The following is a 72,089-nucleotide window of genomic DNA, read 5'->3' as shown; positions in this document are numbered from 1 at the left end:
CTTTCTAACTAATTAGGGCAATATTTTGCTAATAATCCTCTGCCACTCTACCATCAAAATCTTGCCTTAATTCTATCAATTTCTTTGGTAATCCAAACATGACAGGTAGCATGAATATCATACACACACACACACACACACACACACAATGGAGACACAATTTCAAATAGATAATAGCAACAGAATCAAATTTACACCTTGAAATATTTGCAAGCTGGTGCTTATCAGAACAAGAGATGATCAAGGGTATCAAATCTTATAAGCAAAATTAATCTTCAATTCAGAGACCCTCTCAAATTCCACAAAAGAACTCATAAAATTATAAATTTTGCATGTAGACGTATCTCTTGTGATAAAGAACAATATCAACTTACATTGTAAATTCGATGTTTGTATTTCAAATTTTAAAACACAAGTGGAGAATAGCGATTGTGGCATCCTAATTAAACATTAAAGTAGTTCTAGCATGTATTCATTTTTTATGATACATTTTTCTAATTTTTAGATAATATTATTCTAATATAGGATTAATATGGTAAATGTATTTCTATCATTTAGATAGGAATGCATTTGAATTGAGTAAATTTTGAATTTAATTTGTCATCAATCTGCAGGTCATAAAAAATAAACCGTTAAATTTTAATTGTTTGGTGAAAAGTTCAACGACCTTCATGTTAGCTCAAATTTGATAAATAAATTATTTTATTAATTAGCAATCTATCAACAAATTTGATATTTGAGTTTTAATAATATTTCTTACATATAAAAAAAAATGTGCCATTACAAATATGTTGAAAGTTTTAAGTAATTACCAGCTACAAGATTACTATTATAAATATAGAACTTGTAATTCGTAATGTACAGTGTTTAAGTTGAGTGCATGTCTCGTTATTTTTTTCATCTCTAAGACAAATAACATTCAAGAATTACTTTTTCTTTCTTTTGCTACCCTTTGATTTTTTTTTTCCCGTTCACAATTCCAAATCAACATTGTAAATTCTTATCCTAAAAAAAAAAGGTTGTAGATTCTTCACTTTTCTTTAATAGACGAACATCTGTCTACCCTAGTTGGCATAAACCGCTCAATGCAAAATTTAAATAAATATCCTTCTAAGATAATATCCAATAGTCCAATTCCAATAGGAAATAGTGCTCTACGCATTCATAGGATATTATGTTGTGGATGGGGAAGTAGATATTTCATATTCTAATCTTGTCTCGGATGGACAATGAATATAAACGGATAGATAGATATATGAGAATTTTTTATTTATAGTAATTATAAAAAAAAAGATCTACGAAAACAAATAGAGTATCTCGTTTTCAACCAATATAGTAAGATTGTCAGCACGGATCACGATCCAATTTTTTATGGATCGTAAGCATTGACAACAATTCATTTTTTTTTAAACTTAGACTGCAGTTTTAAACTGTTTTACCAAAAAAAGAAAAAAAAAAGATGGATCGTTATCAATGCCAATGATCCACAAAATGTGGATCGTGATCAGTGATGACAATCTTACTATATTGGTTGAAAACGATGTACTCTATTTCCGTAAATCTTTTTCTTTTATAATTACTATTAATAAAATATTCCCTAGATATATGTACCTCCACCAGGAGTTGGGCTACGGTGTTTCGCGATGTAAAGCGACTGTTTTACTTCACACTCATATTTTGCGATTTTAAGGTTCAAAACGTCGATCGGAACCATTCAAGTAGATCTCCATATTAAATTGTGCTTGGAGACCAAATATTATATTTTTTTTGGATTTTTTTACTATTTATTTAGAATTTTTGAAAATTGCTGTTTTTTATGGCCCATAATTTTCTAAAAACCAACGATTTTCAAAAAATCTAAAGAAATAGTAAAAAAATTCCAAAAAATATAAAATTTTGTCTCCAAGCACAATTTAATATGGAGATCTACTTGAACGGTTCCGATCGACATTTTGAACTTTAAAATCGAAGATATAGACGTGAAGTAAAATATTCGTTTTACTTCGCAAAGCACCGTAGCCCAACTCCCTCCACCAGAAAATTATATGTGACGATCATACAGCTTCTTTTGTGTCACTCATCTGTTTATACTTCCAAAATTTTATATTGCTCATGTCGTCAGGAGTGGATCATAATTTTAATCGGAGGAGAATGACGAATCAGATTTAAATAATTAATTATATTTAAAATTGTTAATTAATTGAGTAAAAGGTACTCGATAAAAATAATGCTTTAACTTATTTATATTTTTTAATACTTTGATTTATAATTTATGACGTTCTAATTTATAATTTTAATTATCAATTATAATTCAAGAAATTTATTTTAAATTTAACTTTAAATTTAACGCAAATTACAAATTAAAAATCCAGAAGGGCAGTAGAGGACAAAGTCGGTCAGAACTGATAAATCTCCATTAAAACTCAAAATCCATGAGGAGGAGGCTACTACCCTTGGTTCTATGTGGGTCCGCCCCTGCATCTGATCTCAATATTTAACGGACATGACAATAACTATTCAATTTTTTTTTGCATCTAGTTTCTAGAATTTGGATTCATCTGATCATAATTTGAACCGATCTGATTCAAGATGAAATACACGGAGCCTCTTTAATATTCATGCCAATACGGATCGGACGGATGGGATTCATTCTGCATTAACTCAAATTTTGAGTTAATGCAGATGATATGAATTCCAGTTTCTCTAGGATAAGTCGAATTCACATCATCTAAGGTGCTTCATCATTTGAGCTTGAATCCGGTCCGTTTATTATATATTGCCACAAATTTTAAGGGACTCTCTCCTACATTAAAGGTTTTAACTGGAATTATATGAACTATAATCGGACGGTTGGAATTTAAACTCAAACGGTAAGGTAATGGAGAGGACCCGGATTCTGATAAGTCGGTGGTGAATGACGGAAGGCAGAAATAAATTTTCCAAACAGAGCAAAATTGGGAAGAAAAATTCATTGGATATAACTTAAATATTCCAACTTTTATGGACCTGACTATGACATGCTTGTGTTGTTGTCTTTCTCATATAACATACAAATGCAAGAGGGCTGTATTATTGAGATGATGAGAGGGTTTTTATCCTCTCCGCAACTTTATGCATATTTTATCGTCATTCAATCTTCTAGAAAGAAAAGAGTTTGTTTCAATTTCAACAAGTATGCATCAGGAAGCAACTTTTAAATTTTAGCACAAAATGAATAAGTTTGAATCAATATAAACATTAACTTTTGTAATCACATGTACATATTCATAAATCTGATGTTTAATTTTGCAAGTGTTCATCAACTCGTATCACCATCCGTAGAAATATATCACGTGAATTCCGATGTTAATGTCATCATCAACAAACATATATTTAAATAATTTATTTTATTTACATGATAATGCACTTTATAATGATACGGATGCTACTAATAATTTTCACCCATTTGAAATACACCGGCACAAATAACGAATACCAATGATCAATATAAAATTAAAAAAAACAGCCTTTAATCTAATGAAAAAATAGAACATCTTTTATGTGAAAAGTCATGAATTCGAAATCCAGATAGAAATTTTCTCTAGACATTAAATGGAAATTGATATGCTAGACATTCACAGTTCTATATAAAAAAATTTAAATTTATGAACTCTAGGGACTAAACTGAAGAACAGTGATACTTTTCTAAATCTGTAAATACCATTTGTGAAATATGCTGTCTTGTGAGTACCAATTAAGTACTACTATCAAGTACCAAAGTTCCCAACTAGGGATGATAGAGAAATTGAATGTGATTCGACCGAGTTTTTTAAAAATATCTAAAACAAAAAACAAATTATTAAAAAATAACTATGTTTCAGAAAAAAATTTAAAAATGCCCAAACCGTCTAATTTTTCGGCGGTCCTGAATATTTATTTCGAACCGCCAAATTTCCTGGCGGTCCGAGATTTTTTTTTTCTTCCGAACTGCCAATATTTTCGGCGGTCCGAGATTTTTTTTTTTTTGCAAATTTTTTTAGGCACCTCAACTTTGCACCTCTAATTAACATAGCAAACCACCTTTAAAAATCGTGAAAATTGACCGACATACAGTCTTGATATGGTAGAACAGGACTGTAAAGTTTCATACAAAATCTCCGAACAGGTCGTGAGATATCAGCTCTCAAAAATTGCCCGAATTGCTGAATATTTCATTCTGAGTCCAACTTTGCACCTCTGATTAACATAGCAAACCACCTTCAAAAATCGTGAAAATTGACCGTCATGCATTCTTGATATGGTAGAACAGGACTGTGAAGTTCCATACAAAATTTCCAAACAGGTCGTGAGATATCGGCTCTCAAAAATTGCTCGAATTGCTGAATATTTCATTCTGAGTCCAACTTTGCACCTCTGATTAACATAGCAAACCGCCAAATTTCCTGGCGGTCCGAGATTTTTTTTTTTTTTTTTTTTTGCAAATTTTTTTAGACACCTCAACTTTGCACCTCTGATTAACATAGAAAATCACCTTCAAAAATCATTTAAATTGACCGACATGCAGTCTTGACATGGTAGAACAGGACTGTAAAGTTTCATACAAAATCTCCAAACAGGTCGTGAGATATCGGCTCTCAAAAATTGCCCGAATTGCTGAATATTTCATTCTGAGTCCAATTTTGCACCTCTGATTAACATAGCAAAGCACCTTCAAAAATCGTGAAAATGGACCGTCATGCATTCTTGACATGGAAGAACAGGACTGTGAAGTTCATACAAAATCTCCAAACAGGTCGTGAGATATCGGCTCTCAAAAATTGCCCGAATTGCTGAATATTTCATTCTGAGTCCAACTTTGCACCTCTGATTAACATAGCAAACCACCTTTAAAAATTGTAAAAATTAACCAACATGCATTCTTGACATGGTAGAAGAGGACTGTGAAGTTTCATACAAAATCTCCGAACAGGTCGTGAGATATTGGCTCTCAAAAATTGCTCGAATTACTGAATATTTTATTCTGAGCCCAACTTTGCACATCTGGTTAACATAGCAAAACACCTCCAAAAATCATGAAAATTTATCGATATGCAGTTATAGCTGTTTAAGGTTACGCGTAAATCCGGCTTTCCTAGTCAAAGTTGTAACTGTTTAAAGTTTTTTTCGAAAGTTGAATTTTAGAAATCCATAACTAATTGTAAAAAAAATTCAAATAAATTGAAATTTATGTTAATTTTATGTATTTTTTAATGCTCTACATGCTGATATAATCACTTTTGCAATTTGGTCTATAGTTTGCTATATTAACCAGATGTGCAAAGTTGGGCTCAGAATAAAATATTCAACAGTTCGGGCAATATTTGAGAGCCGATATCTCACGACCTGTTCGGAGATTTTGTATGAAACTTCACAGTCCTCTTCTACCATGTCAAGAATGCATGTTGGTTAATTTTTACAATTTTTAAAGGTGGTTTGCTATGTTAATCAGAGGTGCAAAGTTGGACTCATAATGAAATATTCAGCAATTCGGGCAATTTTTGAGAGCCGATATCTCACGACCTGTTTGGAGATTTTGTATGAACTTCACAGTCCTGTTCTTCCATGTCAAGAATGCATGACGGTCCATTTTCACGATTTTTGAAGGTGCTTTGCTATGTTAATCAGAGGAGCAAAATTGGACTCAGAATGAAATATTCAGCAATTCGGGCAATTTTTGAGAGCCGATATCTCACGACCTGTTTGGAGATTTTGTATGAAACTTTACAGTCCTGTTCTACCATGTCAAGACTACATGTCGGTCAATTTAAATGATTTTTGAAGGTGATTTTCTATGTTAATCAGAGGTGCAAAGTTGAGGTGTCTAAAAAAATTTGCAAAAAAAAAAAAAAAAAAAAAATCTCGGACCGCCAGGAAATTTGGCGGTTCGAAATAAATATTCAGGACCGCCGAAAAAATAGGCGGTTTGGACATTTTTAAAATTTTTTCTGAAACATGATTATTTTTAATAATTTGTTTTTTGTTTTGGGTATTTTTAAAAAACTCGGGTGATTCGAGGGAAGCGGATGCTTTAATATATTTTCAAGATTTGACGCTGACAGTTTGGAATTTTTTTGAGGCAGCTAACAGCTTTCTTTGCATGGTCATGTCTTTTTCGCTGCTCAAGAAAAAATAAATTGAAGATGGGTATTTTAACAACGAAGTAATTTGGTAATATATAATCACAAAAAGGTAATTATTAATTTTGAAATTTGACCGTTGGATTGTTATCTATAAAATATTTATGTTGTGCACGTGAAATTGATTTCTACCGTTCATTTAATAGCTTGAAATATGTAATGATCTATATTTAATGATTTTTATTAAATATAAAATAGCACTCAAATTATATTAACTTTGATATATAACTAATTCATAAAATAAAAAATGTAAATAATTTGTAAAATAATTCCTCATTTAATCATGTATATAATATATCAAAATATTAATATTATTTATTAATATATCAGACAAATAATGTGTTGTACGTATAATACAACAAATTCAAAAAGATTATAAAAAAAGAAAATATGGTCATAATGCGAATATTATTCTAATATATGGAAACTATCTTAATATGCTTCAAATCTATTGCTACTTTGCAACCGGGGGCAGAACCACCCTCAAACAATGGGGGGGTCAATTGACTCTCATTTATATTCAATTTTTTGTTTTTGTATTTATACTTTATTTTCTATATAGTTAAGAGTAAATTATTATGAGTAGCGTAAATTTGATCTCCATTCGTAGCAGAAAAAATTTATATGCTTGATTCTCATTCACATTTGACTCCCATAATCAGAAAGTCAGACTCCGCCTCTGTTTGCAACTCTTTCAAGATATATCTAATGTGCCGCTATACAATACTTGTAATCACACCATCACAGTACAAATGTAGGTAATTTGATATGGCTAATCTCTTTTTAGCTAAGTGTTGACTGTTGTCCATGATTCATGGTTCTTTTTCTTTTTATTATTTTGGTAAAAAATGGAGCGGCCAATCAAATGAGGAATATTAAAAGGAAGGAAAAGAAAGCAGAGAACATGGTTCTCTGTTCCACCTGTGTTAGCGCCGGCATCTCTCTTTTATTTTCCCTTGAAGGGTGAATTTGATTTATAGCCCTTCTGAGCGATGGTGCCCGAAATTTTTAAATATACCATTTTAAGAAAATAAATAAACCAAAACACCATCGGTGGCTGGATTTAATAAAAATAGCATGGCCGCTTTGGCGCGAAGCGGGTACCCTGAACGTGGCCGCTATGGTGGGAATCGGCCACTATATTGGGCCGGCTTTAGGCCCAGCGGGGTGGCCGCTTTGGGGGGTAGCGGCCAGGGCCGCTTCCTGGGGTAGAGGGCACCCTGATAAAATATATATATATACAGAGTTGTATTATTGAGGAGAGAGATATTCATTTGACGCACAGAGGTCATATGCCACTAGTGCCGCTTCAGCTGTAAGTATTTTATTTTCTTTCTTATAAAAAAAAAATTAGTATTTATAATTAATTTAATTAATTTTTAATTTTAGGTTTTCTTATACTCATACCAAATGGCTGTTATGGTATCTATTTACACTGGTGGTGAGATTTTAATAGGCCCTAATGGGGTTTATTACAGTATCGGGCCTGTTTCTGTGATACCTGTAATCTCGGGTACTGATTTGTTGGTTCTGAAATCGATTATTTCTCAGAACCTCGGATTGAATCAGGATCGATATGACCTTGATATTCAGGCCAAAATTAGCATGGCCACTGGTTCAGGCCAAACTTGGTTCCAACTTTTTCCTGTTCAGAATGATGGAGTCTGGCAGGTACTGTACAACCAGACAATTAGTTTTTCTGGGGGTGGATACAAGATAATTGAACTCTTTGTGGAGATTAACCGAGTCCAGCGTCCTAACCCCCTTGCAAGGTTAATCCGGGGTGCTATTCGGGCTAATGCCTCAACCTCCTCAAGTCCAGTGTCCCAACCCCCTTTCCAGATTGACATGCCTGAAAGTAGTAATGCCCTAGTTCAGGAGGGCCGACGGTCTACTAGTCAGCACTCCCATCGATCCCGAGCCCAGCCTTGTGATCCGGAGGAAACTGAGGAGACGGTGGATCCGGAAATACAAGAGGCAGAGGAAAATTGGGGGGATGTTGATCCTGATTGCATGAGCGATCACAGTGACACAGCAGATACGAGGCCTGTGCTCGGGCAGACAAAAAAATTCAAGGTTGATAAAGGGTTTCGGATAATGGATCGCGGGGTTGAGCACCCGATTGCAGCTTTCAATGACCTGTCAGGTTTTCAGGAAGCAAATGTGGGGTTATTTGGTAGACATGCAGAGTTTGAAAATGAATTGTCAGAGGGACAAACCTATGATTCAAAGGAGGAAATGAAAGCTGCAATTTACAAGTTTCACATTCTTTGTAATAAAGAGATTAAGAATACGCACAGTGACAAACAACGGATTAGGTTCAAGTGCAAGGACCCCAGATGTGGTTGGTACATTAATGCAAGGGTCACTGGTTTTGGTACACAATGGAAAGTATCCAAGTGCCCAACAAAACATGTTTGTCATGCGGATGCCACAAGAATAGATCATGCACAGTTGACCGCTGCTATGGTTGCCGATTGCATCTCGGCGCACACGAGAAATGACGTAGATTTAAGTATCACTTCTGTCAGAATAGCTTGTGCACAAACGTACAACGGTCAGGTACCAGCGTACAATAAATTGTGGCGTGGAAGGGAGTTGGCAATTGCCCGCCAATTTGGTAGTTGGGAGGGGTCATATGCGCTTATAGTCCCCTTATTGGAGGCAATTAAGCGAAAAAATCCAGGTACATTGTTTGATGTTACCTCATATCCAACTGGTGAGCCTGGACCTTACAGGTACTTTAATAGGGCGGCTTGGGCATTTGGACCATGCATAGAGGCTTTCCAACACCTGAGACCTGTCATCACTGTTGATGCCTGTTTCTTAGCAGGCCGGTACAAAGGTAAAATGTTGATTGCAACCGGGTACGATGCAGAAAATCAGCTCCTCCCGTTGGCTTTTTCATTGGTAGATACAGAGAATTTTGAAGATTGTGCATGGTTCATGCAATGGTTGAGGCGCAATGTAATTCGCTCCAGGTTTGTGTGTGTCATCACTGATAGGGGTAAGGGTATAAAAAAGGTGTTTCGACAGGATGATCTGGGATGGAATGAGGAAGATGAGGATGAGTGCGTTCACCGTCTTTGTGCTACTCACATAGCAGAAAATATGAAAAAGAATCATTGCAATGAAGAAGCAATCAAGTACTTCAGGATATGTGTGGCGAAGAGAAAGATGAGGAGATATGAGCAAGGAATGCAAGCAATGAGAGATGTATGTGATCGGGCTCTGAATTGGTTGGATGGTGTGGGTAAGTATCTAAATCAAGATGAGAACGAATGTCCTAAACCATGGAAGATATTCCAGGCGTTGGATGGGGGTTTCCGTTGGGGAATTATGACGACGAACGGGTCCGAGTCGCTCAATAATGTTTTTAGATCTTCTCGTAGGTTGCCGGTAGCAGCAATAATTGAGGACACGTTTTACAAATGTCAGCAATGGTTTGCTCAAAGGAGGGCAAAAGCGTAATTTGAAGCAAGCCAGGGTCAACAGTTCTCATGTCGTGTGCACGAGGTATGTTATTTTAATTAAATTATTTTATTTTTGTAATTTTTATTAATTTCAAGCAATGTATTTTTCGTAGTTGATTAACAAACGGTGCGGGAGGTCACAATCTATGACGACGCTCGGTGGATTTGGCAACTGGAACGAGTTTGAGATAACATCCACACAAGAGAAAGTTAATGCATACATGAAAGACGCTTCTGGCCGGTCTACCAAAGCGAATTATAAATACACGGTGGTAATCATGGATGAGAACACGGTTACATGCACATGCCAGAAGCCGCAATTAAACAGAATACCGTGTTCTCATGTTCTGGCAGTGTGCCGTCTCCGTGGCATTGACCCTGGAAGGTTTGTACATTACTACTACCACATACAGACACTTATCAACACATGGCTGGGTGAATGGCATGTGTATGACAATCAGTCTGATTGGCCGGAAAATGAAGGCCCAATCCTTGTTCCAAATGACAAAAATATTACCTTGGGTCGAATGCGAGTTAATAGGATTCCGATGTGACTTGATTTACTTCATAATAGAAGGAGAGGACATCAGACTCGCCGGGATACACAAGAACAACAAAATAGAGCTGCTCGAGATGCACGAGGTAGTTAACTCATACATTTTTGTTATTAAATTTTCAGGTTGAGAAAGAGGAGTAACAATACATTTTTGTTATTAAATTTTCAGGTTGAGAAAGAGGCAAGCAATGTATTTTTATCCGACGGTCAAGTTTAGATTTGTGATTTATTGTTTGTTTACTTGTTTATTGTATTAACATGCATACACCTATTTAGGCGCACTATTATTGTTTGTTTTGATTTATTTGTGATTTATTTGTTGTTTTATTGTTTGTTTTACAAATCGTTACGTTCAGATTTACTGTGACGAAAAATGATGAAAGATAAAAGCAAAATAGTACAATAAATAACAACATGAAAGAAAGATAAGCATCATGATATAACAAATCACAGTATATGAGAACACTAGAGTAAAAAAAAGTACAAAAACAAACAACAGGGTGAAGCGGCACTAGTGGCATATGACCTCTGTGCGTCAAATGAATATCTCTCTCCTCAATAATACAACTTTGTATATATATATAATTTATCAGGGTGCCCTCTACCCCAGGAAGCGGCCCTGGCCGCTACCCCCCAAAGCGGCCACCCCGCTGGGCCTAAAGCCGGCCCAATATAGTGGCCGATTCCCACCATAGCGGCCACGTTCAGGGTACCCGCTTCGCGCCAAAGCGGCCATGCTATTTTTATTAAATCCAGCCACCGATGGTGTTTTGGTTTATTTATTTTCTTAAAATGGTATATTTAAAAATTTCGGCGATGGTGCTAAGTGGTGGTTGGGAATTACTTACATTTATGTAATTAAGTTTTATACATATATCATAAAGTTCAATATTTGTTTTGTTTTTTGTAATATAAGATTTACATTTCTCGGTCTCACACCCATATTTATATTTGTACAGAGGTGAATTTACAACCTCCTATTTTAATTAAGTATATTGAAATTTAATTGATTTTTTTTAAGTTTTTTTATAGTTCAGTCTCCAGTTTATTTTAAATGTGTATTTGTAACTAGTGGTGTGTTTAGATCATAGAGGAATAGCGCTAACTTAAGTTAGAGAGCTATTTGGAATATTCCGTATTTGAATGAGTGAATAGTTGTTTGGAATAGATACTAATCCCTACTATTCCGCTATTCCAATGAAAGAGTGAGTTAGTGGTTGTTCCGAATTAAATTAGCAGTTAATCTTGTTAACCTCACATCCATTTCAATACACTAGTTAGAGTTTTACTCTATGGTTTGAAGACTTAAATTTAAATTCTGAAAGTGCATGTATTCGCGGAAGTTTAAACATGTAATCTCTTGAATGATAATCCTTCCAATTTTTAATTAATCAATTAAGCTTGAAACTATTTCATATTTATACTTTTGGCAGTTGAATTTCATGAATTTTACAATGGACTAACATCAATTTTTTTAATATAATAACAAAACTGATTAGCTTTGGTTTAATGAAACATACATAAATTATATCAAAACAATCTAAAAATTGAGTCAATGTACTTTTTTTTTGGGAAAATAATCAAATGTAAATGAACCTTAATCAACTAGTACGATTAAATTTCTATTATATTTACAATTTCGAATTTGAATGTCAATCACAATGGTGATTGTATATTATGAGGCCCTTGAAGAAGAAAAAAGTGAAATATATCATTGATTTAAACTTATTATACATATACGTTAAATGATCGGGTCGGATTTTATTCAATATTTTTCTAACACAATTCATACTGAACAATTATTTTCTTTGGATTAATCAATAGGAAAAACCAGTGTTGTAAATAATGGTATGCGGTCGTCGGACGGACAGGGTACCGCCAAACGATTAATTAGAAATAATTGGGAATAATCGGCCGTAATCGGAAATAATTGGCCGATTAGTAGGAAAATTCTATAATGATTTAATCGCCGCCAACAACTAATCAACCGATTAATCAGCCTAAACAGAATTTAACATCATCTAAAAAAATCTTTCCTATTTCATTCAAAAAATTAAAAACCTTTTCATTTATTCCAACTCCCCCTCAAATAAGCAAAGCAACCTTACCATTGCTTCATTCTAGTGCTCTTTGTTCATTATTTTTTTGTTGAAATAGGGAATTTATTCTAAGATTTTCCACTAAACAGGCTTAAGTTGAACAACTACTGAAAAGAAATAGGAATATTTTATTAGTGGTTGTTTTGATGACCGTTTTTTAGTTACCATCCCAATAAATTAGAATTAAATAAATATTATCCGAATTACTAAATTTAAGATTCTGCCACGTTTGCATCATGGATCTGCGGACGGATTGCCAACCCGTTCGCGTAATAGATTTGCAGACTGACCCGTTCCCGACCTGACCCGCTCGACTGACCCGCTCCCGACCTGACCCGCTCCCGATGACCCGTTCGCACCATGGATCTGCGCACGTGGTGGCGTAATGAATTTGCGGACTGACCCGTTCCTGACCTAACCCGCTCGACTGACCCGCTCCCGACCTAACCCGCTCCCGATGACCCGTTCTCATATCCATGGTGCGAACGTAAAATCCGGTCTCCAGCTACATTTTCATATAGAGATCATGTTGAGCTGTTCGGATTGATCGTTTGAACTTTGAAAACATAGATATGAATCCATAGTACTGGCTGATCCGCATGTTTCTGACTTCTATTGTTTTCGAACCCCCATGCTCTAAACAAGAAGCTCTGTTTTTGGTTTGTGATCCAGGTGCTCACCCACATAAAAAAATTGTTTTAGTATATTTAATTTTGTTCACTAACATGTGTCTTTAAGTTACAAATATTTATTTTACTTTCATAATGTTACTTTTTTTTTCCTGATATGTGGCTTTAGAACTAGCCATGTATTTTTATAATTCAGAATATTATAATTATAGGATTTGTTTACCGTCTTAACCAATAAATGTTTTTTTGCAACCCTTGTTTGAAGTTCAAAATGATATGTAAGAGAAAGTTTTGCCTACTTGTACTATTGAGGGGCAAGTTGTAATGTCGATTAATTGCACAATTGAGGGCTAACAGTATGCCTATGTAGCTTGGAGCTTAATTAATAGATTAATTTTAATTGTTAGATACTTTTTAGATTTTGAGTACTTAGTTCTGCTTGCATAATTTTCAATTTTAGTTAGCGATATTTCCTCTGTGTTTTGTGTGGATAATGCCTTTTGCCTCAATACAGGAGCTTATGGAGAGGCCTATTCGTCTAAAAATGAGTGAAAGAGGTGATAAACAATCCGAAAATGAAGCCGAAAATGTTGCCGAAGAATCAGAAGATAGTGTAGAAACGAGCGAAACAGTTGATGAACAATCTGAAAATGTAGCCGAAGAATCTGAAGAGAAGGTAACGTAATAGTAGAAATTACATCTATTGATCATACTGAGCTAGCTAGTGCTTTTGTTTCTTTTCTTCTGGTAATCCTTGCGTACTCGGTAAATTTTGTTATTTTTATGAATCCAACCATAGGAACCCTAACAGACATGAGAGTGTTATTTTTATGAATTCTTGCGTACTCGGTAAATTTCTTCTGGGGATTTTCTTTTTCTTTTTTCTGGGGGAGGTTGTAGAGATCTTTCAAATACTCTCATGAACATCCATTTATGTTGAATTTTGGATGCCACATAATTTATAAACATTCTTTAATTTCGGTTGACCTTGTTCATTTTTAACTGATGAAAACAAAGTAATTTGAAAAGAGCATATCTATTATGATATTATATCCATAGAACACTATTGTTGGTTTTGTACTCTACTCATACTCCGCATATTTATTTCCGTTTCCAAAGTCTGAATAATTGATTTGAATCGCTCAACATTATATCAATATGAAAATGTGGTTGGAGATCCAATTTTATATTATTTGAAACTTTTTTACTTTTTTTAAGATAGGTACTAAATCACTTGCTTGAATGGTCTAGAACCATCTTATAACAATGATTTTATACCTATCTAACAAAAAAAGTGAACAAAATCCAATAACAAAAGTTACAATATATCAGTGTATTTCTGTAAATTTCTGATTCAATTAAAACAAAGTTGAAATATCAAAATATTTTATACAAACATAGAGAAAATTGATAAGATCTAACGGTTTCATTTTAATATTTAAGTTTTAAATTTAATAATAAATACATAATAAAGATATTTGTACTCTCTCATTGTCATATTAATATTTATAATTTCTTTATTAAAAACGATTTTTTTTTAATTTCTAATGGATTCACATAATTTTTTGCCTATCATTGAAGATCGCTTATTTTATGAGACATCAACCAACTTTGTTTTACGACATCACTTCGTAAATATATCAAATATTTTATTTTTTGGCATACACTCTAAATAATAAAACTTTTTTTACACAAAATTATTTAAATCAAAATACTAAGATCTCTAAAAAAAAAAATAGTGAACAGTGAACCACCCGTCCCACGGGCGGTCCGCTTGTGTTTTGGGCCTGGCGATTGGGGCATTTTTGTAAAAAAAATTTAATGTAGGGTTATTTTTAAAATTAAGTTTTTTTTAAAGGATATTAATAAAAATGGCCGTGTCTTTTTCGCTGCTCAAGAAAAAATAAATTGAAGATGGGTTTTTTAACAACGAAGTAATTTGGTAATATATAATCACAAAAAGGTAATTATTAATTTTGAAATTTGACCGTTGGATTGTTATCTATAAAATATTTATATTGTGCACGTGAAATTGATTTCTACCGTTCATTTAATAGCTTGAAATATGTAATGATCTATATTTAATGATTTTTGTTAAATATAAAATAGCACTCAAATTATATTAACTTTGATATATAACTAATTCATAAAATAAAAAATGTAAATAATTTGTAAAATAATTCCTCATTTAATCATGCATATAATATATCAAAATATTAATATTATTTATTAATATATCAGACAAATAATGTGTTGTACGTATAATACAACAAATTCAAAAATATTATAAAAAAGAAAATATGGTCATAATGCGAATATTATTCTAATATATGGAAACTATCTTAATATGCTTCAAATCTATTGCTACTTTGCAACCGGGGGCAGAACCATCCTCAAGCAATGGGGGTTCAATTGACTCTCATTTATATTCATTTTTTTTTTTGTATTTATACTTTATTTTCTATATAGTTAAGAGTAAATTATTATTGGTAGCGTAAATTAAAAACCTTTTCATTTATTCCAACCCCCCTGAAATAAGCAAAGCAACCTTACCATTGCTTCATTCTAGTGCTCTTTGTTCATTATTTTTTTGTTGGAATAGGGAATTTATTCTAAGATTTTCCATTAAACAGGCTTAAGTTGAACAACTACTAAAAAGAAATAGGAATATTTGATTAGTGGTTGTTTTGATGACCGTTTTTTAGTTACCACCCTAATAAATTAGAATTAAATGAATACCACCCAAATTACTAAATTTAAGATTTCGTCACGTTCGCACCATGGATTTGCGGACGGATCGCTAACCCGTTCGCGTAATGGATTTGCGAACTGATCCGTTCCCGACCTGACCCGCTCCCGATGACCCGTTCGCATATCCATGGTGCGAACGGGTCAGTGTGCATATCCATGGTGCGAACAGGTCAGTCCGCAGATCCATTTTGCGAACGGGTTGGCGATCCGTCCGTAGATCCATGGTGCGAATGTGGCGGAATCTGAAATCTGATTATTCGGGTGGTATTCATTTAATTCTAAATTATTTGGGTGGTAACTAAAAAAAACGGTTTTGATGATGTCGTGTTTTATTTAACCATAAATGTGCACAATATCTCTTTTGTTTTTGTATGTCTCACTTAAACATGTGAAGAAAAAGAGAACCAGTATTTGATTTAGTGGCAAAAATAATGTTTTCCGTCTGAGAAATTACAGATTTGAAATCTAAAAAAAATAATTTATTGTGGATATTAAATAGTTGGCTGATTTTACCTCCAACATTTACTAAAAAAATTATATAAACAAAAAGAAAAGAATAATTTTAATTTAATCCAATTAAAAGCTCATTTGAGCAAACTCATTTTTTCTTTCTTATTTGACTTTTGTAACTTCGATGATCTTATTAACATGGAAAAAAGCAGAAAATTCCTGGTTAACTGGAATTATTATCTAACAAAAGAAAAAAAATAGGGTACCCCTTTTAGGATAATTTTTTTATATTTCCAGGACATAAATAAAAAGCATTGCCACTTACACAAAATCTGCAAGAACACTTTTTTAGGAAAGCAAACACGAATATTTAATCTTGCGTAAGTGAAAATGTTGACTATTTCAGATTCCTGCTGTAAATCTTGTACCTGACACTTTGTTTGGATGGAGAGTAGAGGAAGGAAGGGAATGAAAAGAAAAGAAAATTTTTCGTTGAATCGTGTTTGGTTGATAAAAAATTGTGTTTGAGACGAAGAATACATGAGGTGAAAAGTCTTGTACCTGACACTTTGTTTGGCTTTTCTTCCAATTTGAAATGTAACGGATAAAAATACATTTTGTTGCAAATATTTTAAAAAAAAATAATACAAGTGTCAAACTCTATTTCTTACATATATAATTCTCATACAAGTTTTGTATCACAATTCTACAACAGTCATTGAATTTCTCATTAACTTTCTAAAATTTAATTTACCAAACAAAAAATAAGACCAAAAAAAATTAAATTTATTTTCTCTCATTAATCATTCAAACACAAAAAAATTAAATATATTAATCTTTTTTTTTATATTCCATTCCCTTCTATTCTTCATTCCTTTCTCTATTCTCCATCCAAACAGGTGTGAAGCGATAATTATATTGCTCAGCACAAAGTTTTGATTTCTAGAAAATTGGATATATTTTGTTGGCTATTATCGTGACATGTATGTGTTATTATTCCACTGAACCATGAAAAGTTGAAACAAAGCTAGGCAATCTAGTCGGCTAGTAATGGCTATTTTATTCCATTTCCATCCAAACAGTGCAACTTTTATCATACGATTTTCTGTCATTTTTATAACAATTTCAGTCAAATGATTTCTTCCGTTGTATCATATTACATGCTAATGCTAATGAAGTGATGGAGTTAATATTTTAAAGGAGTAGTTTTTACTTCCGAAATTTTTATTTCTACCATATTTACAAAAAAAAAAATGAATCAAAACACTATCATTTGATCAGAATTCAAAATTCACTCAAACCGTCAAATCGTTTAGTGACCCCAAAGACTAAAGGCCGTCAATTGACCGGTCTCTGTCTAGGGGCCTCCGAATAAAATAAGGGCCCCATTTTGTTTGTTTTTTTTTTTTTAAACAGCAGAACAATAAAATGAAATAGTGGCTGCATCTGGGTTTTTTATTGTATACAAACGGATGGGCACAGATAACAAGTAAAAACAAAAAAAAACAAAGGGGCGCTATTTCATTTGGAGATCTCTAAGCTGAGGTTGTAGGGTCAATTGGTGGCCCTCAGTCTTTAGAGCAGCTAAATGATCTAATGACGGCCTAGATAATATCCGAATTCTCACCAAATGGGTTGTTTTGTTTTTTTTTTTATTGTTTTTTATTATGGTATAAATAAAAATTTCGGTTTTTACTTGATGTGCATTGCCCAGACTATACTATAGAATTTAAACAATACTGCATAAGTTTGTGTACTGTATGAAGTCAAAACTGGTCTGTGAAAATAATTCAATGTGCGAATCTTTTGGGACTGTTAGTGAGCTCATTTGGGCCCAAGCGCTCTAACTTCTTAGCAAGTTAAATTTGAAATTTCAATAAGCTTAAATTTAAACTTCAACACTATAAGCATAATTTATATTTTTATGAAGTCAAAACTGGCCCATATCTTGCCTTCGCATTTCGACATAGCTACCATGCCACAACTCTTTGAATTTTATGCACCTAACACACGGTTTAGTGCTTCTCCTTCTATAAAAAAAGAAAAAGTATGCAATAAAATAAGTGTAGCAAGCCAAATGAATGAATTCGTTGAGTATAACTGGCGTGTAGTTTTGAACTTATATTATATTTATAAAAATGATGAGATTTTTGTAATACAACCATAACTAACTATTTAGAATCATTATAAAAGAAAAGCGGTTAATAGCACAGCTATAGCTAGTTATTTAGAACCTGATATTTATTAAAGATATGAAATTTAATTATTAGTTTATTTATTTCAATAATATACATATAAATTTAGTTATTTCAATTTTCAATTTTTAATTTTCAGTTTTTTATTACTAAATTCATTGTTAACCCTTCCTCGTAATAAAGTAATATAGTGATGTAAAATTTACAGAGAACATGCAATATTTGAAGAAATAAATGTTTATTAGCATCCATTCGAGCAATATACATATAAAAAAGTTTGGGTGCAAATCGATTTTAAGGTACATCATTCAAACTTTTTGATATTTTAGTGTCAAATGAATTGTCTAAATAAAGTAATGATTCACATTAAAAATTATAATTTTTTTTTTGCTCGATTTGTATCACAACAAATGTGAAAATTCGAATGTGCATATTTGTCAGCTTCTTAATATTATACAAAACGAACTTCGAATTTTACATTTTTTTTCAATGATTTAAATAGCGATTATAGCAGTATAGCGGGACGGTTAAAAAAAAAAAAGTGATTGTACTAAGTAGCTAGCTATACATCGCCCATAGCACCATAGCTTTTAGGGTCCGAAAAAGCTATAGCTAGCTATTTAGAACACTGTTTTTTTTACAAGAGTTTATTGCTTTAGAAATAAAACAAGATTGTTTTCACATTTCTTGTTTAAAATTTAGATTGTAAATTATAGTTATTAGAGGGGGGGAGGGGGGATCAAAAGCATGAGCAAAATCTCTGCTTCTTCATAAAATATGTCATATATCAAAAACATTTAGTCAGTTAATTGCCAATAAGCTAAGACGTTATACTTTTAAATTAGATGATATTTTTGTTGTTTATATTTTTTAAGAAAAAGATTTAAATATTTTTTGAAACATAAATTCGGAAAACTCAACATTTTCATTTCAATATATTTGCTTAAAATGTTTGTTTGTAATTTGATGAAGTTGAGGGCTGCTTTGAAAAAATTGCATTACAAGAGTCACTGTAAAAAAAAACCTTTAGAATGGGAAAAGAAAAGAATGGTCTATAAATACCGGGGCACATAGTGCTACTTCATTTCCATCGTACCAACCCCGTTCTCTCTCACACCAAGAAGAGAACACACTATAGTCTCTCTCTCTCTTTCTCTCTCTCTCTCTTCTCTATTGGATGGCAGTGAATTCAAAGGGGCGAACGATCGCTGGTATCGTTGGAAAGCAATTTGGGAATCAGATCCTCTCTTCTTCCCGGGCCGTACCACTTTCTGCCTCAAGGTACTAAACTAGTACCAACTCTTTCTGCGCTTAATTTCTTCTCATTTCCAGAGAAAATATTCTTTTATATAAAACCATCCGAGATCAATTAATTAATTAAGATCAGAGCAAATGATAAAAACGTTAACCCTTTTTGTGTATAATATACTTATAATTTGTTTAATGTTTTTCTATAAAGAAGGATTATTTCCAGAAATTATCAAAATGCGTTTATAAACTCTGGTATTAAGTATGTTGTCTATGGACTTCAAAAAAATTTAAATATTTGTTTATTTAATCAAAACTGTTGATCAGACTCACAAGCGGCGTGTTTGGTCTATTATTTCTATATTAAAACAATGAAGTATTTTTTAGCTGAACCTATGTCAGTCAAAACTACTAATTATATACCTTCAGATATTAGTACAAAATTGTCTAATAGAACTAGATTTTTTTTTTTTAAATATTGTTGTTTAAAGATTCAAAAACCGGAATAGACAAAAATAATTCGGAATGGATTTAACATGTGTCGTCCAGTGCTCAGAAAAATGCATCCAATTGCAATAAAATTATAAAACACCTTTCATGCCCAAGGGTAGAGTGGGAAAAATGACATGGCGGAGTCAACTCCATTACGGAACGGCACAGTACGTGTGTCGGTTACGTGTCATGACTCGCGTGTCCCATGCCATGATAATTCGCATGTCGTAACGTGACCATCTTTTGAAAATTTGACACGGCACGTCACGCGAAATATCTAGTCACGACACGGCATGTGTATTAGAACCGTTAGATCTTTATCAAATAATGAATCTTGAATAAACTAACTTAAATTATAATAAAATTATTACGCGAATCATATTTGGTCGACGTGACTCAGATGATATGACCATCCTTTAATATTTTAATCTCAGCAAGACACAGAGGAAAATCAAAGTCGCCAATGTATTTTTTCGCTTAGCCAAGGACTTCATCTTCAGAAAAGAAAAGAAAAAACACCTTTCTGCTCAAGTGGGCCACCACCATATCCGTACAATCAATTCCATCCGTCCCTTCAACAATCTCCCAACCGTTGCATCAATGTTCCACGATTCTCTTTCTATTCCATTTTTCTCCTCCGAAGAAAAAGGTTCCACGATTCGCTTGCTTGCGAAGCAAACGCCGTATCGAACATTTGAGACTTGAGAACTGAGATAGAGTGGGGGTATTTTGGTCTTTCGACTAACTGGAATGACACGTGTACCGCTAGCCCAGGAAGCCAATCTGCTCCGTTTCTTGAGAAAAGGAGGCCCTCCTATTCTTCAATCTGAACCGTTCAACATTGATCAAACGGCTTCAATTTCTTTTTAACATGGCACGAATCTCAAAGCATAAATAAATCAGATGTAATTGAAGCCGTTTGATTGATTTTAAACGGTTCGGATTCGAGAATAGGAGGGTCCTCCTTTTCTCAAGAAAAGGAGCAGATTTTATTCGCCGGTTCGTAATTCTTCCTGTTTTGGTAATTTTCATCTAATCCCGAGAAACTGTACTTTTTTTTGGGAGGATATGAAAATAGATAAATTGGGGATAAACTGGTTACATTACAAATTGGGGATGAAGAAATTTTAAAGAAAATTATACTATTTCACTCTGTTTCTCCTCATAACCTTTATTATCTTCTAAATTGGAATTTGATAATAAAGAAGACTTTTTGGTCCCTTTCCTTTTTAATTCAATTCTCTTCACCTCCTTTCACCTAATTTTGGAGCAAATGCTATTAAGGTTGAGATCACTGATGTAGGTGCAATCGGTTCGTACGAAATGCAGCAAATGCGGAATTGCTTTGTGAAAATGACATTGCTAAGATTAAGATACAATTATTGTTGCTTTGTTTTCGTTATAACGAACTAAACCAGGTCTACATATTATTGCACAACTAATATTTCCTATTTCAATTTCCCAAGCAAAAGAACTAGGCTAAGGAGGAAATTTAGTGCTCAACCTGTTGAAACTGTTCCAAAAAAACAACATACCATCTTGATGAAATTTTTATTAAATTAATAACTCGTTGATTTTATTTAATTGTAAAACACAGGAGAAATGTGCATGCTTCAACCTACGACAAAAACATAGAAGAGCTCAGGCCGAGTGTGGTGCCAGATTATGTGATTGACACTAATTCTGACAAGTACTGGGGCCCACATCCAAAGACCGGTGTATTTGGCCCAGCCAACGCTTCTGTCAGTGGTGGAACAACTGACCAGAACCAGTCTGCAAACAGTACCAGTTCAGTGCTTGACCAGAAGGTGTGGTTCCGCTTCTCAGAGGATTCGATATAAAAGTCGAACCTGAAATTGAAACTGGGTGCCTGAGAGTATTATTCCATACTTTATAGCAATAATAATAGTGCAATAAATCAGTGATGTATGTCTCTGCAGCCAGTGATGTATGTAAATGTGAAATGAAGTATTGTAGCATGATTATTAATAAATTTACTGCCTTTAGGCAGTACCAGTTTATATTGAGAAAAATATGGCTTCATTTCCTATCTAATTCCTGTGGTTGATGAATCTTTTGTCAGTCTAAGAAGTGCTTGTGACGGTGGTTACCAGTTTAAAAATTTCTTTTTCAATAAATTTTGTATTTGCATTGTGTAACAACCTTGGCCACCTAGGTTACTCTTTTGTCCATTAACAGATATAACGCAGTGCTATATATTCTTCTAATTTTAATTAACTACATTCGTTACATCTAGAAATCAGAAAATTGTCATCATATCTTGAAAGTGGGGGGGTGTAATAATGTGTATAGTTAGATGGATAGCAAAAGAGTTGCAATTTTAAGAGAGCACGTTTGCGCTGTAAAGCACAAGGTTTCTTTTTCTCAATACAACGGATAAGGCGATACTAAAAAGGGTAGATATATTATCTCTTGATCGCTTGTAGCCATACAATAAATATCCAAAAAAATTCCACAATTTCCATGATGTCATAGAAATTGTTGTTTTCTTTTCAACACTACAATTTTATTTTAGTGCAGTTGTTAACCAAACCTACACAGCCCAGAAATATATTCAATTGAAAAAAGACACTAAACAAGTTCTGTTGAATTTGCAATCCGTCCAATTAAATAGCAATTTTTGAAAGAAAAGTAGAAAGAGATGTTGTTTCTACTAATTCTCAACACAAACATACAAATCCAACAAACAGAGATCAACAGTCTTGGAGGAACCATGATCTCATGGCCCACATATCTCAGACAGACAAAAAAAACTATGAACTTTCTCTAGAACAAGCCAAAACACTTGCTTATTACTTTAGAAGTTTACTAAAATTTCTTCCATTGGACAATCAAACGAGAAGATTTTCATCCAACTTTCCTAGAGGCAACCTCTTCCCGTCATCTTCAACGATCTAAACATTCCAACAACAAAAAGGTATTCAATCATCAGATATCACCTTATAGATTTCATTTACAACACGGTCACTTTTTTTTACCAATAGTAAAATAAATAATTGAGTAAAGATAATTACCTTTTTAGAGTTCACTTCATTTAGGCGGTCCTTGTACAAAGCTTTAAGCTTCCTCAAGCTCATACTTTTCAAATCCACCCTTTCCTTATCTGCATTTTCGTTCTGCACCAATTCAGATCCATCATCACTTACAACCTTGTCAGTCACCTCTTTTTGGACCTCAGAAGCATCAATCATCTTAGTATTAGCAAAGTGCCTCACAACTGAGTCAAGCATCTTCTCAACCCCTTTGTCAACTGGTGCTCTGATAGGAGATGAGAGGCACAAGCCAGATGGGGCATTTTGGAGATCAAGGGTGATGATGTCAGAAGAGAGCGCATTTTGGAGATCTGAATTGTTTTCTTGCATGATCTCTGATACAAGCCCCATTATTGGTGAATCAGCTAGAATGGTCTGATTTACTTCACTCTCATCCTTTTCTGGCGCCACTGACATGGAAATTTCAAAGATTAGAAAAAAACAATAGCAACATGAGAAAGAAGACTGATAAAAAAATTATCTTTGATACCTTTGATACCTTGTCCTTCTTCTGAGATAAGTGCTGCATTTCTGTCAGATAAAAGAGATGCAACTGCAGTACAAGCAAAGACGCACTTAGAGACAAATTCTGGGACAAGGGATATTAATTAAAAGAGAGTATATTTATCACCTTTCTCTTCCTCAGACACATTGCTGTTCAACTGTTCCTCCACAACTTCTTCAACTTTCTCAGTTAAAATTTCTAAATTAACCACAAGAGAAACTATTTTAGAAAATGGCTACAAAAGAATACATCAAAATGGGAGAATTTCAAGATGTCAAATAGAACCTCTTTAGCAAATTTACAGTTTTATTAATACACAATTACAATTATTACCTTTCTCTTCCTCAGATACATTGCTGTTCAACTGTTCTTCCGCAGCTTCTTCAACTTTCTTAGTTAAAATTTCTAAAGTAACCACAAAAGAAACTGTTTTAGAAATGGCTACATCAAAATGGGAGAATTTAAATATGTCAAACAGAACCTCTTTAGCAAATTTACAGTTTTTTAATACACAATTACATTTATTACCTTTCTCTTCCTCAGACACATTGATGTTCAACTGTTCTTCCACGGCTTCAACTTCAGTTAAAATTTCTGAATTGACCACAAAAGAAACTATTTAGTAAGTGGATACTGTAGCATATATCAAAATGGGAGACTTTAATGATGTCAAACAGGAACCTCTTTAGCCAATTTCTAACCTTTCTGCTCAGATGCTTTGCTGCTCAACTCTTCCTGTATGCTTCCCTCTGTGTCAGTATTGGACTTCTCTTGGGGAATTTCTGAAGTGAGGAACATAATAAGACACTATTAGAAAAGGCTCTTATTTTGAAAGGTCAGGGAGAGGTTTCACTTAAACAAGACCAGAAATCATAGAACAAGAATGGAACTTTAATTATGCCAATTAGATAAACCAATCATTACAGGTTTGTTTTGTACCATCTTTTGCAACTGTGAAATAACAATTATTTGGTCAACAAGAAAAAATTAATACAACTTCAATTATTTGGTTCACACATACCAATTTGCTCTCCATGAGGTTCCACCAAATTCAATTTTTCATCTGAAACCAGTTCATCCTCTTTCACTAGATCAACATCCTCTGATGCATTCATAAGAAAAATAGTTCAGTACCAATCAGAACCTCATGCAATAAATTATAACAGACATGTCATTTACAAAGTCAACAAGAGAATATCAGTCAAATGTTATATATCAAATTTGGTTGCAAACCTACCAGTTTGCTCTTCTGCCTCTTCAGCTTGTTCAGTCTCTTTTGATACTTCATTGACCTCTGTCCAGATAAAAAACCTCAAATCAGAAACTAAACCAAGAGCCTTATATAAAAAGGAGAAAAAAATGGTAGGTTTATCAGATGCACTAACGGTTTTGATCTGCCACTTTCTCGACTTCCAACTTGTCAGCAGGTTTAGGTTCAGTGGCTCTTCTCAGTTCAATAACATCTGCAGATCAAAATATTAAAATGTATAAACACCTTATGAAGAGGAACTGTTGGAATAAAATGAAAGCATTAAAAAAATCCCCAATCTTGCAAAACTTTTGCCAATTTAAAATAAATTTGTTTGGACAATGAACGCACCGGTTTCAGCTTCCTTGTCATCAACTGGATCAAGGGCCAATTTGGTCAAGGTTCTTGTAACCCTTGTACCTCCCGTGCTCTCAGCCAACCTCCTAGTGGATTGTCTCGTAGGGCGTGCAGACGATCTGGGAACCACACCCTGAGCGGGTGTCTCCACAGCCTTTCTTCGGCCACGCTGTGGAGCTGGTGTCTCTACCACCACTGTATCAACTGCCTCAGCTGGTGCCTCTTCTTTCTTCCCTTTCCTTGTCCTTGTACCAGCTGTACAGGTACCCATACCAGTAGAGCGTGCAGATGATCTGGGGATTACACCCTGAGCGGGTGTCTCCACAGCCTTTCTTCGGCCACGCTGTGGAGCTGGTGTCACTTCTACCACCGAATCAACCGCCTCAGCTGGTGCCTCTTCTTTCTTCACTTTCCTTGTCCTTGTACCAGCTGTACCGGTACCCATACCAGCACCGGCAGTGCTGGTTCCTTCACGGGTTCTTGTACTCATGGAACTCTGAATCCTTCGGCTCCGACGAACTGCTGTTGATGGGGTTTGGTTTGCCTCGATTAAGGCTTCTTTATTCATTTCCTCCTCTTTATCATTTATTTCACCCATAGAAAAACCTGAGATATCGCTGGATATTGCGGCCACCCTTCGAGATCTCGGAAGGGGGCTGCCATGCTGTTCAAATGTCTCAGACTGAGGCATAAGTTTTTGTTTGATCTCCTCAACCCATTCAATCTGAAAACGAAATGAGAAGAACAGAAAATCAAAATCATATACGTTATGAATTAGTAGATCTGCTTTATCATCTTATTTTTATTTAATTTCATCCAATCTTAAAAAAAAATTAAAATTGTAAGAAAAATTATATCAGATGTGGTATTTTTTTTTTTTTTTTTTTTGGAAGTTTCAAAACAACATTCTTTATCTCCAAGTCTATAACAAAAGCACCAACCGAAGCCTTAATTTTACTCTTTCTAGACTCAACAAGCTTACTCACCCGTCTCCTCTATCACATTATTAAAAGGACTGTTTTGCCCCTCAAAACATCTTTCAACCTCGCACCACTTTTTGTATAAACCTAATCATATCAGATGGGGTATGAATTTGTACAAGATTTGAGTCACAAAATTGAGGCATACTTAATCAAGAACCAATTAATCTTAACAGAAACAGAAAGATACTAACTAATACACGAATTGGAAACAAGAAAATAAGAAAAAAGATCTAAAGATACAAGGGGATCAGAAAATATATTGATCTTACAGATTTGAGAGATTGAAGAGCATCAGCCATGGCTGCGTTGGTCAAGTTCGCTGGGATTTTGTTATTCTTGCACATCGCCTGGAGGTCCCTCCTTGCAAGGCTATGAAAATCCATCGCTAGAGTTTCTTGAGAAATTCACGGAAAGAAAGAGAAAATAGAGATGAGATTGGGAAATGAATGAACTAGGGTTTTTGAGTTGAGCTCTGTCTTTGCTTATATAGAGCGGCGGGTCGGTGGGGAGCGGAGAGGGTTTCCTTTTTTGTTTCAAATTTTGAAAATTGACCGTTGGTGGAACAAATCCATATTCTGTAATAGTTTCATTGAGTTAAATAGTGTAGCGGGTCAAAGAAGGAATTATGTCGACTCGTTTGAGTAAGATCTTGGATAACATTTATAGTAAATCTACACAGATCTCGAAATGTTCCATTGAAGAGCTGGAGCGGCTCGACAGTAGATCTGCGCTGTCTATTTTATATCAGACGATTTATATCTGGTATGACGTATCGGGCCAAACTGGGCCGGTAGAAAAAGGCCTTCGGTCTATTTATGTTTAAAAGGAAGCGCCGAACAACACAGGAAATAAAAATAGAAACGTAGGAATAAGGACAAGGGCGTAAAAATATAAGATCCTTCGCTACTTGATTTCATAAAAATAAATACAATAGATAAATATCATTAATAAAGTGTTATGTTTATCAAAAATTAAACTGAAAACATATATTCATATTTTTTTTATTTAAATTTATACCTATAATTTCTAAAATAAATAAATTAAGTAATACTCTCATCGATAAATAATCTTAATATCTTATTAGCTATTTTTTTTCTCGATGTAAACAAGCATGTCGAGAAATTCATCACCCATTTGTTTCAAAGCCCAGTTTTAACGAGTTTCTAGGATCTTTATCTTACACAATTCAATTTTTATGCAAGTAAATTAACAAACACAACATGTGGGGATTTTCACCTATTAATAAACACAAGATTCTGAATTGCACCTCGCCTCTCTTCTGCATTTTCCCTTCTGATTTCACATTCATTCACTTTTTTATTCTTGGAAAAACAAACACCACACGAGAGATTGAAGTACTTCTATTTTTTTATCACAACCTTGTTTCTTAACCTTAATTAGTGCTTTAGCCTATTCAATACCTTTGATGAGCTATATCTTACTCGATCCACTCCGGACTTTCTTTCTGTTGCCTGCTAATATACGTTCTTTTTGCTGTTTCAAACAATTGCTTCTTTTTTTTTGAGTGAGTCTATGGTACTATGCATATTACGATTTGTTACCGTGCTACGGTTCTATATTTGAGTTTTCAAATCCTAACGGTCGATCCGAACCGTTCATCTTGTTCTCCATATTAATATGTGTTTGGAGAGCAAATTTTACATTTTTTGAAATTTTTTTACTATTTTTTAAAATTTATTGAAAATCACTGTTTTTGGATGGTCCAGAATTTTCAGATCAAGTGATTTTCTAAATATCCAAAAAAATAGTAAAAAAATTTCAAAAATTGTAAAATTTGGTCTCCAAACACATATTGATATGGAGAACAAGATGAACGGTTTGGATCGACCGTTAGGATTTGAAAACTCGAATATAGAGCCGTAGTACGGTAACAACCCGTGATATGCATAGTACCATAGACTCACTCTTTTTTTCTTTCTTAAAACTCTAGAGATAGTAGCAGGAAACAGAGGAATACAGAACAAAGAAACATTAAACGTCCGTTACTTTAGCTCTAAACCTATTAATTTCATTAATAATATGTGTTTTGTTTTCAAAAGTTTTTTTTTTAATATTTAAGTAATTTCGAGTATTTACATTTATTTATAAATCTCGGACATAAAATTTTCTCTCGATCCATCACATAATCTGATTTTAGATCTATCATGCATCAAATAATATGTAAATTTAATACCCTTGGTCACTTATTTTTAAAAGAAATGGTTTTGTTATGGTAGCATCAAGCCATCAAGTTGTAGGATTCTTAATGATTTGCCAAGTCTGGCAATGAATTTATATGAACAATTGAAAGTATGCTGCTGGTGTAACTTCCAAACCAATGAATTTACATGGTTCTTGACTTTGTATCTTACAAGACTTCATGGTTTGGAAGATATTGTGCTGCATTATTTATCACAAAATAGGCCTTAAAAATATTTGACTTGTATTATCAAATTGTAACATGTGTTTTTCACTTTTTCTTAAGGTGATTTTTCATACAAATAAAAATAAAATATAGAGAAAAACGAAGTAAAATAAAATTGAAAGAACCAACATGTACAAGTCATATATACATAATATATATTTAGTAGACCATGAGACAGCCCTGTACAACCTTTTAATTGGTTACCATCCTAATTTTTTTTTTCTTTTCAAAATAAACTGTACAAAAATCTGTATAACGAAAAAGAGGGCTTTACGACCTCACTTCAACAATATCACCGTCTTTTAATTCAGTATGGGGCAATACGAGCTGGCCATTGACTAAAACCATCCGCCCTTCAAGCCCCATTCTCCTGGCAGCATCAGCTGCAGTGCTGCCAGATTGCAATCTCACGATCTTACCGTGCGGCCAGCAAATGATCGCCACTTCTGCAAGATCAGAATGTTTCTTTAATTGTGCTTCTGTAGTTCTTTGTCTGTATGTTCTTTGACTAAAGGATGTGCCACGCCGAACCTCTTCCTCCCACTGAAGCATTGTCCTGAGCAGATATACCTAAAACTCCAAAATTCAGAACAGATCATTTGACTTTCTGATATGACTTCACAAAGTACACAAAAGTGACTGCAATCAGGCATACTATAATATTTTAAGTAACCAGCAAGTAAATTTGCCAAAATTTATCAAGTAACAAAAAAATAAGTAAATACTAGTTAACTTCGCAATCAAGCCAAGAGGAATATTACACTAGCTGCATTTGCTGCAATTAAGTTCTCATTTATATTGCCAATATTGGTTCCCACAAGTTTCCCATTTTGGTCTAAACAAATACCAATTCATGTCAGTTTGGTCCCTACTGTCATGTGCAGGTAAGAGTGGTTACAAATTCTAGTCAGCAGGGGCTGAAATAGGTCCTGCAAAAGTCTACCATGTTAGAGACATACTAGTATTTTCATGATATGTCTGCAATGGTAACATTCAAAATGTTTAGCATCTAAAATCGTAATTTAAAAAAAAAAAATCTTCAGACAGAATCAGGAATCAGGTTTTACTAATGACTGTTTCATCTTGATACAAGTAAAAAAAGGTGAGTATCTTACTATAACACCAGTGCACCATGGTAACTACCCAAAAAACAAAAATAATAAAATACTGAAACCCCATGTAGTAAGAGAGTGAGAGAGAACCTTGTTATTTATGGGATCAGTAGCTGGAGTAGGGGCCCCAGCATACTTTAAACTGGCAGGAACAGTTACAACTTCTTTGCCTTCAAAAACAGCAGATACAACCATCCAGTACTCAGATTCCTCTTCCTCAGTCAGATCTATTACTTGTATGAATGTTGGTAGAAGTCTCTCAAATTGATCTTGCTGTGGCAACAAGACAGGGAACAATTAGCACCAAGTAACCTAGAACCTAAAAAAAGTGTCACTGGAACTAAGAATAATAGAACAACGATATGCGCCCAAATCATACCTTATGAAATATGCCATCTTGGCAGAGTATATATTTCTCCAGGTTTGTTGACCAATCACCATGTCCTGGTGCAGACCACCACTTCTCTGACACCTATAATCAAATCACTCGACTTTAGGACTACAATAAAAGAAAAGAAAAGAATCTTCATTATGCCCTACAATTCAATATGTATAGTTCAATGTGGTTGTTGTCCAGCTCCTCCTTCACTCTCTCTACAGTACTCATATAAAAAAACTGCAATTGAAGAAGAAAACTTTCACACTAGTACCTTCTTGTAAAGTCTGGCATAAGCTTCCCAACGGGTTGTTTGAAATGAAGATCTCCTCTCAGCCACAGCCTCAGAAGCTTCTAGACCAAAGCTCACAGCCACTAGCAGTTCTCTGCCTCCCTTATCCACTCTACAAGGATAGAACCATAATATATACTCAGTATATCCGCAGTGCATCATAACTGACAATCTTTGGAAGTCAAGTCCAAATTAGCCTATAAAATATTGTCAAAATTCTACCCCATAAGTTTTGGTCTAGCTCACTAGTCTCTTAGGTAATTCCAACTCATAATGAGGTTTATGTATTTAGGGGATTCTCAAGTGTAGGACAGACAATGGAGAAGGAACAGTTTAAACTCTTTCAACTCAAAAACTATAGCCTCTGCATTTTTATATTACATGGGTTCAACTACTTGTACACTTATTAGTGAGACTTTCTCTTTTTGCAAAGTTCCACTTACTTTTGTGCTTGTAGTGAATAAACAAACACACACACACACATCTGTGCTTGTAGTGAATCTACATAACCATACTGGCTACCAATGCTTCCTTAATTGTTTAGAACATTATATACATTATTTAAAAAGATACCTGACGACAACAGCTGCAAGCAGATGGCTTCCATCAACTCTCAGCACAGGATGGCCCACCCTGATGGAACTGTACTTCCATGGTATATCATCTTGCATGTAGCCTTCATCTTCCAAGAAATTTGATTGGTTGTATGTCATCTCAGTTGCATTAGGAGCATTGCTTGTTATTTCATCTGTCTTATTTTCTTTGTACAGCCAGTGTGCGGCCAGCCCAGACTCCGCATAGTCATGCATCCTCTGGTGTTTACCAAATCCAACAAAAATAAAAATAAATTCATAGAGAGAACAATGTCTAATTATGAGAAACCAATTTCATTGCCATAAAAAAAAATTAAGCAAACAAAAAAAAAGGTTGACAAAAGAATTGAGATGAGGATTTACACGTGTTCTTATTTGAACTTCCAAAGGAGAGTTGTCAGGGCCAAGAACTGCTGTGTGAAGCGACTGCATCATGGCAATGCATATGAAATAAGAAATGGGATTAACATTGACTTAACATACTTTGTCATTCCGTATTCTTGTGAACTAAACAAATGAATGAAATAATAAAATCAACTGATGATCCCTAGAGGCATTGACATACATGTATAGCTATAATGTTACTTAATTTGTTTTATGATAGTTTAGTGTACTAACTTGAGCATTCACTTCCTAATGAGCATACAATGGTACTTTATTGCAATAAAATCATCATACAATAATAACCGCCATTATGAAGAATAAGACTAAATTACATAACTATGACCCTGCCAATAACATTTTAATCAGGTCCAAGAATTCTGAGACTAAAGAGAAGAAGAAGATCGCACAAACCTGATAACCGCTAGGCTTAGGATTGACGATATAGTCATCAAACTCCCCATCAATTGGTGTCCACAGCCTAAAACCAGGTGCAATGCGACTCAGTAACAAAATATAATGCACTTAACTGCGCTGTAATTTATTTAGCTTGATTAAATTACACGTGAGCCTCAGGTGTGCAACTAAACTTTTGTGCAAATTAACATTGACTAAGTCTCCACTGCTCAATTAGAGCCTCAACTCACCAACAATTTTGCAGTTAAACATTATCCAAGAGAATTTAAACAGTAAAAGTAGCAACAGATGTAACCAACTATTATGGTAAATAACAATGTAAGCTGCCACTGCACCAACATGTGTTAAATTAAACCATCATTTACCTTCTTTCATTGGAGACGAAAAGATGTAAATGATTATACTTGCTAGGATATAAGAGTCTATACTACTATAAAACATCACTTCAGGTAAAAGAAACAAAAAAATCCAAAAGTAATCAACAGAAATAACAGCATCTGTTTGATAATCATTAAGGACATAATAGCAGACTTCATGCCAAGAAGATTATAAGAAAAACAACCTAGAAATTATCAAAGAGAAAGTAAGATTAGTATAAAAAGAGGATGTACCTGTGTACGATGTCGAGCACACTATAGCAGCCTTGGACAGCAGGCCCATGTAAGGATCCTTCTTTGTCCCCGACAATCACTCTCAAGGCACGTGCGTCATAAACTTGTCTTATTTCAACATCTTTCCTTTTCATCTGCTTCCAAACAGGTCATCATACATAAATAATAATAAAATGAAGACAAAAAAATGTAGGTTTTATCAGGAAATTGAGCTAAACAATCTACAACTAATTTTGCTATTTGCAAAATGCGAGTTTGAAAAACAATAGACCACTTCGCTCTTACTTCAATAATCCCAACATCAATACAACCTCATACTACTTTAATTTCTACCCAAGAAATTTGTTCTTCCTATTTTAGTTTATTGTTATCTAAAACCTGGAACACGGTGACTCTTTAAGAGAAGAAATTTTGGATAAAACAATGATTCTTGCTCAGGCAATTGAAAGACGCAAACTTTTCCATGAATGAAATACCTAGACAGAAAGACATTAGAAGTTTAGTTTTCATGTTCAATTAAAAATCTTGTTTAGAAGTGCCAAAATTCATAGGCATGTTCTGCAAATAATGAGAAAGAGTCTACCAACAATCCTTATTTTTACTAAATAAGCACGGAAAGTACCTTGCAATAAATACTGTACAGACTCTTCAGTCGGCTTGATAATTGCACTTCCATCCCCGGTATGTACCTAAAAATGCAGACCAGTAATTTTGCAAATTAAATTTTCAGCTGTATTTTGAATATTTTAGCAGGTTAATTATTGGTGCCATTTCCAGTTACTTTTATGGTGCCATTAGGCCACATGTCAATTAGCCTCCCATAAGAAAACTAATCAACAAAAGGAAATTGTGTTGGGACCAGCTAGTATTATAATTTATACATATTTAGATATAATATTGCAAACTTAAGTAATGTATTCTTACGAAGTTGATATAATTAATTCACGCTCAAGTGCCTCCTCACAAGCAGCTAAAGTAGCTAATGCAATGCCAGCATCACTGACAATCTTAGGTGGCTTTGAGGAGCTTTTCAAACACTTCTCAAGATTATTCAGAAAATAATTGCGTTTCCTGCGCTCTTGCAACAGATCAAAGGGAAGCACAGCTTGCAAAAGATCCTGCATGAAATTGCCACAAAAATGTCAGGATATAGATATATCTCACATGTATCACTGCACAATGTCAACAGATCACTGCCAACCCTATAAAAAAGTGTAAACTAGGATCCCTAGCATCCCCAATTACTGCAACATATGCCCAAACAACCCCATTTTCTCATGGATTATCTCTACATAACTGACAGCGAAAAGAGGGCAGATTTTGGTATTTTAAAAGACATTAAAGAGGTGGGATATATGTGACATATAAGAATGTAAGCAGGTTTCTGGAATACTACTCATTTTGTAAAGGTAAATAATATGAATTTATGTTTCATAGGACGTGTGAAATTATTCTCAAGGCCACGGTACTGATACCATGCATTTTAAAGGATATTGAATGAAGAAATGAAGGAGGCCAAATAACAGCCCCAGAAAATTTGCATTTTTTTCATCGCGGCTCCTGAACATTAAGTCAAGGGGATTTAATTGCACTGAAGAACACCTGACATGACAAATTAAAAGCTAAAGTTTTGGTAGCCATATGAAAAAATTAACATCTCATTTTTTGATATTTCTACCAAAAATATAAGTAAAAATCACAAATACATCCTCCGGTGACAAGATACAAATGGATACAAAAACTAATTTTGAATCTGACATAATTTCAGTACAAAAAATTTACTTTTTCTGTCGCAATGTTGAACTTCTAAACAACATGCAATAAGCTGGGCTTTAACACATAATATACATTTGCATATTCTCAAGTGATTTTTATATTTTGATCTAGAATAGTTATCTTGACTTTTTTTTTAAGTTCTTGCAATCCCTTGGCTATTATTCTTTATGGGGTCAATTCAGCTGTCAAATCTTAAGTGTTACTTTTACAAGATCATGAAATTCACTATAGAAGTAAATCTGACCCGCATGTCAGAACCCCCATTTGATGGCATGGACCAACCATAATCTGATGGGGCACTGCTATTGTTGTTTGGGGCAAGAAAGCTAGTTTTCATTAACGACCTCCTCGCACTTCTTGCTTTGGAGCTATCCTTTGGACTCCACATGGATGCCAGATCAGCACGCATTTTTTTAAATATTTCTGGCTGCCCAAGTTTTACAGAATTAACAAAGTTGAATCAGTACAATAAATGCAAGAAACAAGGAGGGGGGAAAATGTTCAAGCATACCTCTGATTATGCACTTATCCTATAACCTTTTACTGAAATCCTGAATACTTAGAAAATAATTTTCAAGCAATACCTCAAGAACAGCAAAGCAAAGATCTTCGAGCTCTGCTTTTAAGGCCCAAACACCTAGTCTAGAGGCTAAGGAGCACCAGACTGCAAGTGTTTCCTGGGCTACAGCCTGAGCTTTTGGCATCGGCAGCGCATAGCTACAAAAATAAAAGTAAAAAGGATATTACAGATTCAGCACACCCACATGAATTCTCAAGAAATCCACATTTTTAGGAAATTTACTGATAATTAATAATTGGTTCAGCCATGCTTTCAGTTCCATATTAGTAATGATCTTTACTGAACCGTATGCATTTGTCATGAGATGGTATCAGTACTGTAAATTTCCAAGCAATAAGGTAACATCTTTAATATCAATTACTCTTTAATTTGGATTTTTCATTATATGTCAGTTTTCTCTTTTGAGATTCAATGTTCTTTTTTATTCTATAGTTTCTTTCTTGGAAATTGCTTAATTGTATACAAATTACCAACCACTGAACCAACAGGTCAATGGGCCAGAGATTCAATGTTCTTTTTATTCTATATAATTTCTTTCTTGGAAATTGCTTAATTGTATACAAATTACCAACCACTGAACCAACAGGTTAATGGGCCTGGATTCAATTTCAGAAAACACCCGTCAAGGTTGAGTGAGGTACAAATCAACAGGGCATGGTCAGGTCCAACCAGTTCCCTGCTGTCTGTACGAGTTGGTAGTAATTATAATGGCCCAATTCTGTTGGGATCTGGAGCGGAGCAAAATTCTAAATAATATTCAGGATGGATTTGAAATCTACAGCCTTCCAGTCCACAAGTACTGCCAAAACAACTGGGCCACTACTTAATCTTAGTATTAAAATAATTAAATATATTATGTGTCAGTTGAGGGTTGAGAACTCGCAACCCAGTCCACTAGTATAAAAAAATATTAACTAGTTACTGACCTGACAGATTCCAACCCCTATTCAATGTCGACAACAATACTGGTATGGCTAATTTTGGTGAGAATTACAACCCCTTCTTGCATCTCTTACTAAACTAGTGTTCGTACATCTATATTTTTAGATATCAAATTTGAATATATGAACAATAAAGCATACTTACATAGTCCGCATGTTGTGCAACCGGTCAGCTAACTTTATAAGAACCACACGAGGATCATCAACCATGCCTAACAGCATTATGCGCAAATTATTTGCCTATTATTCAAACATAACAATTAGTTGGCACTTAGCAACCAAGTAACTTTTTACAGTAATTTCTCAAACAACAATCCTTTTTGATACAGTTATGTATTGATAAAATTTAATGTTTGTTTGTTGCTTTTCAGTTTCTTTAGCGTTGAGGAGTTTAATTGAGGATTAACAGGCACTTTTAAAAGCTTGATAACTTGCAAGATGTCAACATTGGCCTTGTGACTACAAACTATGACATTCAAACATACCTCCTCAGAAGTGAGAGAGTTTTCATCTAAACTTTTCCTCCTATGTCGTCTCAGCAACTACATAACACGTCTCAAAATTGTAACTCCATTAGTTGAAAAATTGACGACAACAAGCACACTAAAATAAAGTAAAATGTCAAATCATAGTGATGCTATATTACTACAGATATAATATTTCTGACAAGTCCTCTTTCTTTTTTATGTGATATTCATTACCCAAGCTCTCTCAATAAAAATATGTAACGACAATGACTGACAGATCCATAATTCAAGCAAATTGACCATAGACCACAAACTTCATAAAGAGGAAATAACACACAAAAATGAGAATTACTTTTGTTTACTTTAATAGGGTGCTTTAGTACTCCTAGCATATATGATTGAGCTCTTCAACTAAGTTGTCCAATGAACTCAAGAGTTGAGATATTATACTATACATTTACTAATCTTGCTACGCTATCTGCAACTGTAAAAAAAAAAATCACTTTTTGGAAACATTATACAATTAGCAAATACCTGATTAATATAACTTAACTTGGAAACACCCGCAACTAGATGAGCAACATCTTCACCGAATTCTTCTTCTATGCGGCTGAAGGTCTCAGTTGTATCATCTACCACATCATGAAGTATTCCAGCTATTACCGTATCTACAGCCTAAGAAAAAGAGAAACCAGAAAAGGAAAACAATAGAACTTGATCAAACTGCCTAAAAGAGTAGATCTAGCCTGGCAATTTTATTATTACAAGTGGGTATGACATCTGAAGTCATGCAATATCCATTATATTTTATGCTTTTAAGGAGCATTAATAACATTTTCAAACTAAAAGAGGAGAGAATATTAGAACATGTTCCAATTAAGTTTAATGTACAAACTGGCTAGTATGTGAAACTCACAAACCTTGTGTGATAACCACACAAGACATTAAATCCAAAAACTCACAACCGTTATGTAAAATCTTAAAAAACTTCAATATATGTACCCAAGAAAAGTCCCAAGAAACATAAGAACATCTTTAGGCCCTATACAGCAAAAACTACATTCAATTTCCTTCGAAACAGACCTCTACTACCCCCTCCTGCCAACTATTTCTCTCACTCTCCAACCCTCTAGTCAATCTTTCTCTATGTTCCTTTTCTTTCAATTGTTAACTCAGTTGTCTAAACTCTAGCTTTAGTAACTTATTGAGATGCACAAAAATCAGAATAAACCAATTATTCTATTCAGAGGTTAAAACATTGGAAAGTGAGTCACAAAAATCACTCTAGAGTCAAATGGAGCCATTTGCTTAAGCATTGCTTCTCCATCTAGTTTTGGATATTATAAATCAAATACCAAAAAATTTTGTGTGCTGTTTTGGAAATACTCAGATGGGGCATGCTTTTCTGCAAAGCAGAACCCTTTGAATAAAGAGTACAGCTTGTATAGGTATAGACTCATACCCGTTTGCCAGTCGACGGTACCAAAGCAGCTAAAATTTTGCCAGTATGAATGCAATGTGTAACATAAGGCTCCCCTGTTTTCCTGAATTGACCCAGATGAGCGCCGCTTGCAAAGGATATGGCTTTTTGCACCTACACCGAGAGTTAATTCTATGGGAATAAGACAAGAAGCATTTGAGGATGATTAATGTTGTACAAATCAGCCAAGTCCAACAATGGTTCTTTTAGAAGCTATTAGATACATAAAATACTGATAATTACAGTTTGTTATCAAGTTTGCTTTATATTTTTTATGAATTATGATGCATAATCTCAAATTAGCACCAAACCCTATGTAAAAGCTAACTTAGATAGTAGACATAATATGCCATGAGAACCACCAAAACAACAAAATATCTAAATTGAGACTGGACTACAGTCAACTATAACATCAACATTCATATCACTTGACACTTCAATATAAACAGAGGTACCTCTGGATCATGAAAAATGGAGTATCCTGTCACATCTACCCCTTCAAGCACAAGAACATCTGCAAACAAGCATGAATTGCTGTCAACATTTACAAATCTAGTTTCACAAATAATCAACACAGTGATAATAATAGGCCTAAGGACTGCAATTTTGAGTCTGTATATCATTTATGTTGGTACTGCAACCCCCCCCCCCCCCCCCCCCAACACACACACACACAAATCATGGTACTTAATAGTCAGTTTTCAGTGGCGAAAGCCTACTTGACATCTCAAATGGACCCGGATCCACAATTTTATAAATATTAGCCAGAATCAAGCCTCAAGGTAAATTAAAACAAAAAAAGATTTTGATTATAGCCAGTAAACAAAAATTCACATTTTAGGACAGTAATATGCACCTCTACGGCTCTACACACAGATAGCATAACACTGCTTTATATAGCATAGACAGACAGGAAGTAATTGAGTAAATAATAAAAATGGAACACTTAACCTGGCTGGTTTTCAGGTTGAGGCCAGAGAAAATCCACCTTCGTCGAGAGACAGGCGCCAGATGCTATAGCGACCGCCGTGACTGCCACTTGAGCGAGCGTGTTCGTCACGGCCGCGTGCGTTGCCGCAGCGGCTCCTCCTCCTCCGGCAGCGGCGGCGGCGATAACGTTCGCAGCGGCGCCAAGCGAGTGACATACGGTCGACCTCGACGCTTCGCGGCCGAGTACACGGCGGACTGCCCTTGAGGCGGGTAAAAGGAGGCGCGAAGCTCTTTGGCTGAGCATGGTGGTGTTTCCACAAGACGAAGAGGAAGTCATAGTATGGTTGGTTTCAGTTTTGGATTTCCCTGGGTTTCGTGGGCTGTTTGCTTTCTCACATTTTGGAGGAAGGCAGGAGAACGGAGGGGAAGAACGGTGAGAGGAGCGTGTGTGGTGGAAACTGAGTGTGTTCGATTTTTTTGTCCCCTTTCTTTTTGGAGCCCGCATCTTCTGAACTCTGAAGTATCTTAAATATTAAGTTTTGATCAGAACCGTCTGATTATAATCTGAGTCAATCTGGTTAGAGATGAAATGCACGGGACCCTTTAATTATCGTGTCAAAACAGAGATGACGGTCTAGATCTAAACTCAAACTTTGAGTTACTTTGGTGGTATGAGTGCTCCTTTTTGTCGGTTTCTTACATGTCATCGAAGGCTTACGCATTATTACAGTAACTTGCCCGGTTTAGATACTGAAATATTGTTCATGTTTTGGGGATCATGAGTGATGTTATTTACGGTATTTGTTTTATTCATCCTCTCTATGTTTCGATTATTTTTCTAAAATTCCTGTCTTTCATTTTTTTTAAAGATTTTGATAGGAGCGTTTATGTTTTGTCATTGTAAATAATAACATAACTGACTAGAATGACTAATGTGTTATTGATAGTATAGCGACATATTGCGTTAAAATTTAGAAATTCTATTAGATAAATTTTCAACGATGAATTTATAATATTGAAACTAATTTACTTTGCAAACGAATTATTTACATGTTAAATATATAAAAATTCAAATTCAATTAGTATGTTAGGCAACTAAAAAAATATTTAAAATAAATATATTAAAGTTAACATGTAGTTCTACATTTTTTGACTGCTTGGCATTATTAAATGAATTCGAATGTTATATATTTAACATGTAAATACACTACTCGTGAAAGTAGATCGGTTTTAATAGTTTGAATTCATCGTTTGAAACATATCTGATAGGATTTTGATACTGTAGCACAGTATGTTGCTGTACTATCAATAGCATGTCGGCCAACAACCAACTCCAAGAATAATATTTCTTTTCTTTTTTGATTCGTAATCATTTTTAAAATATTTTTATTACTACAATACACTTTTTATCTCACTTTGTGAAACGTGTGAAATATTTTGATATATTTTTGTAATTTATCATCTGAAAATAAAAAAATTAACACTTAAAAATTATTGCAAATGTCAACGTGAAATTTTAAAAGATGGGGGAATTTCACGTATACCCCTCAAAAACTTCAAAATTACATATTTCCCCCTCTAAATTTGGAAATTACGTATTTCCCTCTCTAAAGTTCAAAAATTCACATATTTACCCATTTCATTGTCTTTTATATTAAAACTCATTCTAAATATATAAAATACTTATTTTACCCTTCATTAAAAGTATAAAATGCCCCATCGAAGTATCGAACTCAAATTTGAATCTGAAATGTTTCTCTACCGTCCGATCCGCATGCATCGCAATAAGATTATTGCTTGTTCGCTTCAACATTCGTGCTAATCTAGCCCGCACAAATCTCAAAGCAATTTTGATCCGCATGCATCGCATTAAGATATGTGTACATTGCTTCAATTTTCATGTTTGTTCACTTCAAGATTTGTGCTAATCTAGTGCGCACAGATCTCAAAGCAATTCGAAAGGTAGATGAACCTTTAGATTCAAATTGGAGTCAAATGGGTGTTTTATGGTTTTTAATAAAAGGGTAACATGGGTATTTTATAAATTTAGAATGTGTTTTAATAGAAAAGATAATAAAAATGGGTAAATATGTGAGTTTTTGAAGTTTAGAGGGGGGATTATGTAATTTCAAATTTTAGAGGGGAAATACGTAATTTTGAAGTTTTTGAGGGGTATACATGAAATTCCCCCTTAAAAGATTGTTAATTTGACAATCTTTCTAAATTTACAATTATTTTCAATTTATGTAATTAAAATTACAGTTATTTTGTAACTTTTTATTTTTATAAGTAGGATATGAATACTCTCATACTTTCCGAAATTTTTATTGATAGTAAATAGACAAATTAAAATATTAAAAATGAGATAGTTTGGAGTTCAAATTGCGAAACCATTACGGCGCCTGCCATATATAGTTTGGAGTTCTTTGTCCGAACAAAAAAAAAGATATTTACATAGAACGCCATTTCAACAAGAGCTAGACTAAAAAATAAATTTTTATAGAGAACACCATTTCAATTGACGATATAAAGCAATTTTATCAAATAATGCAGAATTAATTTACAGAATATTCGAACAATTTGAAAAATTTGATTAGAATTTCACTTTATTTTCTATTTAAATTGTATTAGTGTTTTTGGCATAAAACAAGTGTTTTCTAATTATTATTGATTTATTAAACTGTGTCGTGTCATTCATGTTGTATTAATCTCTGGTACTATGTGACACGATCTGTTTAGAAATTTTAACATGTTGACACAACACGTGTTTCAAACACACCTAAACATAGCGCATGAAACGTGTATTGTGATTTGATTATGTCGTGTCGTTTTCCGAATATGTAGAAACACGACACAAGCAATGGCGAGGCTATATGGTCACAGGGGTAGGCACTGAGTGCCCCTGCTATTTTTTTTTTTTTTTTTTTATGGACCGGACTTAACCAATAGGTCATAACCCAGCTCTTTTTATATATAAAAAAAAGAGGAGGGTTCAAATGCCTCCATTTTTTGTGCTTCCATTATGCCTCAATTCTTAAAAACTTAAATAACTCAAAGTTTAAAACTTAAATGTTAAAATAAAACCATTAGATGTGATTTATGTTATTTTCTCTCTGTGTCTGTAAAATATTATCACATTTTGATTTTGCTTTTTTTTGAATCAATAAATTGAAAAATTAACGTCTATAAATTATCCACATTAGTATACATTTTTATAAGCTCAAGATGATAACTAAAACAAAGTTGAAATGTTACAATTTTTTACACGTGCGTAGATAAAATGATGTAGTTCATATCTAATAGTTTTATTTTAAATTTTAAGATTTAAATTTTAAGTTATTAAAGTTTTTGAAAATGGAAACGTGATGGAGGCATTTGAGTCATTCTACGCGAGACAATAATTAGATGGAACTTCTGTCTCTTCTTTAACCAAATCCCCCTCTTTATTTACAATATTTTCATCTAAAACATCGCTTTTGATTTCCATTTGTCCTTTTTTGCTCTCGGTGGTAAATGGATTGTGAATAGCTTGTAAATCTATAGCTTCATTGGACGCTTTCTGTATAAAATATACACAATCAGATAATTAGGCATTGTTACGTATTTAGCAAATAAAAATTGTAATTTACAGGTATACAGAAATAAGAATTACATGATTCTCAAGTTGTATTTTAACAAGGATCACATCTATAATTTTTATATGGTGAAGTTGGTAATCATTGGTCAATAATGCCCCTTCTATTATGTAGCACATAACAAAGACAATAATTAGCATTGATATTGCTGGTGGCTACGGCTAGTGTTGAAATGATATTTTCAGCAATGAATTATGTGAAAAACCGAGTAAGGAATTTAATGGGAGATTAATTCTTAAATGATTGTTTGATTACTTACGTTGAGAGTGAGTTTTTTTATGAGATAGATGATGAACGAATTATGCAACGATGACAAAAAATGAATAACCGTAGAGGAACTTTCTCCATTGACTTAATTTTGCAGCATTAATATATTTCTTGTTTTTTTATATGTAAAATAATATTTGTTATAAACTTTAAACGGTACTCTAAAAATACTTTGAATTTCACAATCAATTTTGTTAAAATCACTTGTAAGCAAATCACTTTTATAATTTTAATACAATAAAGTATTTTCATTTTCACAATCAAATATGTTGTCATTACTTTAATACAATAAAGTATTTTCACTTGTGGAACAGAACATCTCAATTAGCTATGTTACTTCATAAAGCATACATATGTCATAATATCAATTATATCTAAATGTTCAATAATTGAAATGGCGTCCCTTGTGAAATATTATTTTTTTATTAAACTGGTATTAAGTTGAAATGGTGTCCCGACTTAATACATACATACATCTCTCATCTCTCATCTATATTATGCACCTTAAATTACTTTGGATGATAAAAAGTCGTACGGCTGGAATTTATCTAACAGAATTCGGATTTGAATCTGAGTCATCTAAACAAATAATCTGCCTTCTTTTAATTAAATACACCTCTTATCTGTGTAGAAATCTAAATTTAATGAAAATTATACCCACCACATATTGTTATACTTATTGTCGGGCTAGGCTACTATGACATTGGTGTTATTTGAAATTAAATAACACCAACTTTTAAACCCTTAGATCTGCCTTGAGATTCGTACAAAATAAAATGCTTGAACAGTAAAAACAGATATTACAAATCTCAAGGCAGATCTAAGAATTTAAAAGTTGGTGTTAGTTAATTTCAAATAACACCAATGTCATAGTAGCCTAACTCCTTATTGTCTCATAGATCCGAAATTTTTTGTCACTGATCCGTAAAAAAAAATATGCCGAGCCGTCCCCTCCCCGACCCTTTCTTCCCAAAGAAAAAAAAACCTAATCGGAGACCCTTTTTTAACTATCAAAGGAGAGAGAGAGATGGAGAGAGAAGAGTGCTGCAGCCAGAAGTCAGGAGGTGATGCGTCGATGCTGACTTTCCGTACCGCCGTATCATGACCTCGCACTTGTCGTCGGAGGGGTCGAGAGAGGGTAGAAGCTCGGATTCGGATTTGGTGGTTCCTTCCCCATCGGAGTCCCCTCAGTCTCGACAGCAATACTCTTGCCAACAAGGTCAGTGGTAGTGATGGCCATCTCTCTCGATTATTCTCTATTCTTCCCAGTGAAAAAGAGAACCCTAATCGCCGCTAATTGCTGTTCTCTCTCTACCCCAGCATGCTCTCTCCGTTGTTCTCCGATCAAACATCCACGACCAAAAAAAGGTTTATCGTAAAATTTTCCTCCCAGTGAAACTGCCGACCCTTCTTCCCAATGAAATTTTTTTGTAGCCTGTCCCCGACTCCCCTTCACTCCCCGGCACCTATAATTGCTAAGTTGAATGGTAAATGGGTTGAGTGGGGCCCACCTCAAGAGATGGACAATGATAGCAAGAATCGGTTCAGAACTTATTTTACTGAAGTTGAATCGGGTGTTGTAGAAAATGGCAAGTACATGACACGATAATGGTCTGAGATATCTTGCAAAATAGATATAATCACGTAGCATTCTGGATGGTTAATTCTCGATTTCATTGGTTTGTGCACTTTACTCATAATTAAGTTTCTTCCTTCTACTCTGAGTTGTTTCTTATCAATTTAGGGATAAAATTAGTCAACTAACAAGTACCTCACACATATAAATTGAATTACGTTGCCAGGTACTCAAGGAAATGTAATATGCAATTGGATCACTGGAATAATTCCTAAGAAAATTTCATGGAGTTTAGTTAAATGAATAATAAAAAATAAAATAAATCAGCCCAGAATCTAGCTATGCCAAATTTAATTTAGATGAGTGGGCCCCATTGGAAATTCCCTAAGAAAATGAATTAGGAAAAACATATTGTAGCTCTGTTACAACAAAGAGATTGACTGGTTTATAAATTTCATTGATTAGCGGAAGCATACGGGTTGCCATAATCGCGCCATATCTCTCAAGAGAGAGCACAGAGAACTTCCTGCATGGTGTGAAATTTGTTGTCAGTGGTGCCACAACACTGAACAATTCCTTCTTTGAATCCATGGGAATTGAGGTGTCCTGGATGAATTACTCCCATGGCGCTCAGTTTGAATGGTTCAAGAAATTACTACCTTCAATCTTGGAGGAACCAGGTATTATCTGAATGAAACCTCTTGTTTATGTTTATTTGTGGCTCATGGGTGCACAGCATGTATTTTGCTAAGTACCAGTACAAAAAATAAAATTGATTAAATTAAAGTACTATATGAGTTCCCCTTGATTAAATAATTTTTTCTTCATAATAAAATAGTAAAATAAGAAAATAAAAGGGTTTTAAGTGTAAGTATGCATGACAGTAGGAGGTTTGAGTATCAGATGATAACCTCCATTGTCTCATATGAAATAATTGAAATCTTTGAGCAAGCAATGCTCATAAGATGGAAATTCTTAAAAGAAAGTTATCACAATCACTGTTTTGTAAATAAAATAAATCAAGGGTATCGAAGTAAATAATTGAGATAAGGCACAATGACCATATGAGTTCATCTCATGAGTGCGTCATGATTCTCAAAGAAAAGAGAAAGGTTCAACTGTCCTTAATTTGACAAGAATACAATATGAGGGCATTCTTGTAAAATACCTTGCCAAAATTATTGACAGAAAGCTCATGTGATATGAAAAATAAATAAACAAAACCTTGATTCTCTTGATATTTTATGTTGTGTCTTGCATACATCATACATAGGTTATAGGTCATACATCAAGTTAAACACTCGAGTCAGTACACACTCATAAATCATAACAGAAACCAGGTCAAAACTCAAAATTAGACTAAATCCTTTTACAGATGCATAGTAGACACTACTCTCATTTATGACAATGAGGCATTTCTACCGATAAGCTGAACTGTAAGCTGAACTCCAATGAGGCATTGCTACCAGCGTGCAATCAGAAATCATGTCCCAAACAGGCACTCGATTTGGAACTCAGAGATCAGGTGTTCACTCAGGACGAAACCAAGAATATTATGGCCAATGAGAAGCTTGCTGAGTTGGATTTGGATGATCCGAAATGTGTCAAGAGGTGATTTTTGTGTAATTAGTATATATTATCATCATAATGTACGTTTTACAATGGAAATTAATTAATTTAAATCCCTGATAATATACAGAATACTGGCAAATAAGCAATCGGCTGCACAGTCTAAGGAGAAAAGGATGAGATATGTTAGGGAATTATAGCACAAAACAGAAAATTCAAATTTGTCTGCTAAGCTCACTCTTCTACAGGTTAGTTTGTTGTTTGCTAATTTCCGTTATTAAAATTTCAAATAATTAAAATGACATACTGGCATGAAAATTTTACATACAATAGTTCTGTTACCGTGTTAATGTTTTATACACTGAACAAAGAGAATCAATGGGCCTTGTTAGCCGGGATAACGAGTTAAGAATTCGCCTTGAGGCCTTGAAACAGCAATTGCAACTACATAATGGTGTGGCGTTTTTCTTTTTCCTTTTCTTTTTCCTTTTGATGAATTTACCAGCTACGACATCAGCTGGAATCAATAAGCATGTGTAGCAACATGCCAAAATTGATTTCATTAATTGACTTGACATATTTTATTACCATTTAATTATCAATGTGTATATGCTATGAGCTGCAAGTAACTTGTACACACCACATGATTCCTGTCTACTGGTAGGACTTCTGATATGACTATTGGTACACTTCAGCTTTTGTGTCAGCTGGTACGGCTACTGGCATTGCCACTGGTACTGAACCGACTTTGGTGCCCTCTGAAAATGCTACGGTATTGGTACTGGTACATAATCAGCTTTGCTGCTATCTGTGGTTTTTGGATATGTCATCTGTAATTTTTTTTAATTTATAGTATGTACTTTTATCTGTTTTCCTACATTGCCCTTGTATATGTGTTTTTGTATGTATATATTTTTGCTAGATATTGTCTGGAGGGGTAGTAGCTTGGGGAAAAACACATGAGTAGAGTTTAAGCCATGTAATGAGGATTGGTTTATGTATGTTGAACCATTCAAGTAATGTGGGCATTTTTATGAAAATATATAATTTTTTAATATGCCCCCGTCGCAACGCACGGGTACGATACTAGTATATATATATATATATATATGGGCTAGGGTGAGTTGCGAAGTAAAACACGTTTCTACTTCACGTAATATCTTAATTTTCAAAGTTCAAAGCGTCGATCCGAACCATTAGATATGATCTCCATATTGAAATGTGCTTGGAAACCAAATTTTATATTTTTTGGAATTTTTTTACTATTTATTAAGCCACTTTGATAATTGCTGATCCAACGGTGGCTGCTGATTTTACTGTTTTGTTAAGCCACCGTTGGATTAACAATTTTCAAAGTGGCTTAATAAATAGTACAAAAATTCAGAAAAATGTAAAATTTGGTCTCCAAGCACATATTAATATGGAGAACAAGATGAACGGTTCAGATCGACTTTTTGGATTTTGAAATTTTAAATTTGGACCGTATGCATATCGGCCCATATGCTACCGAATACATATTAGTCACTCTCTCTCTATATATATATATGAGTAGAACTAGGGTGTTCTTAAGCTCACCAAAGTGTTTGGTGAGCTTAACTCCAAAACTCATCAAATTGGTTTCAAATGATGAATCCGAACCATTGGAATCCGTCTATCTTACGAGTGATGCGTCCACATGTAAAAATTTTAAACGTTCGAATTAATTTAGTATAAAGTCAATTGGTCAAAATTAGAAGGTTAATAAATTAATTTTAGTGTATTCATTTTTTGAACTTTTTTTGACTGCTTGACTTTATACTAAATTAATTCGAATGTTTAAAATTTTCACATGTAGACGCATCACTCGTAAAGTAGGCGGATTTCAACAGTTCAGATTCGTCATTTGAAATCTATTTGATGGGTTTTGAAATTAAGCTCACCAAACACTTTGGTGAGCTTAAAAACACCCTAGTTCTACTCTCTCTTTATATATGTATATATATTTTTTTCAAACAAAAAAATCATTGGATATGGCGTTCTAACTGGACGCCATACCAAATGAATGTCTTCTTATTTTTAAAATTATTTAAAATTATTTTTCATTTTTCTATTTACTATAAATAAAAATTTCGTTATATTTCCATTCACTTTAATTGTCAGTAATTCTTTATGTTATCTTTTGTATAATGGTAAGTGTTGAGGGTCGTTTAGTTGATCTCTCTTTGCACCACACAGCTACAAAGATGAGACCTCACCCGTATTGACGATAATTGTAGAGTGCGTATCCTCTGAGATATCTCAACTTTTGCGTGACCGACGTGTCCGGTGCCTATTCGGGGTGATGTAGGGGTCAGTGTCATGTGGGCTTTGAGATTCGTGCAGAACGTCTTTAAACGGTTAGAATTTTCCATAAAGTCACGCAAAGTTTGAGATATCTCAGAGGATACGAATTCATAATTGTAGGTGAGCCATTGCTTTCTTCTTCTTCTTCTTTTTTTTTTTTTTCTTTTTTTTTTTTGTGAGTGGAGAGCCATTGCTCACTACCACAGTAATTTTTGTTATTTTCAGTGATAGTTGTCAATTTTTTAATCTGATAACTACCAGACTTCTAATTTTGTGACAATTAGCTTCCAAATGTTAAAGTAAATTCAACTGACATTGTAAACTTATGTTGATAAATGTTGAGAATATTGTTGCAATTTAATTTTATTAAATTTATCTCATTAATTGTGAAACCCTACATTTCTCAATTTGAAAGTACAGAAAAATCGAAATTTAGATAAATTTGAATAAATTTAAATTTTAAAATCAGAAAAATCGAAATCAAATGACTTCCTGTGAAATTTGGCCAAACAACCACTTCTTTCTAGAAACAATTTTCATATTGATTGAAACATTCCACCATGACCTATTTGGATATTTACATTAACAAAAACACAATGCTAGACAAAAAAAGGAAAAAAAAAAAAAAAAAAACTCTTGTTTTATCATAAGATATATATTTAGCTCTACCATCCTTTTGTTTCTTTCAACTTATGGTGTATCAAATTATCAACCGATGTTGGACACCTGAGCAACAACAAGAAAAGAATAGGTTAAAATGAAATATTTGTATTTCCTATATGTTCCTGTAAAGTGAGGCATGTACATAAAATACCAGTTTTCCCAATCTACAGCTCCGATTACACTCATGTACGAACGTGAATAGGGTCAATTTTACAGCATCCATTGCATTTTATTCTAAAATATATATATAAAGTCACATATAACACATTTTTTTGAAAAATAATGGGGGTCGATTTTAGCCAATATGGTACAGAATAAAAAAAACTTGAAGACTGATTAACATGAATCCCCAATTCCAGTATGCAAATAATAAATGTGTGTGAGGTAGGGAGAGAGAGAGAGAGAGCACATCTCCAGAACCCTAAATAATTTTGCTAGTATGGTAGCCAAAGCATTACTGAATAGAAATGAAGAGGGATCAAATTTCCCCACAACATCACCCAACTAATTTAAGACAAAACATATTTTGTTTTACTGGGTGTGTGTGTGGGGGGGGGGGGGGGGGGGGGGGGGGGGGGGAAGATATTTCTAACCTGAAGCACGCATTTCATTAAGAGTAGTGGCGAGCCAATCTAAGCCCTCATAAAGGCCATCACCTTTGAGGGCGCATGTGCCTTGCACATGCCATGTGCGATTCCTCAGATTATATACCCCCAAACCCTCAGATACTTCTGCTGGTGTCATTGCTCCTTTCTGAATAAAAAAGGGAAGAGCAGAAGGCAGAAGAGAGGTGAGGAGCAAATCACTACCAACAAATATCAGAAATCATTTTAAACTTGTCCATTTTATTTGACAGAGCTGTAATAACAGTCAGAAAAATGTAGATTGGGTAGTAGTATGGAGAGAGAAGCAGTAACTCAGTTGCAAGAAAAACAAAGAAATATTACCATGTCTTGCTTGTTTGCAAAGACCAAAATTACACTATTAAGCATCAACGGATCATTTACTATGGTCTGCAAAAGGAAACACAGACAATAATATCAGCACAGAAGACTAACAGCTATCATAATTACTAAGAGATTTACAAAGAAGTAAAAAACCTGAAATTCTGCCTTAGCCTTCCCGATTCTTTCTCTGTCCAATGAATCAACCACATAGATCTACAAAGACAAAGACACAAATAAACTATAATTAAGAAAAACTATCCATATTGATTTATTTTATTTTATTTTAGCATGCTCTATACCATATCAATCATGCTCTCCAGGATACACAATGGTCCATACCAGTAGCATAATGAAGCAATTAAGATATGTACTTGCATTAAATGACCCTTACACTAGCCAGGTCCCTAACAAAACTGTCACCCATGGTACTGGTACTGCTATGAATTAACTGGGCTACATACCAGTACCAAATGCTAATTAGTAATTTAGATCCAAAGGAATCAGTCAGGCCCTTTACTGGTATAAACCAGATAAAATCGCAATCATGTAAATTGTAACCACCACAAAGAAAGGCACCCGATGAACAAAAAGTATGAGATAATAATTTTGTATACCAATCCATCGGTATTAGAGAAGTAGTGCCTCCAAAGAGGCCTGAGTTTCTCTTGCCCCCCTACATCCCAGACTGTGAAAATCACGTTCTTATACTGCACTTTCTCTACATTAAAACCTGAATGCAGAAACAATAATTGATCAATACTAAGTCATAATGTTTGCTAATTTTAGTTTATCAAATAAAAGGAATTGGGATTCAATGAGAAACTTCATAATAATTACATCTCCAAAGTAAGGGGCACTGGTTTCTTATTTGGTCTACAATTTCAGTTTCTTTTGTGTGCAAGAAGAAAGTAAACATGAAAATAGGGGAAAAGAAACCATAACATCCTTAAAATAGGATAAAAGGGTTTAGGAAAAAAAAAAAATTAACATCCTTAAAAAAAGAAAAAACATGAAAAAGGGTTTACAAGTGCCTACCTATTGTAGGCACAGTGGATAGAACTTCTCCAATGTGCAACTTGTACAAAATAGTGGTTTTACCAGCAGCATCCAAACCAAGCATCACCACCTATAGTTCAAAATATCACAAGTCAAATTATTGGATCCATAAAATGATATTTTATAACATGCAAGAAGAAGGCATATTTGTGTTTAAGTGGAAATAGCCTTGGATGCTGGGTGCAAATGTGCAATTCCAAGGGGAACTTTCATCTGTAACCCTGTGCAAAATGTGAATTACTGTGAAGCCCATCACAAGAAATCTCAGGCACTAGTACCCTCTCCTTAGCAGAGTTACACTCTACAGTGTAGATTAATCATTAATCAAGAGAGATTTAGGTCACATTTCAGATGATGTGCATGAAATTTCTCATTTTTCAAGGGTGCAAACTATCTTTCTAAGAATTGCAACATAAAAATTCTTCTTCCTTGAGTAACAACCTCAATCAGAACCTAAATTGAAAATATTAATAAACAATTTACCTTTTTCTCTGGTACCAAGTACCTACCGTCTTCTATAAAATATAAATCTCACAATTTCTAAAATTGTAAAAAAAAAAAAAAATGTTTATAACCCCTCCTGAATAACAGAATCAAGCTTACATATTCTTTTCTCTGAGCTACACCATTTAAGGGTTACAAAAACAATTGCTGGAGGAAAACACAAAAAAGAAAAAGAAAAAGAAAAACAAACTACAAAAAGGGCCTAAAATAGAGAGGAGAAGAACAATACCCTCATATCTCGCGTGCCAGACAAGGCGTCCAGAAGTTTCCTAAAGACCTGCCCCATTTTTCTTCTAAGTCAACAAAATCTCTAATTCGAATTAGAACTTGCAAATTTTAAATGGATGCTGGAAATTTAAGCTATCTCTCTTTCTCTTGTTCTCTCTCTCAATGCGTGGAAACAGCGAAGAGAGAAGGTGGGTTCATATAAGCGCTGCTGGTAGTTCTACCAAACTAAACAGTTGGTCCCAAGTGTCGGCGAGAGAAATAATACTTTTCTATGATATTCTAAAGCTCACCCAGTAAAACCTTTTTATTTATTTCTTTTGTATTTTTGTTGCCGTAGGCCCAAATTTTATTTTTAAAAATATAGGAAAATAAATTATTCGGTTCCTTTAATTTTCTGTAATTTTTTCTGTGACCATATTGGTGTAATTGTAGGGAATAAGAGGGACCCGGACCCACAAGAATAGAGTTGGAAAAACGTGTCGTGCCGTGACTCACATGTCGTGATTTTGGTCTTGTGCCGTGCTGTGTAGTGATCAAATTAATTTTTCACATGTTGTGCCGTGCCGTGACCAAAATGTCAAGGGGTAGTCACGGTACGCGAATGGTTACGCCATGGGAGTCATGCCATGCCTAAACGTGACTCGTGTGATTATTTAATCATAATTTATGTTAATTTATTCAAGATTCACATGACTACGTGCCGTGACTAGATCTTTCGCGTGTCGTGCCAAATTTTCTAAAAATGATCACTGTACACGAATAGTCACGGCACACGAATGGTCACGGCAAGGAACATGCGAGTCACGACACGTAATCGACTTGTGTGTCGTGCCATAACCGTGTTGTTCTGTGACAGAGCCGGCTTTGTCGTGCCATGTTTCCCACTCTACATAGGGACATTCCATTGCATAAAAAACTCAAATTCTTTTTCTTAAAATTTAATTTTTGCATTTCCATATACAAAAAAATTGGCCGTAGGCTACTACAAAGTAACAAGTTTTTGTCCAAACAGGTAATTATATATTTCGACCATATTCCATAACTGATAAAAAAGTAATAGCTTTCGGTTTTCTTTTATTTTTAGTAATTCGAAAAGAATGTTGGAGAAAAATAGCATGGTGTTATCTATTTTTACATGACATGAAAGGAACGAAACATTACTACGATATTTCAGAGTTTTTTTTTTTTTTTTCAACCTATGGCATTTGTTAGAAAAAAAATCCAAAAGAACCGTAGCTGTTTTACGGTTCCTTTGAAAAAAAAAAAGATGAAGAAACTCGAAGAAAACATAGAATTCTACAATTCCTTCTATATCGTCTAGAATAAATCTCCATCTTTCTCTCTCAAAGAAAATAATAAACAAATATTATTCGGTAATCCGTCTAGGATGTATATGCTATTATATATGCAATAATTAAGAGGAATCTGCATGACATCTCACCTTGTTTGGATGGAGAGTAGAGGAAGGAAAGGAGGGAAGAATAGAAGAAGATTAATATATTTAATTTTTTTATGTTTGAATAATTAATGAGGAAAAATAAATTTAATTTTCTTTCTCGTCTTAATTCTTACTTAATTAATTAAAATTTAGAAAGTTAATTAGAAATTTGATGCCTGTTGTAGATTTGTGACAAATAAATGTTGATAATAACAACATATGTAAGATATATAGTTGGATATTTGTATTATATTTTTTGAAAATATTTGCAATAATTTTTTTCCCATCTTTTACATTTCAAATTGAGAGATAAATTAACACTATTGATTATAAACATGTAAAGTTAAACATTTTCATTCCTGTAACTTTTACATCCAAATAATTTTGTCAACTAAACACAATTCGAAAAAAAAAATATATTTTTTCTTTCCATTCGTTCTCTTCCTCTACAGTGTACACTCCATCCAAACAAGGTATAAAAAACTGTTTTATGACTATTGACTAACATGATGATAGATAAATATATATTTATGTGCCAATAAACAACTATAATGCCAATCCGACCTAACTCGATCCGGTTCAATCAATGAACACACTAGTCCATATATTCCATTTTGTGTTGCTGTCAACATCCATACTATATTTATATTTGTTGCAAAAAAGTTGAAACGATTTTGACTAGAAAAAGAATCTCGTCTTTAATGATTAAGGCATTATCTATTTTATGAAAAGTAGTATTTTCAAAATTTAATATTTATATTTAAGGTGGGTTGACGATCGTTTTAATAATTTAATCCATATATCTTGCTTAAAATGTGGAGGAAATTAGGATGTTTTCGGCCGGTGTGATAGATCTTTTCCAAAATAAATTCATGAAACCACCATTGATAATAGAAAAATCATAGTAAGAGCATCTACAACGCCTTGCAAAATCAATTGCAAATGCTGACCTGGCACCGCTCCGCAATTTCATTTCTAATTTCACCGATACAGAGGTTCTCTCAAATTTGCAAGCTTTCATCGGCCCTTTCATTTCGCTCAAAATCTTCAAATCGCGCTATCTCTTGCGCTGCTCGTCGCTAACTTGAGCTGCCAGTCATCGCTCAAAATTTCCTCTCCCCTTCTCCCCTTTCCCGTCCCCGTTCCTCCGATCAGAAATGGAAACCAATCCGACCGACGAGTCGCGGTTTCTAGACCTGACGAGCTGCCAGTTGCACGATCTGGCTGACATCAACCTACCTGAAATCCTGGAAGAGATTGATCTCACCGCTAACCGTCTGACCAAGCTCGACGAGTGCATCTCTCTCCTGTCCTATCTTAAAAAGCTGTCGCTGCGTCAGAATTTGCTCACGATCAAGCTATCGAGCCCCTCACACAGTGGAATGCAATCACTGGTTTAGAGGTGAGTAGGATACTTAGCTTTTCGTTTATGCCCCTCAAAAGTTTAGTACTTTTCTTTTTCACCTCTTTCTTTTTGCTGATATCTTATAAGCGATATTGCTTTTATTGCCATTTATATGTATGATAATGGTTAACCAATATGTATTTGTTTATACCTGATGTATGTCAGTATCTATACCAGACAAAATGGTAAGTTAGAGAATTTTATCTTGTATGCTTCTGGCCAGCAATTAGTTTGATGGGCAAGCTTCAGAGTTTTATATTATGTTATTCTGGTCAGATTTTACATGTTTCAGTAAAACACAATCCAGAACAAATATTGAAAAAAGAAATCCTCAATTAAGAACCAACAAGAAGATAAAGTTAAAAGATTATTTCCCTGACCTAATTGAGTTTTGCTCGTTGTCACATTACTCGGGGGTACTAGTATACCAGTATGCTGTTGAACCTGACAAGTATTTCCAGACCACATATTTTATTTCCCCTTTTTGCCCTTTCAACAGGAGATGGTTTTGAGGGATAACAAGCTCACAAACATACCGGACATGTGCATTGCTATGGTAACGTTCATTCTGGTGAAAATAGTTTAGAAACCTCCTGATATTGGTATATCAAAGTAAATAGAACTTGCTACATAGTGTCAGCTGGTACTAATAATTCTGATGTCCAAATCCTAACTAATAACCTTGACTTAATTAACATTACCAGGTAAGGTTATCATTATAAAGGCATTAACATTAACATACCAACTAATAACCTTGACTTAATTTATTCTTGAATTTTCAACTGAATTTGCAACTTATGTTAAAAGAATATCATTGTAAAGGCTTCCATCTCAGATTTTTATATGCAGTTCTATGGAGATGCCACGGCAAGGGCGATATCAAGACCAGCAGCTCAAGTTCCAACACGGAGGATACAACAAGGATCATAGATGAAAGAGAGTGTCAGTGAAGCTGATTATGCCTTTTCAGAGATCTACATTTTATTTGCAGCAATATGAATTGTACCAGTACAACCGATGCCAATACTGGTACAAGAACATATAATGTACCAGTTGGCGTATACGTTATCAGATGCAAAGACTTTTTGATGCACCTGTCCAATACATTTTTGTTTGTTCATTAGCTAGCAGTTTGCATAGGAGGTATTGTGATTTGTGAATGTAATACTAGATCAAACATTTTCTTCTTTCTTATATGATAGGATATTGCTAGAGGTGTGATTAGTGTGGAAAAGCAACATACATAGTAGTCTTTCTCTTATTAACTTTTTAATTGTTAATTATGTAACATAATTTAAGAAGATTGTTCACATAGCCTTCATATTAAATTATCATATTAAAATTTTCTGTGTTCTTTTATATGTATTGAGAGACAGAGAGAGAAAGAGAGAGAGTGAGAGAGAGAGAGGGAGATGAGGGCTTCTGTTGTTCATCGTGGAGAGGAGAGAGAGAGATCATAGATTTGGATTTAACAGAAATTCACGCTACGGAGAAAAAGTAAAAGGTCAATCGAAAAAAATGAGATCGCTGGCGGTCAAAATGAAATTAAATCTAATTTCATGGATGTAGAGTCATTGAAATTAAAATGAATTAAAATTGCAATTCAATTGTTTGCAATTGCAAAGGCTTTCACCAATGGAGATGCTCTAACAAGATTTATGTATGGAAAATAAAATTGATTATTAGCCCTTTTCCAATTTATTTCAGAAAACAAGTATTACTTCAACAAGGATTGTAACCATACAATCCAACGAGTATATGACTGTCTATAAACTCATCTTCATATATTTTTGTGAACTTTTTTACGTATCTACACATTAAACTATTATTTTACATGAACTTAGCTAGCAATAGTAACGTTCCATTATGCTTCAAATGACGCATTCAAACTATTGAAACTAATATACTTTGCAAGCGATGTGTTTACATTAATTTTTAGTATAAAATCAAGTGGTAAAAAAAATAAAGATTTATAAGTTAATTTTAGTACATTATTTTTTTAACCGCTTGACTTTATATTAAAAGAATTTAAAATTATAAATTTTATTATGTAAACACATAATTTGTGAAGAAGATTAATTTGAACGGAACTTATCATTCAAAATCTATTCAATATATTTTCAAGATGATAACACAACATGTTGCTATATTATCAATAATACGCTGGCCAAACTTATTTTACATACTTAATCATTGAAAAACACAGTGTTTTAAAATGCGGCTGCATATGCTTATGCAGTCGGCAGCTGTGCTCAAAATGCCATGCAGTTCCTCCCCATGCAGTTTTGATTAAAAACGTAATATGCAGCGCATGTAATTAAAAGTTCATATACATTATGCAGAGTTTTATTATCCCATCCTAAATTATTGTATTTTTTATATAAAATAAGGCACACTTCATGTTGGTTATGTTGGGTTTCGGGGTAACCAAAACCCGTTTAGGCTTAAGTTGCGGAATGACAGTAGAACAAAAATTTCTACGGCCAACTTAAGCTCAGGATTAAACGGGGTATGTCAGGAAACTTTCCAAGGCGGTCCACCTTCAGTATTCCTTTGGCATCAAAACCCAATTTAATCCTTTTTACAGATCTACTCCATGATTGATTTCTAAAACTTTAATATACTTACCAATTAAATAGATTAATATAGCATATTTATACCTTGTTTCCAAATCATAGTTGGAATGCAGACCGAGCGAGTAGAGCTACATCACGGGAATGATTCTCCTCGGAGCATCAGACGTCTGATGCCTCTATCGGTTATCCACCAGGACTAACCGGAGAGCGGTTTATTTCTTTTGCCAGAAATACTATAAACCGCGGTATTATGCAAAAACACTATTTACGGGGAAAAGATGAAAACCTGTAAACACGAATTTTCAGCTACTCAGTTTCACAAATAAGCAAAACTGACATACCGTGAAATTTGAGAAAACACTATTCATCAATCCCGTAAATATACTTCACAACAACCCGCAAGATTATACGTCAACTACGTATAACTTTCTTTTCTCAACCGAAACACTATTTGGAAGAGAAACCGAGAAAGAGAGAAAATACCGATTCGTTTCGACACGAAACGATACGAGTGAATTAGTATTTTATTCTCTCCATGCACCCCTCTATTTATAGCCTCTAAAATGGTGTGAAAAGACCAAAATACCCCTATGACAAGGCATGCCGCCTAGGGGGGTGAGGTGTCATGTGGATAGGATCGATGACGTGTCATGCGGATAAGGACGAATCTGAAAAGACCCGAATGCCCTCGGCCCGAATACAAATAATATTCGTATAATTATTCTGAACAATTATATTTCTTACGGTTGTTGTTTCGGTAATTTATACAACGTGTCCTGCACATTTATAAATTAACCGGTTAACTTTTATACAACGTGTCACACACGTTTATAAATTAACCAATGTTTTTGCTTGTTATTTTTACATAACATTTATAATTTAATTATAACACGTATAATTAATTATAACCATCTTACTATTGATCATAACCAATTTATAATCAATCACAATAAGATTCTCCGATTAACTTCTATATGGTGTGACCCAATAGGATCTGTGTTATGTTGGTAAATAGAGTTAAAACTGTTTTAACTTCTATAATCATGAGCGGTATCTAGCAGTATACATCATGACCATCCAATTACACAGATGATACTATACTGTACAATATCACGATCCAGTAAACTATTTACTTGTGTCTGTTCTTCTGTCTCATAGTTATCAGATTAGTTTCAAGGTAGATGTGTGTCATCCTTGCTAACTTAATCTTTTCTTGATCTTGAGCAGATTATCAAATATAATTACTCTTGTAATTATACCGCTAGCAGATAATCTTACTCTATCAAGGGGCCCAGTGATGCTATAGCTCGTATAAAATACGAGGGACAAATAGTATTCTTGGTAAACTATCACTTCCTCAGCTAAGCTATACATATGGAAAAGCTACCGTTATGACTGTTTTTTACGGACAGCGTTAGATAACAATCACACATACATATTTCTCAGTGGGAACGATAAATACCTCATAGTGTAGAACCTGACACTGAATGAAAACATAAATGACACGGACACAATTCTATTTAATGTTTCATTCGGGGTCTGTCAAATACCATGTTCCTAGAACATGTATCTATGTGATTAAAATGACATCTCGTGTCAGGTGGTTTGTAAAACTTAACCATCTTTTAATCCACATACTAACCTTATCGCGGTAATTAGTGTTCCTGCTAATTACCTTGGTCAGTGACTTTTTAAGAGTATATATCATCTATATTATGGAGTTTCACAATTTCAGTCATGAACTCGAAATGATCCATAAATTCAATAATACTCAAGGCAACAAAATGATATATAAATAAACATTCAATTCATGAACAAAGCTTTATGATAAATTATCGTATTATTGACTTCTAGATTATTACAAACTAACAGGTTATGTGGAAATAAATTCAACTATATGAATATGAATATATATATATATATATATATATATATACGTGAATTTTTATTTTAAAATCCGCACATGTGTCCGCATACCGCTTATGCAGTATGCAGTGGCCTTCCGCATGCATGAACAAAACTGCATTTTAAAACATTGGAAAAACATATACATTTGCTTATTTTAGTTAGGCATAAATATTAAAGTAAAGATATTATCCTCCTACTTCTAGTTCGCTAACAGCCCCCCCTGCCCCAATTGTCTAATACATATGATAGTTTATGTCAAAAATCTAACTGTCTTGACCCTTCTCTCTCTCCCGATCAGCAAAAAAAAACAAAATTCGCGCTCTTCATGGGCTCCGCCTCTTCATGGGCTCCGCCTCTTCATGGCCTTCACGCCCTCCGCCTCTTCTCTTTCTCGGCGTGGTGCACCGTCGAGATCCGGCGAGAAGAGCGTGGTGCATCGTTGAGATCCGGCGCGATCCGGCACAATCTTACCTCGTCTCCGATGAGATCCGGCGGGGAGAGTGTGGTGACATATGAATACTTTATTAGTTAGATATGCATACTTCATGTTGTTAGATATGAATACTTTATATTTATATTAATTACTTATAAATACTTCTTTAGTTAGAACGAATACTTCATTAGATATGAATACTTCATTAATTAGATATGAACACAATATACTTACTATAAAAAAAAGATTTTTTTAAGTGAATTGAAGAGGTGTCTCGGAAGAGGTGTTTGATTTTGAATTATATAAATTATTTTGTACATGTGAATACCCCCCATTCCGTCTCAGAAGAGGTGTCTGATTTTGAATTGTATAAATTATTTCATCACATGACCAGATTTTTAAACATTATTTCTTAATTATAATTATTTTGAAACCGTTTCTTATTTTTTGGTATATTTTATTATTGTAACTTAAATATAAAAATAATAATTAAACTCAATTAGTTATGTCACGTGTGGTCACGATGACGTGACTATCCTCCACAATTTTAGTCACATCACGTCACGTGACAATAAATTTTGATTATATGACGTGACGTAACATGATCAAGTCACAATGTGATACTCACGTAATGTTACATTTTTTTTTCTCTAGAAACAGGAGTAGATCCATAATTTTCATCGAGAGGACAAAAGAAATAGTGAATCTATTTAAATAACTAATTAAGTGAAAATTTATAGATCTCTATACAATTTCAAATTGTCCGGAAGATAAACGACTAAGAGAAAATGTGTAATATTGCCACTATCAATTTAAGGTCAACCTTTCAAATCAAACTTGACATATTGGAGATTTTCTATAAATACTCAGATTGACTTCAGCTTATATTACTTTTGGTTATTACCAAAAGGGGAGAAATGAGATTACTGTGTATGATGTCATAGCCTCACAGGACCGAGTCCGAATCCACTGTAATTCCTCTTATTATGAAATTCCAATATCATATGGTCAAACTTTTCTGTGCACGGATCTTGAAAATGTTTTTAGAAAAGTAAGTTTTCATGCACCCATCTCGAAAAAGATCAACGATTGGGATCGAGATTACAGGATCCTGTAATTCTCGGTCCTGTAATTCTCTGAGAATTACAGCAGATTTATTTATTTTCCACGGGACCAAAATGCAAACGCAAAATAAAATGTAGCACTCTTTCGTTTTCTTAATGCAGATATTCAGACAATTATTATTATTATTTTTTTGTATGAACAAATGTTACAAATTCATTACAACTCTAAAATTATCCTTTTAAGCTTGTATCTCTTTGCAAAAGCAACATATACAACAAAATTAACCAAGCTCAAACAACTTAGGCACCAGAAGAAATAATCAAGGTGTCCGTTGTTCAAATCATCCGGTATCCATCCCGGGTTTCCATCCATGCCCGTTAAGACCGTTACAACAGTCACTATCAAGGAACTCAAATAACTGCCAAGAGAAATTGCTAGCAGTGAGAAAGATGTGCAAATGCTTTTCATTGAATCAGGGGCTTCTTCATAGAAGAACTCCAATTGAGCTATGTAACTAAACATCTCTGAACCCGCTATAATAGAATACTGCGGCAGTTGCCATGCAATGCTAATAACCTCTCCATTTCGGACACTCTCCAACCGTTTCGTCTCCATGAAGGCAGCTAATGCCATTGTCAATATCATCAGAAAGTAACCTATCCCAATCCTTTGTAATTTTGTGGGTTCAGTAGTCAAATTTGGTACAATGAGCTTATTGTAAACTAGTACCAAAACCATTACACATGAAACTTCAAAGGAGGATAGAGATGCCGATGGAATGGAGATGGACATGAATTTGTTGTCCATGGTTGTGCCTTGTTGTATAAAGGTTGTCCACATTTGGAAATATGCAGCCGAGTAGACTATGCCACATGCCCAAATTGGAAGGAGTCGGAGCAGTATTTTGAACTCCTCGACTTGGGTTACAGTACAAACATTTGGAGGTTTCTTTGAATTTTCGGCATCTGAATCCAATAGAATAGCTGCTTTGTCTAAGAACCTAAAAGTAAAAATGAGAAAATTTTCTAAGCAAACAGTCAAATACAGGCCTTTTTAGCTAAATTTGGGCATAGCCAAGTTTTATCATTTATTTTAAGACTGATCATTTTGCTTTACAGTAATACAAAGACCTAAAAGAACCTTATTGAACCTTTTTTCCTTTATACAAAATATACCAATATATAATAATAAAATTTGCAAACTGCAGAGATACACGAGTACCTGAATTCATCGGTATGTTCGAGTTTCAAACAATTGATATCATTCTCATACAGGAGAGAAGTATCAATCGGTAGCTCCATGTTCACATTCTTCAAAAAGCAAACAAAGACATGAAACAAGCTCTTTAATGGACTCCCACTTGGCAATTTCAGTCGGTATGTTGGTGTACCTAACAAAAATCCACCAAATGCAATTGCAATGCAAAGAGTCGAGATACCGAATCCAAGAGCCCAGCTTATGTTATCCTGTATCCATATGATGAAAATGCCAGAACTGATAACCCCAAAATCTATGCACAAATAGAACCAGCTGAAGAATTGTTGTTTCTTCTCTCTCTCTCTAGGGTTTCTGTCATCAAACTGATCTGCACCGAATGGAAGCAAAGATGATCGAATGCCTCCACTACCAAAATGCAACAAGATACAATCCCAGGAAGAAAAAAATGTTGTTTAATTCATTTGTCGAATCACACGGGTTTACATTGCACACGACCTGGTGTTCTATTAAGAGAGCAGAGAGTGTGACAAGTATCGTTCCCTGTAGATACACAAGGAAATAAGCAGGATATATCAAGCACGCAAATAAGCAAATAAAAAATACTTATTGGTCCCATTTGCACTTGACATCTCGGTAATCTGTAATATTTTCAATTGATAAGCTGAAGGTGGTGTAAGACTTGGATATGTACTGAAAATGGTCATTAATACTCTGTAAAATTAACCAGCTTTTTCTTGTCAATCTGTTGAGGAACTGGTACATACAAACCAGTATTGTACCTGAATTATGTGTACCAAACTGATACTACATCAGAAAAATAAATCAATTTAGTATCTTTGCCTAAATTACTATACAAATCTATAGACATCAATTGCATACTGATTGCTGATTTCTACCTATCACTTAAATTAATATGTATAGAGAGAAAAAATGGATACAATAGCAGGAGACATATTAACAGAGGAGCAAATTCAAGAAATAACAAATATGAGGCGCATTCAATCTGTTATATGAAAATAGATATGAAATGAGGAGCAGATATTCCTGTAATTGCATATATAAAAGTTTTACGGCTATAGTAGGAGGTACTTTCGAGATATGGAACAAACAAGGATAAGATAAAGTAGGGATAGGTTTGGTATTTTTCAAAGAAATGAGGAGAGGCTCAATCTGATATTGTTTTTAATACTTTGTCGCAAGGGTATTAGAGATCCTCCATATTTGAAAGTATATAAGTTATTCTTTTAGATATCCTAGGGGCATATGTAAAGATTGACTGATTTAAAGAGACATGATATGACATACAATTAGGTATAAAACAAGGGACAATAAAACAGTCTTGTATTTTCCCAAATATGTGTCTGCTATGACAGCTCCTACAATTGGCACAAAGTAGCTAGCACCATACCAAGTGGTCACATTAGTTGCATTTGAAGCATTACTTCCATGTAGAACAGTTTGCAGGTACACGACCAAGTTTGTCGCCACGCCATTAGAAGCAGTGCTGTCCAAGCACTCAAATCCTACACATGCATTTATGAGAACGTCAGAGCATTCATCGTTTGATTATTCAATTATATTAATCAGAGAACACATGTCAGTTACTGGCTGTTAGAAATACACCAGGGTTTGACTACAAGGTACCTCATTTTAATCCAATTTCTGATCCTTCTCTAATATAAGAATCACTGCATTACTGCATATTGTTTACATAGTGATTTAAGTACACATGAGAAGAACAATATGCCTAAGCTAGAATACTGGTAAGTTTTATATTTTTAATTAATACTTTATTTGATAATATGCACGAGCACCACAAATAGTGTAACCTTTGAACATTTTTGTCTTAAAATATCTACCACCGATGAGTTCCTGATAATTATTGAGACGTAGCATCACTCTACTAGAGGTTTGTTACTATATAATTTTTTTTCCCTAATAAAGCATAGCTGTAATTTGTTGAAGTGTGCAAGAAAAAGCCAAGGTTAGAACCTAAAATGATTGCCCGTGCTCTTGGGTCAGCTTGCTCATCTTCCAAAAGTTGTTCTTCATATGCAACTGTTGTCATGTCCTCCTTTTGGTTTCCAGAGCTGTCACCCTAAAAAAAAAGGAAGGCCTTATATGTATCATTATTACACCTATTTATGTATAAGACATTCATTTGCAAGCGCCATTGGTAACTATATATAGTAATACAGTAGCCAATTTAAAATGTTTGATGAAGTTCTGCCTCTTTTTTCTTTACTGAGAGTATAGTTAAAAGGCTAGTTAGATTTACCAGATAAAGATAATTATGTATATAATGACCTTAAAAGTTACCAACTGAGATGTAGGTACTATTTTCTTGCAAACAAAAATATCATTTTTGCTACCATCTTATAATATCATGGTGTTGAGGCCTCAGTATGGTTGTGAACACACTGAGCTTCAACCACCACTAAAATAAAGATTTATTTACACCTTGTTTGGATGGAGAGTAGAGGAAGGAAGAGGAGGTGATCGAAGAATAAAATGGAATAAAAATGAAGATTAACATATTTAATCTCTTTATGTTTGAATGATTAGTGAGAGAAAATAAATTTAATTTTTCTTTTCATCTTATTTCTTGTTTGGTTGATTAAAATTTAGAAGATTAATGAGAAATTTAGTGGTTGTTGTAGGATTGAGATAAAAAAATTGTATAAGAATTATATAGGTAAGTTATAGGGTTAGATATTTGTGTTATTTTTTCTAAAAATATTTGTAACAAAATTTCTTTTCATCCGTTGCACTTCAAATTGGCAAGAAAATCGATTATATTAATTACAATGATGCAATGTTAAACTTTTCATCTCCTGTACTCTTCATATCCGATATAATTTTGTTAACCAAACACGATTCGACGAAAAGTTTTATTTTCTTTCCATTCCCTCACTTCCTCTACTCTCCATCCAAACAAGGTGTTAGTGATGTTAAAACTATATATGAATATGTTCAGCTTTTAATTTTTATTTGAATACAAAATCCCGGTCTGACTTGACCTGAGTAGAGAATGACAGCAACTTGCAGAAATAAAAATAAAAAATGAAAAAAATATTGACAAAGCAACATCCTCTACGGAAGAGATCGAGGGTCGAAATCCAGTACCTGGTCGCTGGGTCTATTTTAAGAAAAAGGAAGGAAACAAGCATTTTTTTAAATTGACAAAAAGTCAAGAAGCGTCGGTGAGTAGCTCAACTATCGAAAAGTTAAAACTGGAAAGGAAGTAACCGATCTCTTCTCCATTTATTAACAGAAAGGAAAATCCCTCAATCCATGGGGTCTGAAAGAGGAGACCATTGGTCCGGCCTGTTCATATCCAGTCCGCTTAGAAATGGACATTACTGGGCTTTCCTCAGGCAAATGATATGAAAATGAGGGTAAAGATTTTACAAAACAGTTTTGACTTCATAAAGCGCACTAACTATATGCTGTGCTGTTTTGATTCTGTTATATATGCCCTGTATGAAGCAAAAACTAATCTGTTAAAGTGGAGGGATCTCTTTTGAGAGTTGTCCGGTTTGTGGGCCTCTTTGGGCCGATACGCCTTGAGGTTTGAGAGGTCTCTAATGAAAATGGTTTGAAAAAAATGACAGGTAAATGAGAATATGAGATGCGATTTTTTAAAATAAAATAAAATTTAAATATTTTAACGGAACAAGTTGGATTTGATTTTTATGAATCGGTGGAGACAACTACTATGCTTACTGTACATGTTTATAAAAATAAAATTCAATCTGCTTGTTTCATTGAAATATTTAAATTTGATTCTATTTAAAAAAAAAAAAAATCATGAGATGCCTTATGCCCACTTTTCTTTTTTAGAAAAAAGAGAGAAAAATTTGCATAAAAATTTAGCTTTATATTTGTTGTGTCGTCGTTCTTTCTCGTTTCTATTGCGGTCTTGACGAATTTCTTAACCTGGTGCGAGCAACATGCCACATAATGAAAATATATTTAGCACAAGAAATAGAGAAGACGAGCACCTGAATTAGCAAATATGTGGCTTCTTCATTCTTCATGATCACTGATAGCAAGCAATCATTCCCTTTCTCATCAATATTTCCAGAGCTCCATTTTAGACATTTTTCCGTATTTCTTTTGTATTCACCTTGCTTAGAGAAACTGATAAATGCGCCTCCGAAAGGCAAAATTGTTACCAAGAAGTTTGTCTCTGAGCAGTAAGCGGAGAAAGTGGAGAGGGTTGAATAAGAATCGGAAGGAAAAAAAAGGTAATGGGTAAGTGGAGAAGGCGTTGAGGCCTCAATATGGTTGTGACGTGTGAACACGCTGAGCTTCAGCCACTACTTAAATAAAGATTCTTTTAGTGATGTTAAAACTATATATGAATATGTTCAACTTTAATGTTTATTTGCATACAAAATCCCGTCTGACCTGATCTGAGTAGAGAATAACAGCAACTTGCAGAAATAAAAATATAAAATATAAAAAATATTGACAAAGTAACACCCTCTACATCAGGGGCGGACCCACATGGTCTGGGAGTTGGGAGGCTGCTCTCCCTGGATTTTGAATTTTAGTAGAAATTGAAATGTTCTGATCGATTTTGTCTCTCTGGAAATTTTTTTGCCACTATGTTTAATTTGTAATTTGAATTAAATTTAGAATTAAAATAAAAATAAAAATTTTAAATTATGATTAATAATTAGAATTATAGATTAAAGAATAAAAAATTACAAGTTAAAGGATTAAAAAGTATAAATTAAAGCGTTATTTTGTATCTTATTAGTTATTTAAATTCAATTCAATATATATTTTTTTTTCCTCCTTAACGAAAATTCTGAATCACCCGTTCAGAGATCGAGGATTTTTTTTTAAATAGAATTAATGAAAATTGTTTCGTTGAAACAAGCCTTGTTTGGTTTGATTTTTCAAAATTAGTCTCCATCGATCCCTAGGATCGGTGGAGCAAAAAAAATCAATTCTACACAGGTCCTAGGGACCGGTGCAGCCTCTTTTGCACCTGCCACACATGGCTGCATGAAAAGCCACAAATTAACCCTACACCGGTCTTAGGGACCGGTGGAGCCTCAAAATCGTCCCTGCACCGTTCCTGCGGATCAGTGATGTATTTAGGTTTAGGGCTTTTTCTCTTAAAATTGTCCCTGCACCTCAAAATCGTCCCTGCACCGTTCTTTTTCTCTTAAACAATTCCAAAATTTTGAAACAATTGGATTGAGAAATAATTGAATATATTGAGAGAATAAATTAAAAAAAACGAGTTTAAAGAGCCATGGCTGCTGGAAGGAAGAAGAGGAAGTAAGAAGGAGAAGAAAAAAAATCCGTTGGGTCCTTAAATTGCATAAAAGATCTCCACCGATCTAGTGTAGCCCAAACTTCCACCGATCTGTAGGGCCGGTGAGCTCAATGTTGGATCTTCTGTGGGAACATTCTACCGGGTGCAAAAACGGCTAAAAAATGCTCCACCGGTCCCTAGGACCGGTGTGGGATGGTTTTTTTTTGTCTACACCGATCCCTAGGATCGGTGAAGGCTATTTTACGAAAAATATTTTCTTCCTGGCTTGTTCTGTTTAATTATTTTACAGTAATTCTATTTAAAAAAAAAAACTGGATATCGAGAGTCGAAATCCAGTACCTGGTCGCTGTCGCTGGGTCTATTTTAAGAAAAAGAAAAGAAACAAGCATTTCTTTAAATTGACAAAAAGTCAAGAAGCGTCGGTGAGTAGCTCAACTATCGAAAAGTTAAGACTGGAAAGGAAGTAACCGATCTCTTCTCCATTCATTAACAGAAAGGAAAATCGGATAGTGATATTCACACAACAAATTTGTTTAATGACACAACATTATTTAAAATTTTAATTTAATAGACAAATTTACCCTTCAATTAAATCCTCTCAAACATTTAATCATCTTTTCTTAATTATTTTGCAATATTAATTTCCTTAACAGACAATCCCATATAGGAAACAAATATCTTGTACAATTAATGTCTCTATTATATCAGTTAATTTTTTTAATGGGAACAGAAATATTCTCGTAGCTATGATAAGAAGCAATTAGTAAATCCTTCTACTTTTTTGTTATTTTGTTGGAAATTTAATGTATATCAAACCTTTTATTTTATATATCATGATAAAAAAAGTTTTTTTATTTACAAGTTCATTATATATGGTAATTACAAACATCAAGATAATGTACTAACCAATTAACCATATATTAAAAGTTTTTCAAAAACAAAACAATCTACTAAGCTAAAAGAAACAAATTAAGCCATTTGTAAAAACAAATTAAGCCATTTGTAAAAACAAAAGCTTTTTCATAATCAAATTAAAAAATATTTTGTTTAAAATTTCCTTTCATTTAATTTCAAGGAATTAAAGAAGAAAAAAAATAAAATTAATCTTTAATTTCTACTTTGGCTGGCAATTTAAGTTTATAATGACTAATTTTATAGAAAAACATGCCAAAAGAAAACACATATAAGTTTGAATTTTTCTCTTATATGCTAAAAACAAATGCAGACAAATTTGAATTTTCTTACTATAGTGAGTTGTTTTCTTTTTCAAAAGATTCTACAAACTTGCTAATTAAAGAAGCAAAATAAATGGAAATAAGGAAAATAAATGAGGGTAAAGTTGTCCATTAATTAGAACTTTTGAATTATTTTGTGCTGATAACAATAAGTTTAGTGTCAATATCTTTTTTTGAAAATTTGGTAGTAGCTACCAAGGTTCGTGAGGGAGAATCGAACTTTCAATCTTTGAGTATAACAACTCTAGAACGTTTTCCTAGCCAATTGTACTACCTCCCCTTTGTCGTCAATATCAGCACCCGGAAAATCCCTCAATCCATGGGGTCTGAGAGAGGAGACCATTTCTGGCCTGTTCATATCCAGTCCTCTTAGAAATGGACATTACTGGGCTTTCCTCAGGCAAATGATATGAAAATGAGGGTAAAGATTTTACAAAACAGTTTTGACTTCATAAAGCGCACTAACTATATGCTGTGCTGTTTTGATTCTGTTATATATGCCCTGTATGAAGCAAAAACTAATCTGTTAAAGTGGAGGGATCTCTTTTGAGAGTTGTCCGGTTTGTGGGCCTCTTTGGGCCGATACGCCTTGAGGTTTGAGAGGTCTCTAATAAGTTTAGTGTCAATATCAGTACCCGGAAAATCCCTCAATCCATGGGGTCTGAGAGAGGAGACCATTTCTGGCCTGTTCATATCCAGTCCTCTTAGAAATGGACATTACTGGGCTTTCCTCAGGCCTATGATATGAAAATGAGGGTAAAGATTTTACAGAGTAGTTTTGACTTTATGAAGCGCACTAACCACATGCAGTATGTTTTTTATTCTATTATTTATGCCATGTTTGAAGCCAAAACTACTCGGTTAAAGTGGAGGGATCTCTTTTGAGAGTTGTCCGGTTTGTGGGCCTCTTTAGGCCGATACGCCGAGGTTTGAATTTTGAGAGGTCTCTAATGAAAATGGTTTGAAAAAAAATGACAGGTAAATGAGAATGCTATTTCTTTTTGTAAAATAGAATCAAATTAAAATATTTCAACGGAGATTCGGTTCCCAAATGTTTACCAAGAGAGTTTGGTCAATATAAGCTCATAATTTGTTGAATTGACTTCAAACGACAAAGTTAAATTATTGAAACTCATCTACTTCATGAGTGATGTGTGTACATGTAAAATTTTCAAAATTTTGAACTCACTTAGTATAAAATTGAGATGTCAAAATAAATGAAAAATGAATGCATAGAAATGGCTTATAAAACTTTGCTTTTTTATCATTTTTTTATTGCTTGACTTTGTACTAAATAATTTGAAATTTTCAAAATATTGCATCTACGCGCATCACTCGTGAAGTATGTCAGTTTCAACTATTTGAATTTGTCATTTGAAGCCAATTTGATAGATTTTAGAGTTGTGCTCACCAAGCCATTTGGTGAGCATAGCACACACTAGCTTCACTCATTTTATAAAGTAATATGATTATCAATTTTGATTTTGATTTATGGAAGATCAAAGGATGGAAAATTCAAAAGTTTATCGTGATTTATTTTCATCATAATTTTTTTTCACTCTTTGATTTTGTACGAAACGAACTCAGATTTCTATGAAAATTTTTAGGTAAATACATTACTTAAGAAATAAGACAAGATCAACAATTCATTATCTTTTAAATATTTAAATTTTGAATTATTTATTAAAAAAGAGTTGTGATTTGCGAGATACCAAAATTAATATTACTCGAACTTTATTTTGAAAGAATTAAAATGTCAAATTAAGTTGTAAAATAAACCAATTTTTATAGTAAAAGAGTTTGTATTTAGAACCTTATTTTTTAAGTAAAGATTGGATGAAGGTTAATCCATCAAACTATTTATTATTCACAAGAGATTCTCCATTTTAATTTCAAACTTGTGACTTTTTACACAGTTGTTATTTGCATTTATATTTATGAGAAAAATATCTCGACTTTCTGCTTTCGATAGAGATCTGACACGAGTACTTGTCTCTTCTTTTCTATTTGATTTAGTGTCTTGCTTCCTTATATTTTATCTTTTGTGTTATATGAGCTGAGCCACCATTAATAGTGAAATTTGAATTTTCAGAAAATTTAGGTTGATTGAAATGCATCAATTGAGTAGGAATTTTGTGAAATTGACGATGTTAGACTAGATGTATCTAGAAATTATTTATGCTGGTATCAGTTTGGTACCATTCATAGTCAGTACAATACAAAGCTTCATGGCAGAACTTGTGTTAGCTTTTAGCACAGATGGAAAGAAAGAAAAACAATAAAAAAGAGAAAAGAGGAATTTTGGGCCTTGGCACTTGTTGGGTTTAAAATAAGGAAAAGAAAAATAAAAACAATCACTATACCTACGCTTATAATTGGGTTTTAGAGTGTGCTTCAAAATTAGAGAGGAAACAAATTAATAAGAGAAGGAAGGGGACAGCGATGGAGGAGGCGAATCCTCCAAACAGTCAAAACTTACACTCCAATTTAGAAGTAATAAATTTTGCCAAAATCTACGTAACACTCTCCTCCGAACATTACTCATTCCCTTCCATTCCCATTCGCTCCTTGATTCTCTCTTTCTGGAGCAGATGAGCTCGTCTGGTCAACCCTGATTTCGCGAGCTCTCACCTTCGCATAGTGAATTTGTTGTTCCCTCCCTCCGCATCCCCCGTCTGGAGCACAGTCTTAAGCTTCATGGAACACATTAATTAATGGGGGGAATTTCATGTATCCCCCTCAAAAACTTCAATATTACATATTTCTCCCCTCAAAAGTTTGTAATTACATATTTCCCCCTCAAAATTACAAAAACTCACATATTTACCCATAATTAATTTTATAATATATTAAATATTTCTAAAAATAATTAAATATAATATTTGAGACTCTATAGACCATTATACCCTTATTTTAGCCATTTCTCATTCTCACCATGGTTCTTTCTCTCTGTTGTTGTGCCTGCCAAATGCTCAACTCTCCTGCCAAAATGTCCACAGCTTGCACCATCCTCTCTTTGGCCACAGCACTCATTATCTTGATTTTCCCTGTCGAACTGGTGAATACAAAGGTATCTGACATGTCTAAACTCAGTTCTCTCCGATCCATTTTTTCTCAAGCCAAAAATTTCCTCCCATCCCAGTTCAACTCTGAAAGCCCTCTCTGGTACTGGCACAGGATCAAATGCAAAAACTTCAGTGTCATTTCCATAAACCTCTTCAACATCATTCTCAATAGCCCTTTAGGCCTTTACCACAAGTAGTCACTGAATTTGTATCTCTCAGAGAACTTAACCTTAGTGGGTGTGGATTAAAGGGTTCTTTGTCTGAATTGCCTTGATCTAATTTGTGTGAATTGAAGGTTCTTAATTTGAGCAATAACAGGCTTACCAGGCAAAGCTAGATTGAAGGCTCATTTTACTGGAAACCAACATTCAGAGCTGGGCCAATTGTAGGAGCTTAAGAAATTGGACCTTAGTGCCAACAATTTCACATTCTTATTAGAGAATTGCTTATATATTAGATACCATCGTGAGATGCAAGTGTGCAAGCCAATAGTAGTTTGCATTAATTAATGTTTAAAAGTATCATATTCTTGGTACGAAGTCTAAAATACAAATTGGTACATTTGACCCCAATGTAAAAGCAAAACTTATTGTAGGAGAAATAGAAAGAAACTAATACTGAGGCGAAACACGAAATACAAAATCATTTGATTATTATGAAATTACAACTAAACAAATCGTTAAAAGAGAGGATGCCATCTTCATTTGCAAATCTCAGCAAGGTTGTGCACTTGGATCTTATAAAGAGAAAGAACTATGGTGAGAATGAGAAATGGAAGAAATAAGGGTATAATGGTCTATAGAGTCTCAAATATTATATTTAATTACTTTTAGAAATATTTAATGTATTGTAAAATTAATTATGGATAAATATGTGAGTTTTTGCAATTTTGAGGGGGGAATATGTAATTACAAACTTTTGAGGGGAAAATACATAATATTGAAGTTTTTGAGGGGTATACATGAAATTCCCCCTAATTAATATATCGTACTTGATGAACAGCAAATAAAAGTGAGTATGGCTAGTATAACATCACTGTCATTTCAGCCTATATAACACCAACTCCAAAACCTATCGAATCGATTTCAAACGGTGAATCCAAACCGT

At 34.0% G+C, this 72,089-nt stretch overlaps 4 protein-coding genes, 1 long non-coding RNA gene and 1 pseudogene across 10 annotated transcripts; 2 read left to right on the top strand and 4 right to left on the bottom strand.

Moving 5' to 3' along the window:
- The first annotated feature begins 19,389 nt into the window (after positions 1-19,389).
- Positions 19,390-22,120, top strand: LOC144558206 (late embryogenesis abundant protein At5g17165-like). The gene is made up of 2 exons (XM_078306985.1): positions 19,390-19,589; positions 21,646-22,120. The coding sequence occupies exons 1-2, from the start codon at positions 19,486-19,488 to the stop codon at positions 21,887-21,889; spliced, it is 348 nt and encodes a 115-aa protein (XP_078163111.1). The 5' UTR covers positions 19,390-19,485; the 3' UTR covers positions 21,890-22,120.
- Positions 22,121-22,871: 751 nt separating this feature from the next.
- On the bottom strand, positions 22,872-26,768 carry LOC144558764 (uncharacterized). 3 transcript variants are annotated; one of them, XM_078307629.1, is made up of 12 exons: positions 26,465-26,768; positions 25,207-25,936; positions 24,992-25,069; positions 24,844-24,900; positions 24,628-24,708; positions 24,308-24,388; positions 24,135-24,200; positions 23,940-24,011; positions 23,733-23,804; positions 23,592-23,654; positions 23,084-23,511; positions 22,872-22,963 (listed from the first exon to the last, which is right to left on the bottom strand). In XM_078307629.1, the coding sequence occupies exons 1-12, from the start codon at positions 26,576-26,578 to the stop codon at positions 22,901-22,903; spliced, it is 1,905 nt and encodes a 634-aa protein (XP_078163755.1). In that variant the 5' UTR covers positions 26,579-26,768; the 3' UTR covers positions 22,872-22,900. The 3 variants fall into 3 exon arrangements, with proteins under 3 accessions (XP_078163755.1, XP_078163756.1, XP_078163757.1); XM_078307630.1 differs by having other exon boundaries at positions 23,601-23,654; positions 26,465-26,767; XM_078307631.1 differs by lacking the exon at positions 23,940-24,011 and having other exon boundaries at positions 26,465-26,763.
- Positions 26,769-28,714: 1,946 nt separating this feature from the next.
- On the bottom strand, positions 28,715-39,039 carry LOC144557748 (uncharacterized). 2 transcript variants are annotated; one of them, XM_078306321.1, is made up of 18 exons: positions 38,598-39,039; positions 38,102-38,160; positions 37,629-37,760; positions 36,701-36,841; positions 36,185-36,241; positions 35,845-35,939; positions 34,763-34,895; positions 34,423-34,605; positions 33,327-33,520; positions 33,025-33,091; positions 32,403-32,536; positions 31,789-31,855; positions 31,357-31,419; positions 30,974-31,212; positions 30,383-30,512; positions 30,112-30,204; positions 29,823-30,005; positions 28,715-29,190 (listed from the first exon to the last, which is right to left on the bottom strand). In XM_078306321.1, exons 1-18 carry the CDS (start codon positions 38,911-38,913, stop codon positions 28,891-28,893), a joined length of 2,586 nt encoding a protein of 861 aa, XP_078162447.1. In that variant the 5' UTR covers positions 38,914-39,039; the 3' UTR covers positions 28,715-28,890. The 2 variants fall into 2 exon arrangements, with proteins under 2 accessions (XP_078162447.1, XP_078162448.1); XM_078306322.1 differs by lacking the exon at positions 34,423-34,605.
- A 4,369-nt stretch (positions 39,040-43,408) lies between these two features.
- Positions 43,409-46,533, top strand: LOC144557734 (uncharacterized). 2 transcript variants are annotated; one of them, XR_013512770.1, is made up of 6 exons: positions 43,409-43,697; positions 43,799-44,157; positions 44,520-44,734; positions 45,430-45,665; positions 45,754-45,871; positions 46,288-46,533. It is a non-coding gene; the product is annotated as an uncharacterized LOC144557734 (long non-coding RNA). The 2 variants fall into 2 exon arrangements; XR_013512769.1 differs by having other exon boundaries at positions 43,409-44,157.
- Positions 46,534-48,465: 1,932 nt separating this feature from the next.
- Positions 48,466-51,544, bottom strand: LOC144558517 (uncharacterized). Its single transcript, XM_078307358.1, has 7 exons — positions 51,345-51,544; positions 50,591-50,681; positions 50,170-50,285; positions 49,709-49,768; positions 49,556-49,621; positions 49,202-49,361; positions 48,466-48,671 (listed from the first exon to the last, which is right to left on the bottom strand). The coding sequence occupies exons 1-7, from the start codon at positions 51,399-51,401 to the stop codon at positions 48,646-48,648; spliced, it is 576 nt and encodes a 191-aa protein (XP_078163484.1). The 5' UTR covers positions 51,402-51,544; the 3' UTR covers positions 48,466-48,645.
- An 8,810-nt stretch (positions 51,545-60,354) lies between these two features.
- LOC144557719 (protein NRT1/ PTR FAMILY 8.3-like) lies at positions 60,355-65,612 on the bottom strand (annotated as a pseudogene). The gene is made up of 5 exons (XR_013512767.1): positions 65,391-65,612; positions 63,379-63,484; positions 62,692-62,909; positions 61,390-61,926; positions 60,355-61,168 (listed from the first exon to the last, which is right to left on the bottom strand). The product of XR_013512767.1 is annotated as a protein NRT1/ PTR FAMILY 8.3-like (transcript).
- Positions 65,613-72,089: the final 6,477 nt, after the last annotated feature.

The sequence above is a fragment of the Carex rostrata genome, chromosome 8 (genome assembly GCF_964058835.1).
Source record: "Carex rostrata chromosome 8, lpCarRost1.2, whole genome shotgun sequence".
Classification (NCBI taxonomy): Eukaryota; Viridiplantae; Streptophyta; class Magnoliopsida; order Poales; family Cyperaceae; genus Carex; species Carex rostrata.
The sequence above is the reverse complement of the archived record's forward strand: the minus strand, read 5'-3'. Positions and strand labels throughout refer to the sequence as shown.

Coding starts and splice junctions, on each gene's coding strand:
- LOC144558517 (XM_078307358.1), bottom strand. CDS start 51,401: ATGGGGCAGGTCTTTAGGAAACTTCTGGACGCCTTGTCTGGCACGCGA. Junction 50,682..51,344: donor CTGGCACGCGAGATATGAGG/GTATTGTTCTTC, acceptor TTTGAACTATAG/GTGGTGATGCTTGGTTTGGA. Junction 49,362..49,555: donor TTGCAAACAAGCAAGACATG/GTAATATTTCTT, acceptor TTTTTTATTCAG/AAAGGAGCAATGACACCAGC.
- LOC144557748 (XM_078306321.1), bottom strand. CDS start 38,913: ATGACTTCCTCTTCGTCTTGTGGAAACACCACCATGCTCAGCCAAAGA. Junction 33,092..33,326: donor GAATTAATTATATCAACTTC/GTAAGAATACAT, acceptor CTGCATTTTTAG/GTACATACCGGGGATGGAAG. Junction 31,856..32,402: donor GTGCTCGACATCGTACACAG/GTACATCCTCTT, acceptor ACCTGGTTTTAG/GCTGTGGACACCAATTGATG.
- LOC144558764 (XM_078307629.1), bottom strand. CDS start 26,578: ATGGATTTTCATAGCCTTGCAAGGAGGGACCTCCAGGCGATGTGCAAG. Junction 23,655..23,732: donor TGTGTCTGAGGAAGAGAAAG/GTGATAAATATA, acceptor CTTGTACTGCAG/TTGCATCTCTTTTATCTGAC. Junction 23,512..23,591: donor AGAAGGACAAGGTATCAAAG/GTATCAAAGATA, acceptor TTTCCATGTCAG/TGGCGCCAGAAAAGGATGAG.
- LOC144558206 (XM_078306985.1), top strand. CDS start 19,486: ATGGCAGTGAATTCAAAGGGGCGAACGATCGCTGGTATCGTTGGAAAG. Junction 19,590..21,645: donor GTACCACTTTCTGCCTCAAG/GTACTAAACTAG, acceptor TGTAAAACACAG/GAGAAATGTGCATGCTTCAA.